Source organism: Coregonus clupeaformis, chromosome 16 (genome assembly GCF_020615455.1).
Source record: "Coregonus clupeaformis isolate EN_2021a chromosome 16, ASM2061545v1, whole genome shotgun sequence".
NCBI lineage: Eukaryota > Metazoa > Chordata > Actinopteri > Salmoniformes > Salmonidae > Coregonus > Coregonus clupeaformis.
In genome coordinates this window covers 41923097-41984044 of record NC_059207.1, presented here as the reverse complement: position 1 = coordinate 41984044, position 60948 = coordinate 41923097, and the positions used below count along the sequence as shown (strand labels likewise).

The window sequence follows — 60948 nt, the reverse complement described above, 5'->3', positions numbered from 1 at the left end:
TGGGTTACCAACCGGTCCTGGCACCGTGGCACTGGAGCCAGACTGAGGCTCCTGCGGTGGATGGCTGGTTTTGGCGCGCAGAGGAGACTTGGGACGCTTCCCACGTTGACCGCCACTGCAGGGAGTCTGAGGTGCGAGAGGTTCCTCCAACTCCTCTGGACATCGAGGGGGCCCCGGCGTACTCGGTCCGTTCCATACTGGATTTGAGGCGTCGGGTGGGGGGCCTTCAGTATCTCGTGGAGTGGGAGGGGTACGGTCCGGAGGAACGGTGCTGGGTCCCAAGGAGGGACATCCTCGATCCCTCCCTGTTGAGGGATTTCCACCGTCGCCATCCGACTCGCCCTGCTCCGCGTCCTCCTGGCTGTCCCCGAGGCCGGGGTCGGCGCACTGCTGGAGCCGCGCGTCAAGGGGGGGTTACTGTCACGACTTCCGCCGAGGCTGCCTCCCCTCCTTGTTCGGGCAGGTTTCGGCGTTCGTCGTCTCCGGCTTACTAGCTACTGCCGACCCCATTCTCATCACTCCACTTGTCATGTCTTGTCTTGTCAATCACACACACCTGGTGCTCATTCCCCTAATTAGTATGTGTATAAGTGTTCCCTCTGTTCCCCTTGTCTTTGTGAGTGATTGTTTCTTTGTGAGAGCGAGTAGCTCGGTCCATTTGTTATTGCCAAGGTGGTAATTCCAGGTTGTAAGGCAACAAAATAGGAAAAATGCCAAGGGGGGTGAATACTTTCGCAAGCCACTGTATAAGAAAATAAAAGTATGTATTCTTTAAATGTATGTAGTTCTTTAGCTGTCTTTTAATGCTATGTATTATGTCATTTTATGTAGCTCTGTGCTTCAGCTGTAATTGTCTATTAATGTTCTGTATTATGTCATGTTTTGTGTTTTGTGTGGACCCCAGGAAGAGTAACTGCAGCTTTGGCTGTAGCTAATGGGGATCCTAATAAAATATAAAAAATAATAAACGTGCCTTTACTGAGAGAATCCTTAGGCACTATGTCTTTCTCACTGGGTTTTACAGGTAAAGTATGTTACTGAAAAAGACACGTTGTTGTGGGTTGTCCCTAAGCATGTGCGTCCAAGCGTATGTTTTGTTTGTAGTTTTTTACGTGTTGCGTCATGAGGTGTAGTGTCTGGGTTTAATGCATGGAGAAACACTAGTATCATAATACTGAACTTTGATTTGTTAGGTCTTTGCTCAATGAATGATTAACCTGTGTTGTTACAGGTGTGCATGATTTGAAATGCTCAACAGATGATGAAAGCTCAACTGTAGGGAAAAGATGTCCAAAATATACTTTGACCTGTTGGCTTGCTTCTACAATGCTATGCGAACATTCCTATCACACACATAATATTAAGTTACCTAACATACAGTCAGAGATGTCGTGGCTCTCCTACTGTGAACATTATGAATGTCATCTTCATCTTACAGCTCTCCACACCTGGTACATGTCAGAAAGAGAATAAGCATCAATGGACAGCCAATCAGCAAAGAGCTCTTCACCAAATACTTCTGGGAGGTGTACGCCCAGTTAGATGCTACAAAGTTATAGTACGTCTTCATAGAGAGTTGAAGAATGAACACTGACATAGCCCATCACTCTCAAAGGAACTCTCTGACCCTTCCTTGTTATGACGGTGTCACTGCACTGATCCTCAGGACTCCCATGGAGGTAGTATGCCGGCTTATTTCGGCTTCCTCACCATCCTGGTGTTCCATGTCTTCCTATAGGAGAGGGTAACATTCACATACCCTGTCACATGTACAGTTTGTTCACAAATGTACTAATGACCAAATCAATTGATAACAGTTGTAAACCATTCTGAGCAGGATCTCTCTATATAAAATATGGATTTATCTGTAGTTGAGGTTGTGATTGGAGGGGCCTATGACTGTACAAACATCATCAGGTAATTTTGCTGCATATCATAAAGGCTGTATTATCAAAGTCAAACATAAGATTGAGTAGTTACAGAATCTATATACACTTACTTTTCTTCCTGACATTTGGTGAACAGGAAGCTGTGGGTTTGTGGGATCACACAAGTATACTAGGAGACACCATAGAGGAGATGGCCTGGCAGAAAGCAGGCATATCTAAGGTGAGAGTAATGCATGTTGTATTGTGTGAGGTCAACCTATGCACTGTGTACCTGTGGCATTATTCGTCCTATCTATAGCCTGTCTGCATGGGTTAATGTAGTTGAATGAAGTCCTATCTCTCCGCAGCCAGGGGTGCCAGCATTCACTGTGAGGCAGCCAGCTAGGCCCATGACTGTTCTACAGGACAGAGCCAAAGAGATAGGGGTGAGTCACTGGGGCTTTTTCTCCTGGCTTTGGCATAACACAAGTAGATTTGCATTGATTTTGCTATGCGTTTGTTTGAGTGCGTCCATATTTTACATGCTGAGTTGACCCCCCTCTCCCCTGTCTTGTGTAGTGGGTGTGTCCAGATCTGGAGCAGTATGAAGTTGGGGCTGGCCCTCTGTTTCTGGGCCTGGCTGGACAACAGCAGAGCTACACCGCTACACCGCTACCGACAGTCTGGTGTGTGTGTGTGGATGTGTGTGCGTGTGTGTTAGATTATAACTCGCAAAGTATGACAATGTTATTCTAGCTAGTGTGGGAACGTATTTCTCAAAATAACAGTACACATTCCAATTCTGATGAGGTTCAGTGACTGTGGGCCTCTGCTTCCTTGCAGATGACCATCTCGCTACACCAGTAGTGGAGAACAGGCTGGTCTCCCAGGCAGCAGCCTTTCAGCCCAGCACCATCATGGTCAAAGGTCAATAGCATATTGTCACCCATGAAACATCCAGATAGTCCCTGCCTAACCTAATGTAGTAGACATAAAATAAAAGCCTGAGTCGGGTCACCAGATCCGGTTTTCAGGGGAAAAGGAAGATAGGAAGATGGAAAGAGACTATCCCTGAAAACTGGAGATTTACGGTTACTACCGACCCGCTGTGGGTGGTCCCTGCCTGGCCTCTAGGGGGCCCTCAGGCTTTTCTACAGTAGCGTTTATTGGTCAAACGATTGTGTAACTGTAGGAAATAGTCACATTGCACCAAACATCTGAGATTTGACGCTCACATTGATCTGATACAAAATTGTGTGAAAATTATCATCCATACATTTTACGGTAAGATTTGAGTGTGTAGTTCTTTGATAGACAGCATCTCTGAGTCGGCCTATTCACTGTGTGCCTGTGGTCAGAATACTGCTGTTCAATGCCACAGGGGAGAGGGACTCTACTGCCATGCTAAAACTCCTAGTGGTGAGTACTACAGGTCTGGGATCAGATACACAGATACTGCTGTGTGCTGCTCCACTCTGCAGCTCTGGCCAGGATCTGACTCTTGTACAGAACCCAAAGAAGCACAACACAGATCAAACACTGAAATAGACTAAATATCTCAAATCCCTTTGTTGTCCTTTGATTTGACTATGTTTGTCCCAACATCACTGAAACTATTACAGAAAACAATGCAGGTGAGTTATCTTCTCTGTCAGGGCTTCTCTGTCTGGGGTTTTAAGACAGGTTGGTGCAAAGAAATTAAAATGTACTGGAGTATAACTGCCACAACAAATATATGATTACACAAGTTGGAATATTTGTTTTCTTGGCTGTGTAGAAAAATATGCTACCACATTCATTGTCCAGCTGTGAGAAATGTCTTAGATGTGTGGGTGTGCAGTCCTTTACTCTCTTTGTGTGCTCTGCTCTTTTACAGATCAGCAGAATTTCAATATGTTGGTGGAGAACATGCTTACCCGTTGCCTGGACAACGAGAGCAGCTAGCAGAGCTTGAGTGGGACAGAGAAGCAGCAGGGATCTGAGTCAGAGCTGCTGATACAGGACAGGTTCCCCCTGCTGGCCAAGACCAGGGCACACACCCTGGTCTACCCCTGCATCTTCAGCGCCCTCCAGTGGATCAGTCAGGGAAGGGACGCTGAGCCACAGATAGAACATCTTTGGCTGTGCTGGCTACTGCAGGCAGCCACTCTCCCAGTACAGCCCAATGTCATGGCTAAAGCAGCACCACTATGAGAGGCAGCCCACGTCTCTGGCCTGGTAGTCTACACCTGGTGGGAGGGGCTCTGAAACACCTGGCCCCCTCGCTAGCCTCCTAATGGACTATTGGCCCAGCAGTTTAGATTCTATTTGGATTACTGGTTAGTTTGGATCCGTCTGGCTGGTTTTTCTGTAGGACATTGAGATACACTCAATGTTTGACAGGTATAATATTTGAGGTGTTTACAGCTGAGGGTCTTCTTAAATAGATGTGTGCTCCTTGTCCAGTACAGCGCACTCAAAGGGAAAGGTAAAGGGGGATACCTAGGCAGCTGTACAACTCAATGCATTCAACTGAAATGTGTCTTCCGCATTTAACCCAACCCCTCTGAATCAGAGAGGTGCGGAGGGCTGCCTTAATCGACATCCACGTCTTCCGCGCCCGGGGAACAGTGGGTTAACTCAAGTTTCTCTGTCAGTGCAGAATGTTAAACTATGAAGTTATGATGTTGGCCTACTGTCAGCAAGTAATATTTCCTTCTGATAAAACTTGAAGTGTAATGATTTTCTCACAGTGATTAAATGATAATTGTGTTAGATTGTATTTTCTCCTTGAATTATTGTTTTGACTAATGTACATAATGAAAATGAATGTAAATTTTTTTTCTAAATAGTTTATTTACAAATGTTATTAATTGTGAATAAAGACATTTGTTTTCATGTTCATTTGTACCCTAGCCTAGCACTGACTGTTCATACATACAGACTGCCACATATTCCCTGACCTTTGCCAGAGTTGCCCTGAAACAGAACAACATGCCTGTCTGTCTCTGTCTGCATGCCCCCTCAGTGAATGAATTCCCTGTAATGTCTTAGGTAAGCTTACAGACAGACACAATCTTAAAAGCTAAATGGAATGCAATATTTTGCCATTAGCTTTACCTTCAAAATATTATGAGAGGAAGTTTGCTCCAATCCCCTTATCCTGTCTGAATCCTTTCATTACTTCTGCATCTGAGGGGGGTAGCGCTATGGCCAGGCCCGGGAAAGAAAGGGTTAAAGTGGGATGTTTGTGTGGGTTCAGTGCCCCGCTAGGGGACTAGTGTCTCTCTCTCACTTAGTAGCCTCTCATCAAGATAACCACAGACAGAAGGTCATAGGAAAGGAGCTCTACAGTCGTGGTCAAAAGTTTTGAGAATGACACAAATACTAATTTTCACAAAGTCTGCTGCCTCAGTTTTGATGATGGCAATTTGCATATACTCCAGAATGTCATGAAGAGTGATCAGATGAATTGCAATTAATTGCAAAGTCCCTCTTTGCCATGAAAATGAACTTAATCCCCAAAAAACATTTCCACTGCATTTCAGCCCTGCCACAAAAGGACCAGTTGCCATCATGTCAGTGATTCGCTCGTTAACACAGGTGAGAGTGTTGATGAGGACAAAGCTGGAGATCACTCTGTCATGCTGATTGAGTTAGAATAACAGACTGGAAGCTTTAAAAGGAGGGTGGTGCTTGAAATCATTGTTCTTCCTCTGTTAACCATGGTTACCTGCAAGGAAACACATGCCGTCATCATTGCTTTGCACAAAAAGGGCTTCACAGGCAAGGATATTGCTGCTAGTAAGATTGCACCTAAATCAACCATTTATCGGATCACCAAGAACTTCAAGGCAAGAGGTTCAATTGTTGTGAAGAAGGCGTCAGTGCGCCCAAGAAAGTCTAGCAAGCACCAGGACCGTCTCCTAAAGTTGATTCAGCTGCGGGATCGGGGCACCACCAGTGCAGAGCTTGCTCAGGAATGGCAGCAGGCCGGTGTGAGTGCATCTGCACGCACAGTGAGGTGAAGACTTTTGGAGGATGGCCTGGTGTCAAGAAGGGCAGCAAAGAAGCCACTTCTCTCCAGGAAAAACATCAGGGACAGACTGATATTCTGCAAAAGGTACAGGGATTGGACTGCTGAGGTCTGGGGTAAAGTCATTTTCTCTGATGAATCCCCTTTCCGATTGTTTGGGGCATCCGGAAAACACCTTGTCTGGAGAAGACAAGGTGAGTGCTACCATCAGTCCTGTGTCATCCCAACAGTAAAGCATCCTGAGACCATTCATGTGTGGGGTTGCTTCTCAGCCAAGGGAGTGGGCTCACTCACAATTTTGCCTAAGAAAAATTGCCATGAATAAAGAATGGTACCAACACATCCTCCGAGAGCAACTTCTCCCAACCATCCAAGAACAGTTTGGTGACGACCAATGCCTTTTCCAGCATGATGGAGCACCTTGCCATAAGGCAAAAGTGATAACTAAGTGGCTCGGGGAACAAAACATCAACATTTTGGGTCCATGGCCAGGAAACTCCCCAGACCTTAATCCCATTGAGAACTTGTGGTCGATCCTGAAGAGGCAGGTGGACAAACAAAAACCCACAAATTCTGACAAACTCCAAGCATTGACTATGCAAGAATGCGCTGCCATCAGTCAGGATGTGGCCCAGAAGTTAACTGACAGCATGCCAGGACCGATTGCAGAGGTCTTGAAAAGGAAGGGTCAACACTGCAAATATTGACTCTTTGCATAAACTTAATGTAATTGTCAATAAAAGCCTTTGACACTTATGGAATGCTTGTAATTATACTTCAGTATACCATAGTAACATCTGACAAAAATATCTCATAACACTGAAGCAGCGAACTTTGTGAAGACCAATACATGTGTCATTCTCAAAACTTTTGACCACGACTGTACACTCAGAAAAAAAGGTGCTATCTAGAACCTAAAAACCAATATGATTAGTGGGATTTAATGAAACTGTTCTATGAATCAGTAAACATTTTCATACTGAGCTCAGAGATGTAGCCATACATCCTCTCAGGATATATTGGATATTGCTGCTAGACTGCATGTTACAGTAGATTGAAAGCCTCCGTGACAACCACATCAACATCACAATAAAGAGCAGAATATACACCAAACACACAATTAAACTAAAAAGGCGATCCAATAGGATGTTACATTGAACATATAAATTACAATACATTTAGTCAATTGGATTTTAGAGGCAAGCGAGTAATTACAAAGGTTAGTTCTGATGAGGATAGTAGTGTAGCTGGTGCCTACTGCTTTTCCCCTTCAATGGGAAACTGCAGGGATTTGGTCATGTATCTGCAGCGCCTCTGTTCTCTAAGAAGATTGTACTATTTAGAATCCGATTACAGCAGGGACTCCCAATACAGGTCCCTGACTAAAGCCCTGGGAGTGGCGGGCGGTAAGTGAACTGCAACACTGCAGTTATACTGTATCAAAGTAGGGTGTCCAATCAAAAACATATTTTGACCAATGGGTAAAATAATATATTGTGTAGATAATCCTCTAAGAAAACCAATGGTCCAAACCTAATGTCGCTATCATAATCTGTTCAAAAGTTATTGGAGTGTTTACCCTTGTAGGATGGCCTGAATTAAGGTGACTTAATCAATGGAGGCCAGAGAAAAAAAGTGGTAAAAGAAAAACAGGAAAATTGCATTGGGTCAGCTAGGCTGCAAGAATGAAGGCTAGTGGCTACCTGATAGACTCACTTTCCCATTGAACTCGTCATCTTTGTCCTCAAATCCGCTGGACATTAAACAATATAGAGGTAAGATGGATATCGATTTTGAGTCATGACGTAGTATTTTTCATATTTTAGAATACGCTTTTCATATTAATTCAAAATTCCTGTTCTTTCTCGACAAACCATTTCTGTATGGACCTCTCTTTGTGCACGGGGGCATTGTCATGCTAAAACAGGAAAGGGCCTTCCCCAAACTGTTACCACATAGTTGGAAGCACAGAATCATCTAGAATGTCATTGTATGCTGTAGCATTAAGATTTCACTTCACTGGAACTAAGGGGCCTAGACGGAACCATGAAAAACAGCCCAATACCATTATTCCTCATCCACCAAACTTTACAGTTGGCACTATGTATTGGGGCAGGTAGTGTTCTCCTGGCATCTGCCAAACCCAGATTCATCCGTCGGACTTCCAGATGGTGAAGCGTCATTCATCACTCCAGAGAACACGTTTCCACTGCTCCAGAGTCCAATGGCGGCGAGCTTTACACCACTCCAGCCGACGCTTGGCATTGCGCATGTTGATCTTAGGCTTGTGTGCGGCTGCTCGGCCATGGAAACCCATTTCATGAAGCTCCCGCTTTGCGGCTGAGCCGTTGTTGCTCATAGACGTTTCCACTTCACAATAACAGCACTTACAGTTGCCCGGGGCAGCTCTAGCAGGGCAGAAATTTGATGACCTGACTTGTTGGAAAGGTGGCATCCTATGACGGTGCCATGTTGAGTTCTTCAGTAAGGCCATTCTACTGCCAATGTTTGTCTATGGAAATTGCATGGCTGTGTGCTCGATTTTATACACCTGTCAGCAACGGGTGTGGCTGAAATAGCCAAATCCACTAATTTGAAGGGGTGTCCACATACTTTTGTATATGTAGTGTAACTGCCATTGGTCAAGCTTTTTATTTTCAAAGCCTTTTACATTTAATTCAGCTCGTGTCATGCTAATTTAGCTTTTTGCAACCCGCGGAAACAACTTTGAAGATGACGACCCCAAAATGTAAAATCCTGAAACGTTGTTACGAGAAACCAGCACCGCTATGTCAACAGAGTTCTGTGCTTGTTATGTAGTAGGTTACGACATCCAACTTTTTGGATATAATGTTAATGATATGTTAGAAAAAGACCCCACTGAACGATTCAGAACATGAATAATCATATTTGTCTCTGTAAGTGAAATGTCATAATCTGGGCAGAGTGGGTGGACACCCTAATCAGAGGCTCATTACTCTGTGAGGTGGCACCACTGCAACTACTGATGTAACTTAGGAGATGAAAATAAGATTTGAATGTAGAGAAAACATTCTCCTTCTTCAAAGTGTAACTGCTGTGGATGTAATCAGATGAATGTGAGACAACAAAGGTAATGGTGGATTATCTGTCCAATGGGGTCTGAATGCCCTCCAGTCTTCTGCTGTTCCCGCATTCTTTGTTGTTAAAATGAAAAAGAGGAAACTATAAGCCAGTGGAGCTGGGGGTCACAAGGCATGCGGAACTCTTTGAGATGTCAAAATTGTTTAGGGTCAGGCTTGAATTTAAGTTCAGCAGCTTTTCTAAGGTTTTGCACAGAGGGTGTCTCCATGTGAATATGTGTGTGTGTGTGTGTGTGCGTGCGTACATGCACGTGTGTGCTTTAGGGAGGACAGTGCAGAGTGTGTGATGGAGCAGGCAGATAAAGCTCCAGTCTGGGCCTTTATAAGAAGTCTCATAAATCCTGGGGGTCCCCCATCTCTAAGAAAGGTGGACAGTGTCGGATGGCACTTGGTCTGTGAAAGCCCAGCCCCAGAGAGGCCATCACTCTTTCTCTCAGCCTCACTCATGCATGCTCTATTCCCTCTCAATGGCAGTAAAAGTGTAGTAAAAGTGTTAATAGATTCAGTGGCATGAGATCATAGCTGTGGGAAGTAGGAGTGCTGAAAAATCAGATAAAAAATAAATAATTAATAATGAATAACAAAATCCCACAAAAGTAGTGCACTGGGCCTTTAATAGTCCTGTATTAGTGTTATTAGCGGACCGATATAGCTGTCTGCAGCACGCTTTATTCCAGCACCCCCCTCCCCCCAAAACTGCTTCCCGTGGCTATGCATGAGATAGACTGCCATAAACCTCTATTATTGCTTAATGACAGCATTAGCATTAGTCGGTAATCACCGCCTCATTCTCATCCTTCCACCCCCTCTAAACGACTCACTGTTAATACCTGCTTGTTATAACAGCAAGCCAGCATTCAGTCACTGGTCTACCTGTAGATTCTCAATATTACGGTGCCAGTGCCACCCGTATCAAGGAACAGCACCTATAGACAGGAAGCCGTCATTGATTCACAACATTTCCATACAATGCTGCTGTAAAGTCAGAGGTGCTGTGGGCTTCCTGTCACAATGGTGATCTCAGAAGCACAGAGCAGAGGGGATGTCATGGTATGCCGTGTCACATGGCATGTGCGTGTTTTAATCATAGTCTAATGGTCATGTTTGTTTGCTCACAGACCACCTAGCTTAAAGGGGATTCCTCTCTAAAGCCTCTCCTCGATCACTGGACCAGCAGCCCTTTAGCCCGTATGGTATATGACTGGTAAGCTGGAAACTCCATAGTGGGCAGACAGATTTGTTGTGCTGCCAGCACTAATCTGGGTAGTATATTGTTTTATGGCGTAGGATAACTACCCTTATCATGGTTACCCCCATTCCTGGAGGGACTGGGATTTGCGCACATAGCTTTTCAGTAGTACATCACTTCTCTGCAGTAGATCTTGTTTCACTAGTTTATTTTTAGCAGGCTAAACACTGATAAGCTCCTGACTTATCATTCACATAATAAGCTGTTTATGTTAATCAATAAGAACAATTAGACCCTATGTAAGACCAATTGTCATAGACTTCAGATAATAACTTCATCGACTTTATATAATTATTATGAACATGTTTCCCGGATTTCAGCAGTTTTATAAAAATTCCTGTCTTTTTACTTAGACTAGTGAAGAAGATCACCTCATCAATCACGTCTGCCCACAGACCATTGACCACATATAACAAACATTGGTCTGGGGGTGTGTCTATGTCTGAGGAGGACCCACCCAGACACAGCTATAAATCTGATGATAAAGCATATGGCCAGGGTCCTACAATAACAAACATCCTCTTAGATAGATAAGGTATTTCATTGGAACCTGAAGATTAAACATAAGTAACACAAGTAATTTAAAATAAAGTATTCAAATGTTCGAATTACCATAACAACTATATAAATACAGATTGTTTCTCAAAGATCAAAAGGGATAAATAGTCTAGTGATCTTGTAATTGTTTATACTATAGAACATCCACTCTAACAGATCAAATTTATATTCAAATACTTAAATGATCTTCTCATGTTTTCTTCATCTGCCTGTGGTCTGTCACTCTCAGGCTCCCATACTGCAGGTTGGGTTTGCGTGTCGCTGGGATGAATGGAGCTAGACTTATCTCTGGCCTGCACTGGTGCCAAGTGTTTAATTAAACTCTGTGTCATTCCAATCCCAGCATGCTGTACTTAAGCCTGGCTTGGGCTCAGGACTCTGCTTTGGGGTGCGGAGGGGCTACCCAGCTGCCACGGGGGGCTCCGCTGTCCCGCTTTGTGTTAGAGTGCGACGGGATAAGCCCCCCACTCACAAAGGACCCGGCTAGCCATTGATGGACCCCTCATACACTCATTAAACCTGGACTGGACCTCTCTCCACTCCAGCAACTGTTGTAAGGCTAGTGCAGGAGGCTATAGTAACATTAAGACCTGGCTTAACACATTTATAAGAGATGCAGGGATACTTTTGAGAGAAAATATTTGTTAAAGTAAGTTCAGTATTATGGTCTACTTTGATCATATCAACAGGTGCATTTGTTGTTGGTACACACTGCCATAAAACTACACTGAACAAAAATATAAACACAACATGTAAAGTTTTGGTCCCATGTTTCATGAGCTGAAGTAAAAGATCCCAGAAATTTTCCATAAGCACAAAAAGCTTATTTCTCTTAGATTTTCTGCACAAATGTGTTTACATCCCTGTTTTGAGCATTTCTCATTTGCCAAGAAAATCCATACACCTGACAGGTGTGGCATATCAAGAATCTGATTAAACAGCATGATCATTACACAGGTGCACCTTGTGCTGGGGACAATAAAAGGCCACTCTAAAATATGCAGTTTTCTCATACAACACAATGCCACAGACGTCTCAAGTTTTGAGGGAGCATGCAATTGGCATGCTGACTGCAGGAATGTCCACCAGAGCTGTTGCCAGAGAATTTAAAGTTAATTTCTCTACCATAAGCCGCCTCCAACGTCATTTTAGCGAATGTGGCAGAATGTCCAACCAGCCTTCCAACCGCAGACCAGGTGTATGGCGTTGTGTGGGCGAGTAGTTTGCTGATGTCATTGTTGTGAACATGGTGGCGGTGGGGTAATGTTATGGGCAGGCATAAGCTACGGACAACGAACACAATTGCATTTTATTAATGGCAATTTGAATGCACAAAAATACCATGACGAGATCCTGAGGCCCACTGTGAAGCCCATTTTTTTTATGTATCTGTGACCAACAGATGCATATCTGTATTCCCAGTCATGTGAAATCTATAGATTAGGGCCTAATGAAATTATTTCAATTGACTGATTTCCTCATATGAACTGTAACTCAGTAAAATCAATGAAATTGTTGCATGTTGCGTTTATATTTTTGTGCAGTATATTTAGATATTGTTTCAGAAAGTGATATAAAGTGGGGAGAGAGGAATGAAGAGAGAGGAGGAAATAGACCTCAGTAAGTGAGAGGGAGAGGAAAAAGGGGTGTAGCAGAAAGAGAGCTCTAGAGAGAAAAACAGTCCATGTCAGTAAATCCAGGCCATGTTTTCTTTGGCCTCTCTCTGCAGGGGTGATTACTCTGCCTTACTCTAGCCAGCCAAGCTCTGTCCCCAGAGAGCTCACACACACACTCACAGTACTGACTACTGACCAAGCATGGAGAGCCTGCAGCACACTTCCAGCTAACTTCTATTGGAGCAGAGAGTTGATCGGCTGGACCAGTATGCTGGGCGGGGACCCTGTGGAGGAGTGACAGGCAGCAGTACTGAGGCTGGACGTTACGGGACCCAGTGGGTCCCATCACCGCCATGGAGTTTGGGAGGTTTCTTTTCAAGTACCAAAGAACTTTGCTGCTCACCATGATAATGTTCAAACTGGGTAGGACTTTTGATCAACTACTAGGTGTATGAATACTAGAATACTCTATGTGTTGTTTTGAGTGTGAATAATGAGAAGTGTGTGTGCACTTGTATGTGTGAGTATTAATGGGGAAAATAGTGATGTGAAAATGTGTGTGTGTGTGTGTATATGGGTGTGTGTGTGTGTGCGTGTGTGTGTGTGTCTGTTTGTGTGTGTGTGTGTGTGTGTGTGTGTGTGTGTGTGTAGGAGATAGGGACAGTGCTGTAATAGGGCATTAGCAAGGTGGGAGGATGTTACAGGAAGACAAGCGGTAGTAGCCAGCTGGCAGACAGGTTGTTGTAGTTGGTGTTAATCTGAGTGCAGTCTCCCTTCAATAAGTTATTTATTATTTAATTATACGGCTGGTCCCATTTAGACATCTCTTTAAGAGAACCAAGAGAGACTTGCCCGAAGAAGAGAGCTATCAAACATTTGTTACATATAATACATAAAACAAGAATTGTGGTAAAATTATGTCACTATAATTTATCAGCCATTACTATGTAAGACACTATAAGATATAATTGGCTTGAGCGCTTATCATTAATTTAATTCATAGTTCACAATGAACTAACATGGTGAGATAATTGGCTTTTGTTATTAATCCCTGATAACCCATGTCTTCTATGATAGGAGCATTAAGACTAGTAGAGAGATGAAGACAGGAGGGAGCGTGGGGTGGGATTGGGGTGCCGTTGGTTGGGGGATATTTTGAACCCCACCTAATGATGCGTTGACCCATTTTTCCTGTGGCCCTGTGGGAAGCGTCTGAACCTCGTTAATTTGGACAGACTGACAGGACGGGACGGCTAGAGCGGATTGCATGCAGGGGCCATTGTTACCCATCACCATGGTGACGGGCTAAGAGTCTGGCCGCACCACTTTTTGTCTAAACTATGAATGGAGAGAGAGGCAAGTGTTCGGAGAAGTGTGGAAAAACAAACAGTATATTTAGATTTTATGGCTGATGGAAAAATATCTACAATATTGAATCAACCATATAAAATACTATCTTGACAACAATATGGCTCCTTCAATGTTAAACCCACACGAAACACAAACGTTTAAATCTCTGACTAACATCACAGGATAACTGTGACTAAACATGTGAGAATTTGTGCTTTTTAAAGCAAAGTGAATCACCACAGTGAAGCCTTTTGAGTATGAATACAGTTTTGGACAAAGCACAACACTGGCATGGCTTGGCTGGCAGTCCCCTGTGGTGACCAAATAGAATTCCTCTAACTAGAACTTGTGTTAGAGCCAGGAGCGTCCTCTCACATTAGTCATGGCATCATTGGTCCACACCCCATAGTGTGGGTTTCAATTGACATTTGACTTGGAGTTTATGTAAAGGTTATGTTTGGGTAACTATTGTTGGTAATTGTTATCATGGGGCAGGGTAAAAAAGTGCTAAAGTATAATATCTAATAATCATCTCTTATCTTCCTGCTGCGTTCTCCCACACTGTTAGAGGGATGCTCTGACAGACTCACTCTAGAGTTGAGGCTGGGAAGTTAGGATGGTCCCATGACAAGTACCTGACTCTGCTCTGTGTTTATCTTGATTCCTGGGGGTCAAGTGCTTGGTGCAGTGCAGTGCCAGAGAACAGCGTCGTAATCTACCCATAACCATGATCTATGAACTGTTTGACTTGGGAGGCAGCAGTGACATCAGCACATTGGAATGTTTCAGGGATGACTGGTCTGGCTGCAGCAGGATAGACCAGTCAGAGACGCCGACTGTCTCAGCCAATCACCACCCCCCACACTACTACTAGTCTGATATGGGGTCCAGGTTGTACCAGCTACACTACACTACTTAATCATCTTTGGGTCTTATAAAAGCGCTATATACACTGAGTGTACAAAACATTAGGAACACCTTTCTAATATTGAGTTGCAACCCCTTTTGCCTTCAGAACAGCCTCAATTCGTTGGGGAATGGACTCTACAAGGTGTTGAAAGCATTCCACAGAGATGCTGGCCCATGTTGACTACAATGCGTTCCACGGTTGTGTCAAGTTGACTGGATCTCCTTTGGGTTGGTGGACCATTCTTGATCCACACAGGAAACTGTTGAGCATGAAAAACCCAGCAGTGTTGCAGTTCTTGACACACTCAAACTGGTGTGCTTGGCATACCCATACCATACCCTGTTCAAAGGCACTTACATATTTTGTCTTGCCCTCTGAATGGCACACATACACAATCCATGTCTCAACTGTCTCAAGGCTTAAAATCCTTCTTTAACCTGTCACCTCCCCTTCATCTACACTGGTTGAAGTGGATTTAACAAGTGACATCAATAAGGGATCATAGCTTTCACCTGGATTCACCTGGCCAGTCTATGTCATGGAAAGAGCAGGTGTTCTTAATGTTTTGTAAACTCAGTGTATATACGATTTTGGCTTACTGACACACTCCTCTTCCCCCAGGTCTCACTAACGGCACCTTTGAAAGCAATGCTCTGCAGTTCACTGCTAATGGCTCGCTAGTTGCCTCGGTGACCAGTGTCTGTTCCTAATGTTTTGTACACTCAGTGCAATCCTATGCATTATGATTATGTCTGGAGCATGTTTAACACACTAATATAAAGGGAACAGAAAACCAGATCCATTACACCATGAGTTAAGGGAAGCTTGTGAGTTGATGGGTTGAGAGTAGGAGGAACTGACGAAACTGGGGGTCGAAACAAACGTTCCAGTGTGTCTGGGGTATCAGGGCATTAGTGGAGAACAGGGAAGGTGTTTCGAATAGACAGATTACAGCAGGGGAAGCAGACTGACTGACAACAAGTAGACTGTGACACACTACCTTACAGTAGGACATTATCAGTGGTCAGTGGTCTCCAACCCTTGTCATGGAGAGCAACAAGTTGTGCTGGCTTTTGTCAATAATCATAAACCTGATCACACACAACTAATCTATGTGATGATCAGTTGATTTATTTAATCAGGTGCTGAACTGGATCAACATCCTGCCCACCCTGCAGCTCTTCAGCACTATGGGTGGTCACATTATAGTAACAGGTGTAGGTGTTAGGGTTAACATGAAGGTACCAGATAGGTGTTAGTGGTGACACAGGAGGGATATAGACGTGCTAAAGGGGTACAGTAGGTGTTACTGTGGATAGAGGGACAGGTGTTTTATAAGGAGGGGTGACTAACAACCCACTGGGCATACACTGGTTGAATCAATGTTGTTTCCACATCATTTCAACAAAATTACGTTGAGCCAATGTGGAATTGACGTTGAATTGACGTCTGTGCCCAGTGGGAAGGGACAGAGAAATATTCACAATGTGACCTGCCCTTTAAGATAAGCTGTGAGTGACTCTAGTACGGAAAGAACTCTCATGTAAACACATGTTAAAAATCCCTGCTAATGCACTTTGTTAAATACAGTATCAACAATACCAGTATATTGAATAACTCTGATAAGCCAGAAGCTATACATCTGTGTTCATTAGGTCGATACTTTAGTAATCTAATCAAATCAGGATTTAAGACAACATACACATTCCATAAATGTAATTATGTTTTCAATAGGAACACATTATGAGGACACACACAGCATTTACATTTGACATTTTAGTCATTTAGCAGACACTTTTATCCAGAGCAATTTACAGTTAGTGCATTCATCTTAAGATAGCTAGGCGAGACAAGCACATATCACTGCTAGTAGGGGGGTGGGATGCGAGGGGGAGTGGTGATGTAGGATTATTTAAGATACTCTTTGAAGAGGTAGGGTTTCAGATGTTTTCGGAAGATGGTCAGGGACTCTGCTGTCCTAGCTTCAGGGGGAAGCTGGTTCCACCATTGGGGTGCCAGGACAGAGAAGAGCTTTGACTGGGCTGAGCGGGAGCTGCCCTCCCGTAGGGGTAGGAGGGCCAAACGACCAGAGGAGTACTTGGGTTGAGGTGTAGGGTTTGATTATAGCCTGAAGGTAGGGAGGGGCAGTTCCACAGTTTTGTCCCCTTCATATTCAAATATTTTAGCACTGTAAGCTTATTATTTTCCATAAAGGAAATTCTGCAACAAAAGTGTTTGCTATGTCCTCAACAACTATAGCGGAAAATCGAACCAGGGTCAAACAGTCTGTGATTATTAAACTAGTGAATGACAACCTGATGCAGTGTGTATTACGATGGCCCATGCGGTCAGGCCCAAGTTAGAGTAGTAGTGGTCAGAGTGAAGGGAACTTTCATTGATGAAGTCTCAGGTAACAGCTGCTCACACAGTGATTGTCTAATAAGTTTACTCCTAACACCATCTGCTGTGTTCACTCTAGAAAGTGGGGCTTTTTACTCTTCATTAAGAGAGTGCTCTGTAAGCGCCTCAAAAGCTGAGACAAAGGGAGAGGTCAAAGGTACTGTAGCTCATTAGTCTACTAATGAGCTCGTAGGATGTCACGCCTGTAAAAACTCTCATTGCTAATACTTGGTCATCTCGTTGGCAATGTTCCCTCAACATTTTTTTGGCACTGAGCAAATTTCTGGTCTGCTGAGCGCAAACTTGAACGTTGTGAAAATTCTGTGCAACTTCTGGCGCGTGTTTATTGTGAACACTGAGGCTGTACACACTTTAAGGTACAGTTATAACAGTGGCCAAGGAGGCTGCTGTGGCTATTTGATCATAATGTAGGCCTATCAGAGTGGTCTACCATCAAAAACAATGGAGAAAAAGCATCCCATAACATTTTAACATGGAAATACTGCAGCTGTTCTATCATTCAGCCTACAGTAGCAGCCAATGAGTGGTGTTCAATCTAGACGTGAGACATTTGGAAAAAATATACAGGGCTTGACATTAACCTGTTTATCCACTTGTCCTTCAGACAAGGAGGTGACTGAAAATATGCTGTTTGATGCAAGAAACCACTTTACAAAATAAAGTTAATTATTATTCCCATACCAATATTACAGAGAATCAGACACATTATGCTACTCTCTGCCTATTGGCTACTTAGCTTTTGCAAGCCTGTCTCAAAATACAACACTTCCCCTTTAACACAGATACAATGCTCTTTACCTGACTCACTTTTCAAAGATGGCTAGAAATGCACACGTTTTGTGCTATTGTAGGAAGCAACCACTCCCCCATTTCTGACTAGAAACAAGCTATAACTGGGCTAATAACTCACTAACTAGCAAAGCATATGAACAAATGTGCACACGTGGCTACATGCAGCTCTTGCTTTGATCTCAAAACAAGTGCATCTACTCGGGACCACTCATGCTGTGAACACAGTCCAGTTCAAAGTGAATGGCACAGATCCATATATGGCAGGGGAAAACTAGAAAGTTGAGTGAAGTTCAATCTTGTGCTTCTCTGCTGGGGCTGATATTTCTTCTGCACTGCAGTCCCAGGGGAGCTGCGCGCCCGCAAGTGCGCAGCTTAGAGGGAACATTGCTCACTGGTAATTCTTTACCAGTGTAATAGACTGGTCTTAATACTTTACCAGACTTTACCAGTGATTATCTCACAGCAGTTTCATCAAGTCCAACTTTGGAGCTTGATAAGGCCTACTCATTCATGTTAAATACGGATGTTTTTATTCTTCCTGCCTACAGGTATACTGTGCACAGCAGCAGACCAGTGTCTGTTATCCCCGTGTCAGAATGGAGGTACATGTGTGGACTATATGGGCAACTACACGTGTCTCTGCCCCAGATGGCCAGTCCGCTACACGGGCAAGGAATGTAGGGAGCTGTACGACCCCTGTGTCTACGATGCCCCTTGCGCCAACTGTACCAGCACACTGGGCACAGGGGTCTACACCTGCCACTGCACTGACGGCTTTGCAGGGACCAACTGCACACTCAACATCAACAGGTGTTTGAGCAACCCATGTAAAGGGGGTGTCAGGTCCCACTGTGTGGACAGGGTGGACGGCTACACCTGCCACTGTCCCCCTGGCTATGGAGGAGAACAGTGCCAGGAAAGGATCAGGGACTGCACTGAGGAGCCGTGCCACAACGATGCCACCTGTGTTGGCACACCAGATGGGTATGAGTGCCAGTGCGGCCCGGGTTTCCAGGGGAGGGACTGTGAGGAGAACATAGATGACTGTAAGTCCCTCCCTTGTCAGAACGGAGCCATCTGTAAAGACGGCGTCAACGGATACCAGTGCTTCTGTGTGCCTGGTTTCCAAGGCTACCACTGCGACCTGGACATTAACGAGTGTGCGTCGCGGCCGTGTGAGAACAACGGGACCTGTGTCAATGAGGTGGACCACTATGAGTGCAACTGTCTGTTAGGATTCAAAGGTGAGACAGTCTCTGTTTAGGTCAGTGCAATGTATCCTGCTGTCTTTAGAGTGTGAGGGAACTACCCTTTCTCCATAATTCAGCGCCTTTAGTTAAGAGTTCACTACTAAACCAACCTCATATAGAAACTACAAACGTTTAATACACCATATTCATTGTTGCTTCCTTAGACCTCAGAGCTCAGTTGTTTTCCTCATGGTGAAACCCATCATATGGAGCTGTGTCTGTGTTGTGTGTGGCAGGGGTGAACTGTGAAGTGGAGATAGATGACTGTGAGGAGCAGCCCTGCCAGAATGGAGCCACCTGCCACGACCATGTGGGCCTGTACACCTGTGAGTGTGTGTCCGGGTACGAGGGCCATGAATGTGAGCTGGACATTGATGAGTGTGCCAGCGGACCCTGTCTCAACGAGGGCAACTGTACAGACCTGGTGAACAGGTAAGGCGGCTCCTACTCTCTCTCCTCTTATAGGCTGAATCAGCTGCTTAACCCCAATGTGTCGGTGAGCAGTATGTCAGTCGAGGGATTCCTTCCAGAGAGTAAAGTTTAACAGGGCAAGGATAAGGATTAATCTGCTTATTCGGATGGTAATTAATCATGAGGTTGGGAAGTTAGGAAAACCTGACAGAGCTTCATCAGACCTGGGTTGTTAACCTTGATAATACAGAGATACATTAGATTGAACCAATTAGATTTGTTAATCAATAAATGCCATATAGGTGGTCTAAAGAGGTCTAGTGGTCTAAGCTGTTTCGAATCTGGCCCACTGCTATTTCAGCATAATCTGGAGTGGGATTTCCCTACCAAAAAAACTTAAGGAGGGTGGAATTCCACTCTCTTAAAAAAGAGCCTGTAGATCAGAAATCATATACTAGATTAGAAACTTCACAGCTAAGGCTGTTTACCATATCTACTGGCTGTGCTGAGATCCCACAGTGTTTTCATACATCAAAGCTGTCCCAGTTTCACTGAAATAAGATGGATCAAAGTTGCCTCTGTAACTCTCCTCCTCAGCTATGAGTGTGACTGCATTGGGACAGGCTTCACAGGAGAGCAATGTGAAGTGGACATCCCAGAGTGTGCTTCTGACCCCTGCCAGAACGGAGCTACCTGCCTAGAGGGAATCAACCAATATAGCTGTGCCTGCTGGCCAGGTACACACACCAAATATTCCGGCAGTGTACCCACTTCTCACCAAATGAGGGAGTAGTAACAATCAGCTGTCTGTCATGTCTGCCAAGCTTTCGCTTCGCTACACTACAGGAAGTATTACACACGCAGGGATTATTGGACAAGGCTATTTGATCTGCTATCTGACACTAAAACAGAGAGTGAGTGGGAACATCCTAAGTGTCAGGAGTGTGTTGAAATGAAAAGCTCCAGGCGCCTCCAGGCAGCCTTTTACAGACATTTCAAACCCTCTTCTTGGTAAGATTGGGTTCTTGGAGTTTCCCAGATGTAAATCAAAGAGATAAAGGGTAAAAGGTATGTAGTTTAGAGGACAAGAAGGGGGAGTGGTATGAGACATAGCGAAATACCTATAATAGTCTATAATAGTGTAGTACTAACTGTGGTGTCAATCCTCAATGCCATCTAGTGCAGAACTGGTGCAACTGCAGGGCCATGAGCAATAGGAAAACAAAGATGATCCTCAATAATAAATCATAATATGGGAGAACACATTATATTGTTGTATTTTGATGCATAAAGACATGATGATAGGTACTGTATGTGTGTATTGAACAAGGTGGTACTGTGTGGTCCAGTTTTAATAATGGCTGTGTGCGTTGCAGGTTATGAAGGGAAGAACTGCCAGGTGGATATAGATGAGTGTGAGCTGGAGCCCTGTGAGAATGGAGGAGAGTGTTTCCAGCGCTCAGAGCTGCTGCACTACGGGGTGCTGTCTGGACTGCAGGACAGGGAGTTCAACTATGAGGATGCAGCTGGGTTCCTCTGCCACTGTCAACCTGGGTTTGCTGGTAAGGCAAAACACTCATTTTCATACTTGGTGACCTCATGATCATTGAATCCTTTAATAATAAGATCTGATTGAATAGGAATCCATTGATATTGTAATCAATGTTAATTTGAGTTGAGGGTAAGTTAATGAGTACGTAAGTAATGTGTCCTGTCTCTTGCAGGAGAGAGCTGTGAGCTGAATGTGAACGAGTGTGAGTCTGCCCCGTGTCAGAACGGAGGGAGCTGTGAGGACCTGGTTAACTCATATTGGTGTGTCTGTCTACCTGGATTTACAGGTAAGACTGGCACTCTTTTTCACTATGTAATAATACAGCTCTTTATGTGCAAAGAATCCCTGAGCTTCTCTTAATATCTATCAGTTTATAGAGAAAATAAATCTCCAGGGCTGGCTCTAGCCTTTGGGGGCCCTAGGTGCACATTTTGTAATGACTTATGCCATGTTAATATGATGTCTGTGTGAGAATGACAAACAAAATCAATGGGGGCCCCCTGGAGATCAGGGCCCCTGGGCATGTGCCCTGAGTGCCCGTTCGGTATTTGGCCATGATTACTACAAGTTTAAATAGCTAGCTAGACTAACTACCAATCTATTGCACAACCAAAATTCGAAATGAAACCGGGTGTATTCTACTATTCTTACTCTCAATAGTAAGTTGAGACCCCGACTGAGTTCTTTTTTGGGTCGGGGACCCCCTAACGGCCAGGGGCCCTAAGCGACCGCTTATTGCGCTTATGCCTGGAACTGGCCCTGGAAATCCCATAGTGATAGCTCTTTGGATTCACTTGCTGAGCAGTGAGCAAAACAATAATTGGTTAATCCTGCCCCTGCTGACCATTCCTGCTGGAACTGGTCTGCTTGGGTATTAGATAGCTTTAATACCACCATCAGTCAAAACAGAGATAAAACCACGCTGAAAGTTTGACCTTGAGTTTAGTACAAGTAAAGGTGGGCAGGAAAACCACCCATGAATAACTCTGAATAACAGAGTTATTAACTATGAATAACAACTGAATATGAAACAAAGTCTATCTCCAGTTTCTTAGGTGACCTGCCGTGTACAGGGGCTTTGACAGGGCGGGTATTTGTTTATTTGTTTATTTGGATCCCCATTAGCTTTTGCAGAAGCATCAGCTACTCTTCCTGGGGTCCACCCAAAACGTAACAAAACAAAACACTGATAGACAAGGATAGTCACAAATTGAAAATACAACGATACACAAACAATACAACAAAAAAACTATATAAACAATACAACTAAAAAATGATGTGAGTGTTAGAGTTTGTCTGTGTGTGCCCCCTCACTGTCCCCGCCATTCCATGAGATGTTGTTTAATCCGTTTTTGAAAGGTAATTTTGCTGTTTGCTTGAGTAATTGGAGATGGAAGGGAGTTCCATGCGATCATGGCTCTGAATAATACTGTGCGTTGCCGTGAATTCATTTTGGACTTGGGGACTGTGACGAGGGGAATCCAAATGGAGGGGCATGGCAGTAGAAGAACAACAAAGCCCATAAAACCTGCTGCCATATGTCAGTTGCACTGCCTGGGCATTAAACATAGGTCTTTAATCAAGTATACCAGGGGGAAGAGAGATTAGCACAAAGCTGCTTAAGCCTTATCAACTGCTAATGAATAAAAGCAGGCATGAAAGACCCTCTCATCCCAAAAACAAAACCTGTTACCAATTAGTACAGAATGCATTGTGATACTCCTAGCCCTAGGCTATTTGCACTGTAAGCATACTTCCATATATTGTAACCAGGCATCAGCAAAATAGAGGGGACATAACACACACGCGCACAACAAGATAATATGACTGCATATTCTCTGTGATTCCATGAGTTTCCATTGCACGTGCAGATATAGTACTCAGAAACCATCTCCTGTGATTAGAATGCCGTCTGCCACTAGCGGGCATCCATAACATAGACCAGGAGGGACTGCAGCCCAACATTCCTGTTGTCAGCACGGACAGAAGCCAGCTGGGTGGGAGGCTTAGGGGAGGCTGCATGCAGGCATGAGGGAGGGAGAGAAGGAGGGTGGGCTAGGCTGGTGTAATCACTTCTGCCTGCCTGGTACAGAGGGGAGTGTATGGACTGTGTGTATGTGTGTGTGTGTGTGTGTGTGTGTGTGTGTGTGTGTGTGTGTGTGTGTGTGTGTGTGTGTGTGTGTGTGTGTGTGTGTGTGTGTGTGTGTGTGTGTGTGTGTGTGTGTGTGTGTGTGTGAGTGAGACAGAGAGGGAGAGAAGGGGCACGAGTTGGATCTCTTCTGTGGGATCTGTTTAGCTATATGTGTGTGTTTACTGCTCTGGGAGAATGAGGGGGCTACTGCTACTACTGCTGCTGGCTGTGTGGTGTGGGCCATGGGGACAGACAGGTAAACACCTCAGACTTACAGTAGAGGAAGGGCTGCTAGGACAGGCTGTGTGTTTATGTGGGGGAGGTAGAGGGCTGGAGGGGGGCGCATGGAGCGATGTTATTGTTTTTACTTGTGCGGTGAGGAGTTTTAGTGGGTTTTGCTGATGTGTAAACTTTCTGGGCTCATTTCTTACTAAGTGTATTATAGTCCCATTGATTTACTATATATACTGTAAATAATTTAGCAATATTCTTGACAGCATTTGTTTTTTAAATGTGATTTTAATGTAACTGGGCTCACATCCGTACCAATATTTCAACTGTCAGATCAATTCAATTAACGTCACAGTGATTACTTTAATTGTGTAAGGCTACCTGCATCAGTAATTTCATCATTAGTAAACTGTCATAGTCTAATCAAGTGCTTCCTGGAGAGTCTCATGCGTGCCAGTGTACTTAGTTCCATATCTGATTAACTCATTTGGTTTGATTAGGGAGACTCTGATTAACTTATTGGTTTGGTTCAGGAGACCCTTATGCTGAATCTCTCTGTGTGGCTGAGGGACAGCGCTGTCTGGCAGAGACCGACATGACCAAAACCTTAAGCCAGATACATGTCAAACATGAAGAACTAACGGTGTGTTATGTTTTCGTTCCAGGTGTGCACTGCGAGGTAGACATTGACGAGTGTGAGAGCGAGCCCTGTCAGAACGGAGGGTCCTGCCAGGACGGCGCCAACGCCTACACCTGCCACTGTGTGGAGGCAGAGCTAGGGGAGGAGCCATGGGGCAGCCGTAACTGTGACGTCCGTCTGATTGGCTGCAGGGAACACCTGTGTGAGAACGGAGCCACCTGTGTGCCTATCCTAAGCCAAGAAGAGGATGGTGATGAGGACGGGGTTGAACAAGAGCATGGCCACACCTGCCTTTGTCCCCCGGGCTTCACTGGGAAGCACTGCAGCATCCCCACCACCTTCTCCTTCAACACAGAGGGCTATGTCCTCATTCAGCTCCCTCCTATAGCTAACAGGAGCAGGAGAGAGATAGACCCCCACCACCAGGACCACCATGGGCTCCACGTCCAGCTGCGCTTCAAGACAACTCTGCCTGACATGCTGCTGTTCTACATAGGGGCTGAGCACTACTTTGTGTCCCTGGAGATCGTGGGGAGCCTCCTCAAGGCTAGAGCTAGATCAGGGAAGGAGCTACAGGCCACCTACCATCTCCCAGTCAACGACGGAGACTGGCATGAGGCCAAAGTGACCATGGATGAGAAGCTGGTGCTGATGGTCAAAGGACCAGGCTGTGACAATGACGAGGGATGCACTGTGGAGGACGAAGGACACAACCAACTGGTCTTCTTCCAACCTGGATCCTTCCCAAAGGTCTATGTGGGGGGGGCCCCCCAGAAGTATCTGGACAACACAGACAGCAGGAAGGGTTTCATTGGCTGCATGGAGGATCTACATGTTGACCACCAGCGTGTTCTGCCCCAGGATATCTCTCCAGAGCACGTCCAAGACATGGAGCTGGGCTGCAACAAGACTGACTGGTGTCATCCTGACCCCTGCCATCATCGTGGGCAGTGTATTGACCTGTGGACTAGCTTCAGCTGTGAGTGTGATCGACCCTATCATGGCTCCCTGTGTGAAGAACGTAAGAACTGTTATATCTTTAAAAAATTACTACATTTTAGTTTTCAAATATTGTTTTTATAATTATGTAAAAACTATACAATAAACTGTAAACACCAGGTGCTGACAATATACAATCATTTAAAGGGGCTTACTCAACTTACAACCAGTTTCCTTCAACTACACTGGTTTGTACAGGTTTTGTCATTCCCACTGAAAGCGTTGCTTTTTGTTGCTTCCCTCAGAATACCCCTCATGGACATTCAGTAATGAAGAAACAGTGAGCTATGCTGCCTTCAACATCAACAAAACTGATGCTGAGAACTTCAACATCTCCTTCTTCCTGCGCTCTCTGAAGCCCAGCGGCCTGCTCTTCCAGCTGAGGAGAGGGAGGAGGGCCTACCTCACCCTGTACCTGCGGGAGGGAACCCTGGTCTTCAACAGCCCCCCCACCACTCTGTTCTCTAACGGTACCTACATCACCAGCGGACAGAGGGAGCTGGTCGCTGTGGTGGTACGCCAGGGTCAGGTAGGGTTCAGGCAGGCTGGTACACAGCTCTCCCTGGGGAGGGTGAGGATGGAACGGGGGGATGTGGTGTACATCGGGGGTCTGCCTCCGGGGGAGTCCACTGCCCCCTGGGGAGGTCACTTCAAAGGCTGCCTGCAGGACATCACTCTGGACCGCATGCAGCTGTATCCCAACCACACAAAGGAGGAGTGCCACACCCACGAAACGTACCAGTGCTACTTCCCAAACAAAGCTGAGAACGTGTTGGATGGCTGTGTCAGTGATGAGGCATGCAAGGTACAGTAACGTCAATGGCAACTTTAATCTTTAGAGATGTATTACTGTAACTGCAGGAAGTGGGTGTAACTGTTCAAGGAAACTTGGTACAAGAGCTGGCTAGATTTGTAAGGTTAGGGTCCTGACTACGACTTTTCAGTTCAGTCTTTGTAACAGACTAATTTCTATGTTCTCCTCAGACTGGTCCCTGTCAGAATGGAGGAATGTGCATGGTCACCTGGAATGACTTTGAGTGCACCTGTCCCATGAACTTCTCTGGCAGGAGATGTGATACACGCGTGTGGTGTGTCAGCGACCCCTGTGTCATGGGCAGCCAGTGTGTGGATCTAGTTGACGGTTACGAGTGTAAGTGGACTTTTTTGATTGTATACATTATCTCTCTCCCTTTCTCTTTACTACAGTCTCACTCTCTTACTGTCTTTCAGCCATAAACATGCAAACAAAATAACAAACACCATGTAATATTGAAAGGTATGACTGTACACTGAGTGTACAAAACATTAAGAACACCTTCCTAATATGGAGTTGCACCCCCTTTTGCCCTCAGAACAGCTTCAATTCGTCAGGGCATGGACTCTACAATGTGTCGAAAGCGTTCCACAGGGATGCTGACACCAATGCTTCACACAGTTGTGTCAAGTTGGCTGGATGTCCTTTGGGTGGTGGACCATTCTTGATACACATGGGAAACTGTTGAGCGTGAAAAACCCAGCAGCGTTGCAGTTCTTGACACAAACCGGTGTGCCTGGCACCTACTACCATCCCCATTCAAAGGCAGTTAAATCTTTTGTCTTTCCCATTCACCCTCTGAATGGCACACATACACAATCCATGTCTCAATTGTCTCAAGGCTTAAAATCCTTCTTTAACCTGTCTCCTCCCCTTTGTCTACGCTGATTGAAGTGGATTTAACAAGTGACATCAATAAGGGATCATAGCTTTCAACTGGATTCACCTGGTCAGTCTATGTCATGGAAAGAGCAGGTGTTCTTAATGTTTTGTATACTCAGTTTATATACGATATATATATATTTTTTTTAAATCTTTTTTTTATATTTTTTTTCGGGGGGAATGGATCAGCTTAATATTGCAGATAGATTGTATCTTCTATCAATGTAATTGTCTGCATCACTTCCAATGCATCACTTCAGTTTATATACGATATTGCCTTACTGACACACTCCTCTTCCCCCAGGTCTCACTAACGCCACCTTTGAGAGCAATGCTCTGCAGTTCACTGCTAACGGCTCGCTAGTCGCCTCGGTGACCAGTGTCTCCCTGGACATACGTACGCGGAAGGAGAACGGCGTGCTGCTGCGGGCCACTAACGGAGCAGAGGTCTTCTGTCTGGGTCTGCTCAACTCCTCCCTGCTAGTCAAACTACTGAGCGGCAACAGCCTGGAGTTGCAGGCATTCACCAGTGACCTGCCCATCTCAGACGGGACCTGGCACCATCTCCACCTGGCCATGGCCGAACCCCTGCAACCTATGTCCCGCTGGCGCCTCACTGTGGACGGGCGCAGGGTGGGCAGCACCATGGGCACAGCCGGGAATCTCAACTTCCTCAACGACACCACTGTGTGGCTGGCAGAGAACTACACGGGCTGTCTGGGGGAGGTGAGGGTGGGAGGAGTCTACCTACCCCTGGTGGACAACCAGGATGCCCCCCAGGCAGCCCAGTTTATCAGGCAGGTGGGGCAGGAGCCCAAGATTGGATGTATTGGTGCCGATTTGTGCCAGTCCCAGCCCTGCCTCAACCAGGGCTCCTGCCAGGACCTCTGGAACCTGTTAAACTGCAGCTGTGCCCCAGGCTGGGAGGGACAGTTCTGCCAGAGGGACACAGATGAGTGTGCCACAGGCCCCTGTGCCCATGGCACCTGCACAGACCTGCTGGCAGACTACCAGTGTGTGTGTCAAAAAGGCTGGGGAGGCAGAGACTGTGATGAGGAGGTGGATGACTGCCTGGAGAACAGCTGTTTGAATGGGGGCTCCTGTCTGGACGGGATGGGCACCTACCACTGCGTCTGCCTCCCTGGATACAGCGGCCGCCGCTGTCAGTGAGTACCACAAACTAGTGCATGCTCCTGACTGGAAAAATCACAACACTGTGTGCGTGTGTTTAGTATGTGTAGAAGTTATTATGTGTGTGTTCTATAGGTGGAGATTCCCTCCACAGCAATGTGATGAGGACACGCAGTGTGACAACGGTGGAGTCTGCATGGATGAGATCTGGGGTGCCAACTGCACCTGCAAGCCTGGATACACTGGGGACTGGTGAGATCACCAACCTATTTCAATTTTTCCATAGACACTAATATTTTTGAGGACTAAAAACGACTAAAAAGCATGCTCAATGGACTAGGCTTAAAGGTAAACTGCCTCTTAGAACCAACTTTTCTGGTTTTAAACAGCCTATGTGGCATCGATATGAGTCAGAATCATTAATTCTAGTGTCAAAATTGACTACAAAGTGTACATTTTTGTCATAAAGTCAGTCTCGTCCAAATCTGAGTTTTGTAAGCGAGTTCGTCACAACTTACTGAAGGTTTGAGTATGGATAATGATCATGCCCACTTGCCCAGTGCCCACTAACACGAGAGAAGCAGCTGTGCTGATTGCGCTCTAGCAGCTGCGTTAGCTCTATCCAATCATAGCAGCCAGAACTTCCAGACAGAGAAACAAGCTTTTTGTTTGCAAGGCATGGTGATTGAAGATGGCTGCCGGTGCGGCCATGAGGTGGTGGTAAGATGGCGGACAGGAAAAAAATAAGAAAAGTGGAACATATTATAAGTAAATATGGAATGGGGGAATGCACAAGCCTTCTGGAAGATCTGATGAAGGAGAAGATGGTGGACAGGAAAAACATAAAAAGGAGAAAGGTGGAACATGTTTTGAGTGACTATGGAATGGTGGATCACACAGAACTTTTGGAAGAGCTACAGAAGGAAATTGAACATCAAAAGAGTCAGGATTAATTAACTGCGGTGGCAGGTGCGGTGAAGACCGCTGAGTTTGAGCCTCGTCCTGATGATGACAAAGATGATTCTGGCCCTGTGGGAGTGAGATTCTTTGGAGAGAATGGATTCTTGCCTTCTGGCAGATCCATATGTGGTGTCAGGTTGGGTGGAGAAGAGGTTAGGGACTGTTGAATTGGTGAAAGTAACTTGAAGTGGACTCGTGATTCTTTTTTGCGTTTCTTCTGTCCAGAAGGAGTAGGCGCTCCGGACCACGCGACTAGAGACAAGAGCTGTGACTTGCTTTGCTCTCCGGAGCAGGGCACCATTGAAGGGAGTGATAACAGGGGTGGTGTTAAGTGTGGAAGAGGATAAACTGAAATGGAAGATTCCCGGTGTCTGTGACGCCTGCCATTTGGTGTGACGCAGTGCCGGTGAAGAGTGTGGTGAAACGGAGAGGACACTGTATTTCCTGCTGAGTTTTGATGCAGAGTCTTTGCCCGACAAGGTCAAGTAAGGATGTGTAATTTATCCCATGAGAGAGTTTGTCCCGAACCCATTACGGTGTTTTAGGTGCCAATCTTATGGTCATGTTGCAGCAGTGTGTAGGAGGGAGATTCCTAGATGTGAGAAGTGTGCAGGTGGCCATGAGACAAAGGAATGTGTAGTATAGTTGGAAAGAGTTGTGTGTGTTAGCTGTGGGGGTGCCCATGGTGCTGGAGATCGGAGGTGTCCGGTGAGAGAAAGGCAGGTTGAGGTTGCCAGGATCAGAGTAGTACAGAAGGTGTTGTATGCTGAGGCAGTGAAGAGAGTAGTAGAGGAAGATGGGTACAGGGCGAGGGATCCTGAGAGTATTCCTGTGAGTAGGCAAAGGCCAATGGAGAGTGATAGGAATAATATGTGCTTCAGTAAGGTAGGTTTCTTAGCATTCATAGCCATGGTTGTGGTGGCAGCTGCAGAGAAGTACTTGGGATTGCGAGATTTTACTGCAGAAGAGTTTTACTGTGAGAATGCTGTTCATTGACTACAGCTCAGTGTTCAACACCATAGTGCCCATAAAGCTCATCACTAAGCTAAGGACCCTGGGACTAAACACCTCCCTCTGCAACTGGATCCTGGACTTCCTGACGGGCCGCCCCCAGGTGATAAGGGTAGGCAACAACACATCTGCTACGCTGATCCTCAACAAGGGGGCTCCTCAGGGGTGCTTGCTTAGTCCCCTCCTGTACTCCCTGTTTACCCATGACTGCGTGGCCAAGCACGACTCCAACACCATCATTAAGTTTGCTGACGACACAATGGTGGTTGGCCTGATCACCGACAATGATGAGACAGCCTATAGGGAGGAGGTCAGAGACCTGGCAGTGTGGTGCCAGGACAACAACCTCTCCCTCAACGTGAGCAAGACAAAGGAGATGATCGTGGATTACAGGAAAAGGAGGGCCGAACATGCCCCCATTCACATCGACGGGGCTGTAGTGGAGCGTGTCGAGAGTTTCAAGTTCCTTGATATCCACATCACCAACAAACTATCATGGTCCAAACACACCAAGAAAGTAATGAAGAGGGAACGACAACGCCTTTTCCCCCTCAGGAGACTGAAAAGATTTGGCATGGGTCCCCAGATCCTCAAAAAGTTATACAGCTGCACCATCGAGAGTATCCTGACCGGTTGCATCACCGCCTGGTATGGCAACTGCTCGGCATCTGACCGTAAGGTGCTACAGAGGGTAATGCGTACAGCCCAGTACATCACTGGGGCCAAGCTTCCGGCCATCCAGGACCTATATACTAGGCGGTGTCAGAGGAAGGCCCAAAACATTGTCAAAGACTCCAGTCACCCAAGTCATAGAATGTTCTCTCTGCTACCGCACGGCAAGCAGTACCGGAGCGCCAAGTCTCGGTCCAAAAGGCTCCTTAACAGCTTCTACCCCCAAGTCATAAGACTGCTGAACAATTAATCAAATGGCCACCCGGACTATTTTCTTAACTCAATTTTCTTAAAACTGCATTGTTGGTTAAGGGCTTGTTGTATTTGACGCATGTGACAAATAAAAATGGATTTGAATTGATTTCATACTATTTAGCACTTACCGTTTAGCAGAAAGTATGCAGTATGCCATGGCTGCAACGCAGTAGCGCCTCCTGACTGGCTGAGGTGGGCGGGGCTGAGTCCGGGTAGATTTTTTCAAATTCAACATACATGCATCGCATTAACCAGCCTGATAATAGCTCATTTCCAAGTAAATTAATTTCTCTAAACTCTGAATAAAATAGGATTGGAGTTATAGGCCTACTCAGGCTGGTTATAGGCAGCCTATCACGTTCAACCTATACCGTAGCCCATCTATCCTATTAAAAAGGACTAAAGACAGAAACAGATAATTTGGTTCCATTTCAACATATTTATTAGTGAAACCAAAGTGCTGTAACATACAATATATAAATGAAATCAAATAGCCTAGTACACACACCAAAACCTTTAGAATATTCAAATCAAAAGGCTATTGCACAGAAAAACGTGGACAGTCGTGTGCATCGCAAAGTCAGAACCGCTGGACAGCAACATCATAAACTAAAGCACTGATCATTGGGAACGAGATCAGAATGACTGCTTAGGCTTGATCCAAAAAAATAGGTAGCCTACAAAACTAAAACAATCCATATGTTCAAATCAAAAGGCCTAAATAACATGACATCAATAAAGCAGCCACATCCTGAGTCCCCGGTGCCGACACATTCAGAAATTAAAAGATGTTTGAGTATTTAGTTTAAAAGCTCTGACGAAGGCCAAGAGAACGAGAAACACTTTTCAATGAGAAAACAGAAATCCACTTTGGGTAAAAGTCAAGATCATTTTAAGGAGAACAAAACTACTTAGCCTACATTTGAACAGCACTGCAGAAGCTTCACTATTCTGCATCTTCCCAATTAAGTAGCCTAGTTTTGTAGTTTGGCTACTTGAAGAGAACTAGGGCCTATCACTCGCAGCCCATCTCTTCCAATGCATTGTGGAAAAGTGTGCATCGAATTCTACTAGATGAAGAGACTAAATTAGTATAACCTCCTGGCATTTAAAGCATACTCGATTTTCGAAAATTCACACACTATAAAACATTATATTTTCGCATACTGAGATTGCATTGTTTCCCACTATTTGTTGATTTCGGTAGCGCATCCCCATATCTAACTGATCAGCTGTTGTCAAAGCCAAAATGAGTATGACATCCGGGCTTTTAAAATATACTAAAAAAATTTAATGTGGCATATTATTAAACAAAAAAAATTCGCATATTCAAACGGCCTACTATTTAGGACCCAAGTGTGAGTATTTGGACAGAGTTGGAACTTAGCTAGCTAGCAAGTGATTTTGGGCACTGACAAACAACGTAAAATTGTGTGACTAAGACCTCCTCCCACATCAAACCACACCCCCAAGACAACTCTCGTTTGGCTTCAGTCATGGCCGCTAGCATTTCTTAATGAGCAATCTTCAAAACAAGGCCAAAATAGGATGTGCAGTCACCCTTTAACCTGTGTCCGGTAAACAAGCCCTATATGTCTACAGTTAAAATGCTGTCTATGTCAGTGGGTGGACAGTGTAAGGTTCCTATTGTAAGTACAGAGAGCTGTGGTCCTGCTGGTGTGTCAGTGTTGTGTTGAACCCCTGATGTTCTCTCCCAGGTGTGAGGCAGAGATAGATGAGTGTGAGTCCAGACCCTGTCTCAACGGTGCTACCTGCCTGGACCGACTCAACAGCTTCCAGTGTGTGTGTGTGCCGGGCTTCAGTGGCACACAGTGTGAAAGTAATGTAGGTGACCACATACTGTATCTCCCCATATCACACTCAGTAACTAACAGTCTGCATGTAACCAGTACATAGTGTAGGTGTATATATTACAGTAGTCTAGTATGCAATGCTAATGTATGTTGAGTATCAAAAACTTATACACAGACCAGATTGGATCAAAAGAGCTGATGTATTTAAACTATTTAAACTGTAGATCCTTTAATCTCAGTTTGAGTGAGAAGTAAGTTAGGCCTGTTGTCCTGCTCTGTCCCCTCTGTAGAGACAGGAGCAGAGGGAACGCGTGCCCTGGCTAGTGGTGGCCATCCCTCTGGCCAGCCTGTGTGTGCTGCTGGCCGTGGTGGCCCTGGTCTTCATGGTGCTGACCACCCGCAAAAAGCGCCAGTCAGAGGGCACCTACAGTCCCAGTGCCCAGGAGGTGGCAGGGGCACGGCTGGAGATGGGCAGCGTGCTCAAAGTGCCCCCTGAGGAGAGGCTCATATGAGCCATACACACAACAGAAACACACACTTCCTTCGCTTGACTGCATACACCTACACTCCCTGGCTCAGACACACAAACAGACAGGCGAGGACTGGTCAGACTCATTAAGAGGTGTCCAAGGGGCAAAAGGCCACCAGTGGTGTGGATATATGCCCTCACAGTGGTGCCCCCACTGCTGCTGCTGGATCATGGTGGTGGGGGTGGTTAAACCCAGAGCTCATCCCTCTATGGAAAGAAGTGACGTGGTCTGTCAGAGCCTCAGAAACAGGCAGGATAGAGGCTGAAAGAGCCGGTCTTCTTCCCAAGACTCGAGCACTGCTGTCGGGTTGAGTGTCATCAGCTAATCCCCTCTCTGGAGTGATGAACCATACTGGATTCCAGTGTCTTTCTATACAATACCTACAGTACCTGTGAACATTCTGTACCCCACATTGATTATGCGTGAGTTCACACTAATGACGACATTGTATTTTTTCTCGGGATGTGCGCTATATAAGTTAACAGGCTATACCAACTATGTTCTTTCTGACTGTGTAAATAATGATCTTATTTCTACATCTTTTATGTGTTTTTGTTCATGTCACTGTCTTATGCAAATGTATGAGGTGCTCCTAAAACTCCTAGAAAGTGGATTGAGACCATGTTAATGTTATCAGCTATCTTAAACTCTGATGCCACAGTCTTCAGACAGGTTACATTTACCCAAACCTACACTCCTGTCTCTTACTCTATGCTCACCAGTGCCACTAACTTAACCAGCCAAGTGATCAATGGACGTTTTCGCTGTCCACCAAAGGTGCTGAAGCTAGATATTGTGCTGTAGTTATTTTCTGTAACTATGGATGTTGTACCACATTTATACTGTAACTGAGCTAATTTCTATCAAATTAGCTTGATATTAAGTTTATGCAAGACCCTACTAAACGCAAATCATTGAAAGATAACTATTTGTTATGAATTGACTTCCAAATTACTTTATGAATTAGTTGTTTGTATGTGCCTTCCTAACAGAATGAATGGAATGCTGACAAACCCAACATTTTACTCCTGTATATTGTATCTATATGTTGGATGGAGCCATGTATTGTCTCAAAGGGAAACGCACTGTGATGATTGTATTGATATGACAGACAGATAGACAGAGCATGCTGCCTGTTTCAGCTCTGTTGGGCCTCCTCCTCTTATTCCTGCTGGGCTGGATGATATTATACTGGGAGACATGGTACTGTGTATACACTGACGTCAGCTCTGCTCCAGCGCTGGATTTCACAGAATACATTCCAGTGTTGGGTTCAATTCAGTTTTCAATAAAGTCAATTCAGGAAGTGAACATAGCCCATTGCTTTCTATGGGGAATTGTCAATTGAAAACTGATTTGACCCCAATCCTGGTACACCCTGGATTAATCTACAACAGGGGATAGAGTGGACTGATCTGTATTTCAGCACTGAACAGTATGGTAGGAGCTTACACTGGACGCATCTCTACTCAAGCAGTACCATGTACAGTGTACTCAACAGTATGGGATGCTGGGTAGGCTACACTGGTATGTACAAGGAGTATTCTGTGATTCTGTAAAATGTGATTGGATAGCAACACTGTAACATTATGTAATTGTATATAATGTGATTTATTCAAAACTCAAAAGTTTCTACTGGATTTCAACAGTTAAACTGCTGCAAAAGAGCTCATATAAAATAAGGATAATTAAAAAACAAGTAATGGATCTACTGTGTACATTTCTGTTTGTAACTATCCTATAAGTCAACGGTTATCCTATAAGGCACAACTTATTCCACAGAGGGCCAGATGTCTGCGGGTTTTCGCTCCACCCTTGTACTTGATTGATGAATTACGGTTACTAATTAGTAAGGAACTCCCCTCATATGGTTGTCTAGGTCTTAATTGAAAGGAAAAATCAAAAACCTGCAGACACTCGGCCCTCTATGGAATGAGTTTGACGTCCCTGCTATAAGGGTTTGGCTATCTATTTGTTAAATAGAATTTGCAATTCAATGCCTATTGTTTGTGTCCTTTAAATGAATGCAATGCTCCTGAATGGATCCCCTCCCTCAGTAGGAAGAGAAGGGAAGCAGCGAGGGAGTAGAGCGACACAGGGCATGTTTGCAATGCCTACATTTAATAGAAAAATACACTGAATAGAGATGCGGTATCTCACAAGCAGAGGGCTGTTTCTTCTCATAACGTAACACATCTATGAGCTGGAAGAGAGGACCCTTCAGACATGACAGAGAAATCTTCTCTCTCTCATCCCAAATGAAACGAAGAGTATGATTCCAGTTTTAGAATTAGCTCACTGATCCAAGAGAATGGGAACTGGCCTATGCTGTTGAAACGGAGGGACCCAAGATAAAAATTCTAAATGAAATCTTATCTGCTGACATAATATGAGAACAACTGAGGGAACTACAATGATTTCACTCATCCTTCTGGAGTAGAAAAAGCCACGGCACTTACTGTCCCTCCCCAGGAGTGGGGCTGGCACAGAGGGACACAGCCAGGATAAGGGCCAGAGACAGAGATGTGAAGCCTGATCCACACAAGCAAGAAAACCCACAGGAGGGAGTGCTGAGCATAGAAGAGACATTTGGGAAGGACTATTGTTACCGTTTACAGTATTGCTGACAAAGGTGCTTACATTTATGTGAAAAGGTTGGAATAATGATGGTGGCTGAATATCCTGAGGGATCATTCCATTTATAGATAATCCTTTAACATCACACTCTCCATCTTATCTCCTTCTCTTTCTCTCTCTTTCTCTCTCTTTCTCTATCTTTCTCTCTCTCTCTCTCTCTCTCTCTCTCTCTCTCTCTCTCTCTCTCTCTCTCTCTCTCTCTCTCTCTCTCTCTCTCTCTTCCGCTCTCTTTCTCTCACTCTGCACATCCCTCCTTCCTCACTCTCTAGCCTCTTTGAAGAGCTAATGGTGAATTCCTTTGTGTCTTTGTCAGAACTCCACCCTCAGAGCAGTGCAGTGGTGGTCAGTGCTTCTCTCCCTTCCTAATGAACAGAACTGTAGAGGAAAGGAACGCTGGCTGGCTTCTTCCCTGATCCACAGTGTGGGGGCGGAGGAGGCAGGAATGCTGGGCTGGAATCTACCCACGCACGCACACACACACTGGGCAGCTCTAATTCCGATACCCCTCCCAGCCATAAAGGAGGGTAGACAATATTCCTTACCTAGATATGATGTAATCTACTGTACAATGTAGAACATACTTACTTTTATATTACTTACTATCTTAACACAACCTTCCAGGTATCTGACACCTTACAGTAGATATGCCATAAAAGCTTTCACAGACTCCAACACAATTTCTACACAATGTTCTCAGCTTAGGGAAGCCTGATGAAGACAATTTGCTGTTGTGAATGCTACACTATTTTTGTGAAAATAGATGATTGATCTCATCTAAAAACATAAATTTCCCTCGATCTGGGTACTCAGACTACAGTAAGTAGTCTAAATAAAGATAGATAGATAGATAGATAAAGAGGGAGGAAAGGAGAGAAATAAAGATAGAAACTTGGACAAAGACAATCCAGCACCCAGATGAGCCTTGCACTGTTCTCCAGCACCCCTCCTCCTGAGCCCTGAGAGATGGGTGCCTGGTGTGCAGCGCTGGTGTGTGACAGCCCTGACAGACGAGGACTGTTCCTGGGTAAGTATCATGTCAGGAGGAGGCGGCGCGCGGCGGTATCAGCCATCATGGTGCCAGCTCTCGCTCTAATGAGGGAGACGGCCGTCTCCTGCTCTCTCCCACGTGTCAGGAATCGCCGACAAATCAGAAGAGCGTCACGCAGGCCACAAATGATACGTTGACAAATGCAGATATTTCACTTTTAATTGACACTAAGAGATGGAGATGATCCCGCTGCCAGGGCTTCTGAGGAGACAATGACATGGAGAGAGAGGGAGGAAGAGAGATAGAGTGAAAATAGAGAAAAGCAGAGATGTAAAGAGCTATAGATAACGAAAGATGTAGGAATACGCTGGAAGGATGTTTAATATTTGTACAGGATGTCATTCTCCCTGTATTCTCCACACGTAGTTGAGGAGGAGAATAAAAGCAGGCTAAGATTAGAAGTGTGTTTCTGAGGCTTGTCAGCCCGTCGTGATAGCCTTGCGTGGGGAAAGTCTGCTCTGCATTGATACAGCAGCATTGAGGCTTACAGCTGATTGACTGTACTGTAACTGTACCAAACCCTGCCAATCATTAACCACTCATTTAGCCAGGTGTGCCTTCAGTACACAAATGTTTGTCACTGCTCTGGCAGACACAGGGTGAATTATGGATTCACTTGATATGGTAAGAACTGCCTGTGTTTATGCTCATAATAGACCCAACAAATATTTGGCTCTTCAGCCGGTAATAACAGGTGTACAGTACTATGTGGTATAGAAATCATGCATTTGATTTCCAGACTTATTGCCTGAGAAGTCTTTAATTGAGCAGTATAGCTGTAAATTCAGATCACTGTGCACAATTACTCAATGAAATACCATTTGGTCTAATTGTTTTCAAAAGACAGATTTCTCAAGTCATATCTTTGGCGCTGACCTGCTGGGACCGTTTATTCATGAGCTGCAATTCCCTTTTCTCACCACTAGAGAGCAAGAGTGAGCTGCAGTACTGAGAAGGAGGGGGACAGAAGGAGAGGAGAATGCAGTAAGAATGAATGTGTTTATTCCACATTTTGGGGTTTGCTCATCAGATCAGTTTAAATGGAGAAACCTCACATCCTCCCCAGTTCTCCTGGATAAAGCTGTGGCCCAGAGTGTAGCTCACCCTGTCTCTGGCACCATGCAGACTGCCAGCATCTCTGAAGCTCCACACACACGCACGCACGCACACGCACACGCACACGCAGACACACACACACACACAATTAGATATCTAGCTGTCATGCAGACTCTTGGATGTTAAATTGGACTAATGGGTGTGAACTATACAGCCGAATAATGACTCAATTGCATACTGTCTGATCTGTGAAAAACCCTGTCCCTGCTCACCTTAAAGTGTCTACTAGAATTGAAAGCAACCAATACCTCCGGATTCCTTCGAGTTTAGCCTGAATTGTTTGACTTGAGGGTATTTTTCTCACGGAAGCATGAGTTTAAGAGGACAAAGTTTCATGCGGAGGCTTGGGTGTATATTTACTCTGCTGATGAGTATGTCTTAATTGTTAGCATTGATGTAGCACTATGTGAATGGAATGCTAATATGTACCCTAGGGTAGGGCTGATAGAGAGGGAGACATAGCTCATTACTGTAATTAGACCTTCAGGAGAGGAGAGGAGAGCATCCCCTGAACAGCCCAGGAACAGCTCCAGCAACATTCTCTCTCTCTCTAAATCATCATACACCTTATGCATTGCCCTAACCACCCGTAAAACATTGCATCCCAATCGTCCTAAAGTCCCTGAACGGTACAGATCACTCACGCTACATCGTCCAAAATGCCCTTTTCTTACGACTTCATCCACATCACTCTGAGGTTCACAGCTCAAAGGCAGAGATGAGTGTGCCAGCCAGAGTGCCTGGTGGTGACGGGGTGAAGCTGTAGCACCAGACCAGACCCAGAGTGGTAGACAGACCAGAGTTCAGGGGTCACAGCCTCTACACAGAGGTCAACACCAGGGGTCACATCTGGGCCATGCTGGGCCCTAGACCTGTGGCTGGAGGGGTGGGGAGATGGGGGGAGTGGGATAAAAGCCTGGTGCTGATATCTGAACTTGAAACAGGGGGATCTTGGGAGGAGGAGTACAACACAGCTAATTAGGAGAAAGGAGAGGAGAGGAGCTGACAGAGCCCAGCCAAATGGCTCGGTGCCAGCAAACAAAGGCAGCGGCGTGGCGTGGCTTGGAATGGCATGGCGTGGTATGGGCGCGATGGATGGGGGAGAGCGCTTCATTAAATTCCTACAGGAGCTCAGGAAGGGAGGAAGAGAAGGAGGGCGGGAGGGAGAGAGAGTGTAAGGGAAGTAGGAAGGAGGAAGTTAGCGATGGAAAGTGGAAGGAAGGAGAGAAGGAGACAGAGCGAGTGGGAGGGAGGGAGACAGGCATAGAGGGAGGGAGGGAGGGAGGGAGAGTGGGAGGGAGGGAGGGAGGGAGGGAGGGTGGGTGTGGGTAGTGTAGTAGTAAGCTGAGGCTGGAAGGCCAGTTGAACAAGTCTGTCAGTGTGCTGTGAATACTTCTCTGGTGTGACTGTAAAAAAAAAAAAATCCACCAGCCCAGTCCCATCTGAACGGACCACTGTGTGTGTGTGTGTCTTACATGCATGTGTTATGACTGTAATCAGTTTGGTATTTACGAGGCTAACAGTACATATCTCATATGCAGAAAACTGTTAAATTAGTGACCACATGGATCAGAGCATTGTATCTGATGGCACCTTCATAATTTAAGATTACCCTCCTCCTCAGTCTTTGGTGACATTTTTGTAGTGCAAAAACAATGTGCTGTGCAAAAGTTACTGTAAACTTCATTATAATCTGGCAGCGTGACAGACAGCATTCTGCTGGATGGCCTACAGGTTAAGTCATAATGAGGTTTACGGTAACTTTTGCACTACGAAAATGTTGCCCTCCAGCAGAACACACACTCTCTCTCTCTCTCTCTCTCTCTCTCTCTCTCTCTCTCTCTCTCTCTCTCTCTCTCTCTCTCCCCTCCCTCCCTCCCTCCCTCCCTCCCTCCCTTTTACTCTGTAAAGGTCCCTTCCTTCCTCCTCTCCTCTCACCTGCTGAGGCAGACAAAGAGCCAGAGCTCTGAACATGAAAGGGTTCATACATATTGAAACCACAGCAGGTCTGTTCCCGCCCTCATTTATAATCCATATTCCCCAAGAGCTCCTAGAACAAAATGCGTATTAGACTTTTGCCTTTTATATTAATTACAATGCATTTTCTGCCGAGCCAGGTCCATACAACTTACCGGAATAAAGCAGTGACTACTGCCACCCACTATGGGAATAATCAAATGAGCTTCTATAAATTGGAGGTAATGCATCTATTCTCCAGGGAAGCTTTGGGTCAGTGAATCACTCTCCACCATGCAGACAAAGGAGAGGGACTTCAATGTGAATAGCAAGGTGTGATCCAACACAACTGTTTTATTCATATCCTTCTTATGCAATCAGCCTTAGCAATCAGCCTTTCCCATAACGATTTCAAATAAAATAAAAATATCCAATAAAATGTTATTTGTCACATGCTTCGTAAACAACAGGTGTAGACTAACAGTGAAATGCTTTTCCAACAATGCACAGATAAATATAAAAATATATAAATAGTGAATAAATACACAGTGAATAATGAATAACAATAACGAGTAAAAATAACATGGCTATATACAGGGAGCAGTGGAGGTTGCTGAGGGGAGGACAGCTCATAATAATGTCTGGAACGGAGTGAATTGAATGGCATCAAACACATGGAACCCATGTTTGATGTATTTGATACCATTCCACTTATTCCACTCCAGCCATTACCACAAGCCTGTCCTCCCCAATTAAGGTGCCATCAACCTCCTGTGACAGGGAGTAGCAGTGCAGGGGTACGAGGTAATTAAGGTAGCTATGTACAGATACAGTGCTTCCACATGTTGTTGTGTTACAGCCTGAATTTAAAATGGATTAAATTGAGATTTTTTTGGTCACGGCCTACACACAATACCGCATAATGTCAAATTTGAATTTTGTTTTTCAAAATGGGGCCGAGCTCCCACACCTCCTGGATGGCTGGGAGCTCGGCCCAAGTGATGCACTGGGTCGTACCCACCACCCTTTGTAGAGCCTTGCGGTCGGGTGCCTTGCAGTTGCCGTACCAGGCGGTGACGCAGCCAGTCAGGATGCTCTCCATGGTGCAGCTGTAGAACTTTATGAGGATCCGAGGGCCCATGCCCTGTCTTGCCATTTTCACAACTGTGTGGGTGTGGACCATGTCAATTCTTTAGTGATGTGGACACCGAGGAACTTGAAGCTCTCGACCCGCTCCTCTACAGCCAAATCGATGTGGATGGGGGAGTGCTCGCCCCTCGTTTCCTGTAGTCCACGATCAGCTCCTTTGTCTTGCTGATGTTGAGGGAGAGGTTGTTGTCCTGGCACCGCACTGCCAGGTCTCTGTCCTCCTCCCTATAGGCTGCTGATCAATCCTACCACTGTCGTGTCATCAGCAAACTTGATGATGGTGTTAGAGTTGTGTGCGGCCACACAGTCATGGGTGAACAGGGAGTACAGGAGAGGATTAAGCACACACCCCTGTGGGGCCCCGTGTTGATGGTCAACGTGGCGGATGTGTTGTTGCCTACCCTCATCGCCTGGGGTTGGCCCGTCAGGAAGTCCAGTTGCAGAGGGAGGTGTTCAATCACAGGGTCCTGAGCTTGGTGATTATGATGAATGCTGAGCTGTAGTCAATGAACAGCATTCTCACATAGGTCTTGATCATAGTTACTATGAATATTGGTCATTGAAACAGAGGCGCAAGGCTTTGATACTATCTTTTCATACAATTTCGTCTTATTTTCCAATAGAAAATAAGTCTAACATGCTGACCACACAGCACGCATCACGTGCGCGAGCGTTGCAAAACAAATGTACACATACATGTTATTCAATCATTGCACCCACACTGCTCACGAGTGTTTGCGTGGCCAGGCGCTAAAACAGAACTTGGTTCTATTTGTGACGCTCAACGCGCTGCAAGTCCCACCTCTACCCACGTGGGTGATTGGAAGATTAACTAAGGTCTACGCTCCAGTCCAGTTGGTTGTGGTAATGCACCATAAAGTTGGTTGCCAACCGCCATATAAAGTCCAAAGAAGAAGAAGAAGCCTGAAGGAGGAGAGATTACTAGAAAACAAACTTTTCCGTTTTATCTGTGGATTAATTGTGGGAGTAGAGGACCTTGTGCATTTCAGGTAAAATAACAACCCAATGTTTATATCCCAGGACAAATTAGCTAGCAACAGCAAGCTAGCTAGCTAAATTGCCATAAATGTTTAATGCTTTTCGACCTGTCCCGAAATTAATATAATTGGTTCAGTTTGTTTTGATATTTCAACCTGCGTGTCCTGATTGCTTCTGGTGTGGGGGGACAAAATCAACTCGCACGCGGACGCACACGCGCGGTCTGGGTAGCATGTAAGAAGTTGAATGATTGAACAATGCCATAGACTGATGGCATCTACAGGAGAATTACAGTATAAGCTTCGAACTTCTGTAAGAGACATAAAGTCACACGCAAACAGAGAGGAGAAAAGGAGAAGGAGGGAGGAAAACAGAGGAGGGAGGAAAAAGGAGCTCACAGAAGAGAATAAGGGATTGGAGAAAGGATTAAAGAGACAGGCCCGAGGCATCACCCCCTCCTCCCCTATCTCTCCCCCTCTCGCTCCCCCGCTCTCTCTCTCTACCCCCCTCCCCCTCTCTCTCTCTCTCTCTCTCTCTCTCTCTCTCTCTCTCTCTCTACCCTTTTCTCTCTACCACTCTCTCTCTCCCCCTCTCCACCAACTACTCGCTATGTAGAATGTTTCAGGTTTGGGAGAGGAGATGTCTCAGGACAGCTGTGTGTGTGTGTGATGGGGAGCTGATTAACAGAGCGCAGAGCAGCGCGGTGAGGAGAGGAGCGCAGAACGAGATGCATGCAGCCCAAACAGAAACACACTCCATGCAAATGTGCTTGTCACTCTGACAGTATGTCTCAATTAAGGCCCAGAGCCGAGCTGAGCAAGTCCCTCCTCACCAAGGCTTCTGTCTGCGAGCTGCCTGCTTCACTGACCCCCCCTACTCACACTCACTTCCTTTAAGGGTGCAAACAAATGAAAGGAACAAAGAAGAAAGGGAAGAACTGAAAGAAAGGAGAAGAAAATCCTTCAGCCGCCTGACAGCAGGAGGAATTTTTGAGAAACGCTAGAAAATTAGACAACTCCTGTAACACTGTGAGGTAAGACAGTAATGATAAGAGTGGTCAGAGCAATGCGGCGATGCTAGCTTTAGCTATAATGACAACAATGATGGCAAAACAATCAAACTAAATCCCAGATAAACCCCCACTGTCATCACCCACTCTGGAGGCTGCTGCTGCTGCTGGGTTTGACGTCTGCAGTGGCAGATCTCTCTACCGGAGCGGGATTTACCCAGGAGGGGACACATACACACCACACACACTCACACCACACACACACGCACACAAGCACACACACACACACAAGCACACACACACCCCATCTTAGCAGGGCTGGAGGTAGATTTGGGCAGGGCTGATTGGTGATGTGGCAGTGCTGCCTGGGTACAGGTGTTTAATTAATCTCCAGACACGTCAGAGGGAGAGGGGACAGCTGAGCTGAGTGGGATCCCCACGGCAGGCAGATAGGCAGAGAGAGGGAGAGGAGAGGGAGAGGGACAGAGATGCTATCGCCGCCTGCAGGGGTGTCTGTGTAGCACCCAGAGGACAGATATGACACCTCATGTGATCTCCACACATGTAGGACTCTGTAAGCCTGTTACACGCCTATCAGACAGGCCCTATAGGGTGAGCACAGTGAAGACTCCCATGTTCTCATAGGGTATGTGTTGTGTTGTATATGTGGGAGGCGGGGTGGGGGGTGAGAATGGGTTTTTAGGAGCTGGAGGTGTATGGGGAGGAGGGGTGGTTGAGTTTGCCATCTACTCTCTGTGTGGGTGGTTTCACCATGTTGCTCAGAGCTCAGGTGGGTAGTCCTGTCAGAGCAGAGTGGGAGCTGGAACAGAGACCTCACCTGCTGTCTCACCTGCTGCCAAAACCTCTGCGCCAAAGCCTCCCTGTCTCCACCTCCCTGTCTCCACTTTCCTGTCTCCACCTCCCTCTCTCCACTTTCCTGTCTCCACCTCCCTTTCCCCACCTCCCTGTCTCCACCTTCCTGTCTTCACCTTCCTGTCTCCACCTCCCTGTCTCCACATTCCTGTCTCCACCTTCCTGTCTCTACCTTCCTGTCTACACCTTCCTATCTCCACCTCCGTCTACACCTCCCTGTCTCCACCTTCCTGTCTCCACCTCCCTGTCTCCGCCTTCCTGTCTCCACCTCCCTGTCTCCGCCTTCCTGTCTCCACCTCCCTGTCTCCACCTTCCTGTCTCCACCTCCCTGTCTCCACCTTCCTGTCTCCACCACTTACCTGTCTCCATCTTCCTGTCTCCACCACCTTCCTGTCTACACCTTCCGGTGTCCATCCTCCTATCTCCACCTCCCTGTCTCCACCTACCTGTCTCCACTTCCCTGTCTCCACCACCCTGTCTCCACCATCTTCCTGTGTCCACCTCCCTGTCTGCACCTCCCTGTCTGCACCTCCCTCTATGGGGGGATTCTATAACTTAGACCTCACACACACTACACAAAGGCACAGAACGGATGTATTGCAGACTAAAATACAAATGGAAGCCACAGCTTTGACCAAAGACAGAGATAGAAAAGCCTTTACCTGTATGATCCCCAGACACACACACATATCAGCTAACCTGTTAAGGGCAATAGATCGTAACAAGGTTCAAGATTCAAGGCCTGGTTATTTCTGCATGTTCATGAATGCTGCATTTTACCACAGGTGGCTGTTGGTACCTTAATTGGGGAGGACAGGCTCATTGTAATGGCTGGAATGGAATGAATGGAATATTATTGACACATCGAACACTTGGTTTTCTTGAGTTTGATACCATTCCATTCACCCCATTCCAACCATTATTATGAGCTGTCCTCCCCTCACCATCCTCCTGTGCATTTGACCTAATGAAACCCATAGCGGGTGGTAACTGTAACAAAAGGCCTACAAATGTAAGAGATGACATGTTACCCAAGGAAACCCATTGCGGTTGATAACTGTAAAAAGTCTATACTTTACCCCAGGATACCCATTACGGGCGGTAACTATAGAAACAAGGTAGCTTTATTCACGTCAGGCGAATTTAGCGAAACAAGGTTGCTATAGTCACGTCAAGGGAATTTTGCTGAAAGTGTCAGCCTATTTGCAACACACCTCTTTGTTATTGCGTTTCCATTTTCGTTTTTCATGTTTTGCTCTTGCATTCAGTAGCATCTATGAATCACATGATTATGAAGGTAGAAATGTATGAAAGCGTGTATTCTTATTTTAAATGTATGTAGTTCTGTCCTTGCGATGTATTTGTCTATTAATGTTATGTATTATGTCATGTTTTATGTTTTGTGTGGACCTCAGGAAGAGCTCTGCTGCTTCAGCAGTAGCTAATAAAATACAAAAAATACTAATACTCTACCCACCCACACCTTTGACAATGTGTGTACATTTGTGGCTTTGTGTGTATGCCTTTGTGTGTGTGTGTCACACCCTGATCTGTTTCACCTGTCTTTGTGCTTGTCTCCACCCCCCTTCAGGTGTCGCCCATCTTCCCCATGATCCCCAGTGCATTTATACCTGTGTTCTCTATTTGTCTGTTGCCAGTTCGTCTTGTCTCGGCAAGCCTACCAGCGTGTTTTTTGTACCCCTGTTTTCTTGAGCCCTGTTTTCCCTGTTTTGATCTTTCTGCTTGCCCTGACCCGGATTACTGACCTCTGCCTGCCCTGACCCTGAGCCTGCCTGCCGCTCTGTACCTTACGGACTCTGCCCTGGACTACCGACCTCTGCCTGCCCTTGACCTGTCCTTTGCAAACGTCCATTATTCGAATTGTCTGCATCTGGGTCTTTTCCTGAGCCGTGATAGTGTGACTCCAATTCACTGTTTTGTGTATTTGTGAGTGTGTATGTGCCTGTATGAATTGAACTGTGTTTATCTGTGTGTGTGCAATATATGCCTGCACTTGTGTGAACCTGTGCCTACCTGTATGGTGTATTTATACCTTGGATCCCCTGGCGCAGGCGGCAGGCCCTCTCAGAGGACAAAGCTCAGTAATGGTGCAAAGGTGGTTGAAACTGGCATCAGGTGCAGCTGATCTGGGTTCCTGATTAAGCACTGCAACCTCCAGCACAGAACAGAACAACAGCTGACCAGCTCCTTGAGTGTGTGTGGACACAAACACACACACTCCCCCTCGTTGCACACCTGAGCTGGTGGCCATGTAACCTGGGAAATTGTCCTTCACATATACATAGATATATATGTACAGTTGAAGTCGGAAGTTTACATACACTTAGGTTGGAGTCATTAAAACTTGTTTTTCAACCACTTTTCAACCAATTTCTTGTTAACAAACTATTGTTTGGCAAGTCGCTTAGGACATCTACTTTGTGCCTGATACAAGTAATTTTTCCAACAATTGTTTACAGGCAGATTATTTCACTTATAATTCACTGTATCACAATTCCAGTGGGTCAGAAGTTTACATACACTAATTTGACTGTGCCTTTAAATAGCTTGGAAAATTCCAAAAAATGACGTCATGGCTTTAGAAGCTTCTGATAGGCTAAATTGAATTAATTTGAGTCAATTGGAGGTGTACCTGTGGATGTATTTCAAGGCCTACCTTCAAACTCAGTGCCTCTTTGCTTGACATCATGGGAAAATCAAAAGAAATCAGCCAAAACCTCAGAAAAGAAACTGTAGACCTCCTCAAGTCTGGTTCATCCTTGGGAGCAATTTCCAAACGCCTGAAGGTACCACGTTCATCAGTACAAACAATAGTATGCAAGTATAAACACCATGGGACCACGCAGCCGTCATACCGCTCAGGAAGGAGACGCGTTCTGTCTCCTAGAGATGAATGTACTTTGGTGCGAAAAGTGCAAATCAATCCCAGAACAACAGCAAAGGACCTTGTGAAGATGCTGGAGGAAACAGGTACAAAAGTATCTATATCCACAGTAAAGCGAGTCCTATATCGACATAACCTGAAAGGCCGCTCAGCAAGGAAGAAGCCACTGCTCCAAAACCGTCATAAAAAAGCCAAACTACGGTTTGCAACTGCACATGGGGACAAAGATCATACTTTTTGGAGTAATGTCTTCTGGTCTGATTAAACAAAAATAGAACTGTTTGGCCATAATGACCATCGTTATCTTTGGAGGAAAAAGGTGGTAGCTTGCAAACCGAAGAAGACCATCCCAACCGTGAAGCACGGGGGTGGCAGCATCATGCTGTGGGGGTGCTTTGCGGATGGAGGGACTGGTGCACTTCACAAAATAGATTGCATCATGAGGAAGAAAAATTATGTGGATATATTGAAGCAACATCTCAAGACATCAGTCAGGAAGTTACAGCTTGGTCACAAATGGGTCTTCCAAATGGACAATGACCCCAAGCATACTTCCAAAGTTGTGGCAAAATGGCTTAAGGACAACAAAGTCAAGGTATTAGAGTGGCCATCACAAAGCCCTGACCTCAATCCTATAGAACATTTGTGGGCAGAACTGAAAAAGTGTGTGCGAGCAAGGAGGCCAACAAACCTGACTCAGTTACACCAGCTCTGTCAGGAGGAATGGGCCAAAATTCACCCAACTTATTGTGGGAAGCTTGTGGAAGGCTACTCGAAATGTTTGACCTAAGTTAAACAATTTAAAGGCAATGCTACCAAATACTAATTGAGTGTATGTAAACTTCTGATCCGCTGGGAATGTGATGAAAGAAATAAAAGCTGAATAGATCATTCTCTCTACTATTATTCTGACATTTCACATTCTTAAAATAAAGTGGTGATCCTAACGAATTTTTACTAGGATTAAATGTCAGGAATTGTGAAAAACAGAGTTTAAATGTATTTGGCTAAGGTGTATGTAAACTTCCGACTTCAACTGTATGTACAGTATATATAATCTTTATTATTGATTATTAGTATACAAAACATGCCCATGGCACTGGTCTCTCCCTCCTCAGAGTACAGGGTGAGCCATAGAGATCCAGCCGACACAAATAAACCCAGTGATGGTGTCTTCTGCCATTAGATATTCGCACACACGTTCACACACTTCTCCAGTAATCTGCTTCCCCCAACAGTGTGTTGTGGGAGCCAGGCAGCTGCGCCAGTCGATTGATTGACTGAAGAGGTGGAGGAGGAGGAGCCGCAGGCCATGCACAGCTGAGGAGGAGACCTATCGGAAATCACTGGATTCTGAGCAGGGCTGTCCCAGCTGGGCACACACGTGCCCAGGCACCCGCTATTCTCAGCCAGATACAAACAGTTAGCCAGAAACAGCCAGCCCACTTCCACACTGAGGCTGGGCAGTACACTATGCAGTACACTCCAAGGTAGCAGAATGAGTGTATAGCACTATCTGTCCACACAGATATTCTTAACAACATGTCAGCAGTACTGTGAATCCATAATATACAGCAGCTCATAATATACAGCAGAGTAGCATGATGTGTCAGTAGCATAGCAGCACTGGGACTGTATATGCTACAAAACAGCAGCACATCAATTCAATACAGCACTGACTTTATCCCTGCCTAGTGTTATTAATGTAGCCTTCAAACAAGCATGTCTGTGTACCTGCACAACATCACAATGAGGAGGAGGGTACTACAGAGAAAACAGTGTGAAAACACCTACAGTATAAATGTCAAACAACATTTTCAAAGCAATTAATTACAGACTGTTTATATAAAGACAGTACTCCGACATGATGATGTGGGTGCAGTACTGAATTTGGCCTCTAGGTGACAGTGTGGTGTCAGCAACATGAAGAGCTGAGAGAAGGCAGGGAGAAGAGAGGGAAAGGATGTAAAGAGTATGTCTGTGTGTATGTCTGTGTGTGTATGTCTATGTGTCTGTGTTTGTATGGCTGTGTGTCTGTGTGTGTATGTCTGTGTGTATGTCTCTGTGTCTGTGTGTGTATTTATGTGTGTCTGTATGTGTATGTCTGTGTGTCTGTGAGTGTATGTCTGTGTGTCTCTGTGTGTATGTCTGTGTGTCTGTGTGTGTAGGACTTTGTGTATGTATGTGTATAGCTGTGTGTCTGTGTGTGTATGTCTCTGTGTCTGAGTGTGTATGTCTGTGTGTCTCTGTGTTTATATCTGTGTCTCTCTGTGTGTCTGTGTGTATGTCTGTGTGTCTATTTATGTGTGTCTGTGTGTGTATGTCTGTGTGTGTATGTCTTTGTGTCTGTGTGTATGTCTGTGTGTCTGTGTGTGTATGTCTGTGTGTGTATGTCTTTGTGTCTGTGTGTATGTCTGTGTGTCTGTGTGTATGTCTGTGTGTGTATGTCTATGTGTGTATGTCTGTGTGTATGTCTGTGTGTGTATGTCTGTTTGTATGTCTGTGTGTCTGTGTGTGTACGTCTTTGTGTCTGTATGTATGTGTGTGTATATGTGTGTGTCTGTGTTTGTATGTCTGTGTGTCTGTGTGTGTATGTCTGTGTGTATGTCTGTGTGTGTATGTCTATGTGTGTGTGTGTATGTCTTTGTGTGTATGTTTGTATGTCTGTGTTTCTGTGTTTGTATGTCTGTGTGTCTGTGTGTCTGTGTGTGTATGTCTATGTGTCTGTGTGTGTATGTCTTTGTGTTTGTGTGTGTATGTCTGTGTGTCTGTGTGTGTATGTCTGTGTGTCTGTGTGTGTATGTATTTGTGTATGTATGTGTATGGCTGTGTGTCTGTGTGTTTATATCTGTGTGTCTGTGTGTATATGTCTGTGTGTCTGTGTGTGTATGTCTGTGTGTCTGTGTGTGTATGTCTGTGTGTCTGTGTGTGTATGTCTGTGTGTCTTTGTGTATGTCTTTGTGTCTCTTTGTGTATGTCTTTGTGTCTGTGTTTGTATGTCTGTGTGTCTGTGTGTGTATGTCTGTGTGTGTATGTCTGTGTGCGTATGTCTGTGTGTCTGTGTCTGTCTGTCTGTGTGTCTGTGTTTGCATGTCTGTGTGTGTATGTCTGTGTGTGTATGTCTGTGAGTCTATGTTTGTATGTCTTTGTGTCTATGTTTGTATGTTTGTGTTTCTGTGTGTGTATGTCTGTGTGTGTGTGTATGTCTGTGTGTCTGTGTGTGTATGTCTACGTGTCTGTTTGCGTATGTCTGTGTGTCTGTGTTTGTCTGTCTGTGTGTCTGTGTGTGTATGTCTGTGTGTCTGTGTGTGTATGTCTGTTTGTCTGTGTGTGTATGTCTGTGTGTCTGTGTATATGTCTCTGTGTGTGTGTGTGTGTGTGTGTGTGTGTGTGTGTGTGTGTGTGTGTATGTCTGTTTGTCTGTGTGTGTATGTCTGTGTGTCTGTGTATATGTCTCTCTGTGTGTGTGTGTGTGTGTGTGTGTGTGTGTGTGTGTGTGTGTGTATGTCTGTGTGACTCTGTGTGTCTATTGGTATGAAGCTGTTGACTTGAATCTACCATTTATCAGTGTGAGGTGAGCTTGGTGATTCTGCTGTTGGTTTCCAGTCTGGCTAATTAACGTGTGATTCCACCAGGTGTGTTTGTGTGTGTGTGTGTGTGTGTGTGTGTGTGTGTGTGTGTGTGTGTGTGTGTGTGTGTGTGTGTGTGTGTTTGTACATGTATGTGTATGTGTGTATGTGTACACGCTCGTGCAAGTGTGTGTACTGTACATTAGTGTGAGAGACTGTTTGTGTACAAATGTGTGATTATCTGTGTGTGCCCCCACCCCCTTCCCCCCCCTGTGTGTATGTCTGTGTGTCTGTGTGTGCATGTCTTTGTGCCTATGTTTGTATGTCTGTGTTTCTATGTGTGTATGTCTATGTGTGTGTGTATGTGTGTGTGTCTGTGTGTGTATGTCTGTGTGTCTGTGTGTATGTCTGTGTGTCTGTGTGCGTATGTCTGTGTGTCTGTGTGTGTGTGTGTATGTCTTTGTGTCTGTATGTGTATGTCTTTGTGTCAGTGTGTGTATGTCTGTGTGTCTGTGTTTGTATGTCTGTGTGTATGTGTTTGTCTGTCTGTGTGTCTGTGTGTGTATATCTGTGTGTCTGTGTGTGTATGTCTGTGTGTGTGTGTGAGTGTGTGTCTGTGTGTCTGTGTGTGTATGTCTGTGTGTTTGTGTGTGTTTGTCTGTGTGTGTATGTCTATGTGTGTGTGTGTGTGTGTGTGTGTGTGTGTATGTCTTTGTGTGTATGTTTGTATGTCTATGTTTCTGTGTGTGTATATCTGTGTGTCTGTGTGTGTATGTCTGTGTGTCTGTGAGTGTATGTCTGTGTGTCTGTGTGTGTATGTCTGTGTATGTCTTTGTGTATGTATGTGTATGGCTGCGTGTCTGTGTGTTTATATCTGTGTGTCTGTGTGTATATGTCTGTGTGTCTGTGTGTGTATGTCTGTGTGTCTGTGTGTGTATGTCTGTGTGTCTTTGTGTATGTCTTTGTGTCTCTTTGTGTATGTCTTTGTGTCTGTGTTTGTATGTCTGTGTGTCTGTGTGTGTATGTCTGTGTGTGTATGTCTGTGTGTGTATGTCTGTGTTTCTGTGTACGTAAATCTGTGTGTCTGTGTCTGTCTGTCTGTGTGTCTGTGTTTGTATGTATGTCTGTGTGTGTATGTATGTCTGTGTGTGTGTGTGTATGTCTTTGTGTCTATGTTTGTATGTCTGTGTTTCCGTGTGTGTATGTCTTTGTGTCTGTGTGTGTATGTCTGTGTGTCTGTGTGTGTATGTCTATGTGTGTGTGTGTGTGTGTGTGTGTGTGTGTGTACGTGTATGTGTATATGTGTGTGTGTGCACGCTCGTGCAAGTGTGTGTCCTGTACATTAGTGTGAGAGACTGTTTGTGTACAAATGTGTGAGAATCTGTGTGTGCCCTCCCGTGTGTGTGTATGTCTGTGTGTCTGTGTGTGTATGTCTTTGTGTCTATGTTTGTATGTTAGTGTTTCTCTTTGTGTATGTGTGTGTGTGTATGTGTGTGTGTCTGTGTGTGCATGTCTGTGTGTCTGTGTTTGTATGTCTGTGTGTCTGTGTGCGTATGTCTGTGTGTCTGTGTGTGTATGTCTGTGTGTCAGTGTGTGTATGTCTGTGTGTCTGTGTTTGTATGTCTGTGTGTCTGTGTTTGTCTGTCTGTGTGTCTGTGTGTGTATGTCTGTGTATCTGTGTGTGTATGTCTGTGTGTGTGTGTGTATGTTTTGTGTCTGTGTGTGTATGTCTGTGTGTCTGTGTTTGTATGTTTGTGTGACTCTGTGTGTGTATGTCTGTTTGTCTGTATGTGTATGTCTGTGTATGTCTGTGTGTCTGTGTGTGTGTCTGTCTGTGTGTCTATGTGTGTATGTCTGTGTGTATGTGTGTGTATGTCTGTGTGTATGTGTGTGTATATCTGTGTGTATGTCTGTGTGTCTGTGTGTGTATGTCTGTGTGTATGTGTGTGTATGTATGTGTGTATGTCTGTGTGTCTTTGTGTGTACGTCTTTGTGTCTGTATGTATGTGTGTGTATATGTGTGTGTCTGTGTTTGAATGTCTGTGTGTCTGTGTGTGTATGTCTGTGTGTCTGTGTGTGTATGTCTGTGTGTCTGTGTTTGTCTGTCTGTGTGTCTGTGTGTGTATGTCTGTGTGTCTATGTGTCTGTGTGTGTATGTCTGTGTGACTCTGTGTGTGTATGTCTTTGTATCTGTTTGTGTATGTCTGTGTGTCTGTGTGTGTCTGTCTGTGTGTCTGTGTGTGTATGTCTGTGTGTCTGTGTATATGTCTGTGTGTCTATGTGTGTATGTCTGTGTGACTCTGTGTGTCTATTGGTATGAAACTGTTGACTCAAATCTACCATTCATCAGTTTGAGGTGAGCTTGGTGATTCTGCTGTTGGTTTCCAGTCTGGCTAATTAAGGTGTGATTCCACCAGGTGTGTGTGTGTGTGTGTGTGTGTGTGTGTGTGTGTGTGTGTGTGTGTGGGTGTGGGTGTGTGTGTGTGTGTGTGTGTGTGTGTACGTGAATGTGTATATGTGTGTGTGTGCACGCTCGTGCAAGTGTGTGTGCTGCACATTAGTGTGAGAGACTGTTTGTGTACAAATGTGTGAGAATCTGTGTGTGTGCCTCCCCCCGTGTGTGTATGCCTGTGTGTCTGTGTGTGTATGTCTTTGTGTCTATGTTTGCATGTCTGTGTTTCTGTGTGTATGTCTGTGTGTGTGTGTATGTGTGTGTCTGTTTGTGTATGTCTGTGTGTCTGTGTGTATATCTGTGTGTCTGTGTGCGTATGTCTGTGTGTCTGTGTTTGTCTGTCTGTGTGTCTGTGTGTGTATGTCTGTGTGTCTGTGTGTGTATGTCTGTGTGTGTGTGTGTGTGTGTGTGTGTATGTCTGTATGTCTGTGTGTGTATGACTGTGTGTCTGTGTGTGTATGTCTGTGTGTCTGTGTGTGTCTGTCTGTGTGTCTGAGTGTGTCTGTCTGTGTGTCTGTGTGTGTGTGTGTATGTCTGTGTGTCTGTGTGTGTATGTCTGTGTGTCTGTGTGTGTATGTCTGTGTGTATGTGTGTGTATGTCTGTGTGTCTGTGTGTGTACATCTTTGTGTCTGTGTGTGTATGTCTGTGTGTATGTGTGTGTATGTCTGTGTATGTCTCTGTGTCTGTGTGTGTATGTCTGTGTGTCTGTGTGTGTATGTATGTGTGTATATTGTGATGTCACGAGAGGCTGTGTCCTGGAGGGACGTTACATCCCCCTGAGATGGCTGCAAACCCAGACAGCTATGGCTCCATCTGCTGGTATGGTCGGGAACTCCAACCCTCTATGGCCAATCTTCCCACGCAGCTGAAACCAATCAGGAGCTGATGAGCTGAAGGTTTGGGAAGGGAAGAGACACACTGAGGGAGTGTGTGGGGGGTGAAGAGACACAGTCTCCAACCTGGGCTCTCTGGAGGACAAGAGTGCTGCACGTCCACTTCCATGAGGAATATAAGGATTTGGAGATACTTACCTTTGGGAAATACTCACCTTTGGATATATGCACCGTGGAAATACGTGTGGGACATTTGGAAGGACGTTTTGCTGGGTTGGCCACTAGCTGCAACGTGGAATACAGTAAGACTGGGGAAAAGTTATTTGAGCGAGGGAGAGTTATGATTTTGGATGTGGAAGAGACATCCCTGAACTGTTAACCCTTAAAGAGCCACCAGAGAACAGAATTGTGTTATACTTTCGTTAGTTTCCCAAGACCTTTAATAAAATCCTTGTTTTGGTTGAACCTGGTCTCCTTGCACTACTTGAGCAATCCCGCTGAAAGCTGTGTAGCCTCTCGTGACATCACAATATGTGTGTGTCTGTGTTTGTACTTAAATCCGTTCTACCTAATTTCTACCAGCATGTTAAATGTGCAACCCGAGGAAGAAAAACTCTAGACCACCTTTACTCCACACACAGAGACGCATACAAAGCTCTCTCTCGCCCTCCATTTGGCAAATCTGACCATAACTCTATCCTCCTGATTCCTGCTTATAAGCAAAAACTAAAGCAGGAAGCACCAGTGACTTGGTTAATAAAAAAGTGGTCAGATGACGCAGATGCTAAGCTACAGGACTGTTTTGCTAGCACAGACTGGAACATGTTCCGGGATTCTTCAGACAGCATTGAGGAGTACACCACATCAGTCACTGGCTTCATCAATAAGTGCATCGATGATGTCGTCCCCACAGTGACCGTCACGTACATACCCCCAACCAGAAGCCATGGATTACAGGAAACATCCGCACTGAGCTAAAGGGGTAGAGCTGCCGCTTTCAAGGAACGGGACTCTAACCCGGACGCTATAAGAAATCCCGCTATGACCTCCGGACAACCATCAAACAGGCAAAGAGTCAATACAGGACTAAGATTGAATCATACTACACTGGCTCTGACGCTCGTCGGATGTGGCAGGGCTTGAAAACTATTACAGACTACAAAGGGAAGCACAGCCGCGAGCTGCCCAGTGACACAAGCCTACCAGACGAGCTAAACCACTTCTATGCTCGCTCGAGGGCAAGCAACACTGAAGCATGCATGAGAGCACCAGCTGTTCCGGATGACTATGTGATCACGCTCTCCGTAGCCGATGTGAGGTAAGACTTTAAGCAGGTCAACATTCACAAGGCCGCAGGGCCAGACGGATTACCAGGGACGTGTACTCCGAGCATGTGCTGACCAACTGGCAAGTGTCTTCACTGACATTTTCAACATGTCCCTGACTGAGTCTGTAATACCAACATGTTTCAAGCAGACCACCATAGTCCACGTGCCCAAGGACTCTAAGATAACCTGCCTAAATGACTACCGACCCGTAGCACTGACGTCTGTAGCCATGAAGTGCTTTGAAAGGCTGATCATGGCTCACATCAACAGCATTATCCCAGAAACCCTAGACCCACTCCAATTTGCATACCGCCCCAACAGATCCACAGATGATGCAATCTCTATTGCACTCCACACTGCCCTTTCCCACCTGGACAAGAAGAACACCTACGTGAGAATGCTATTCATTGACTACAGCTCAGCATTCAACACCACAGTGCCCTCTAAGCTCATCACTAAGCTAAGGATCTTGGGACTAAACACCTCCCTCTGCAACTGGATCCTGGACTTCCTGACGGGCCACCCCCAGGTGGTAAGGGTAGGTAACAACACATCTGCCACACTGATTCTCAACACGGGGGCCCTCAGGGGGTGCGTGCTCAGTCCCCCTCCTGTACTCTCTGTTCACCCATGACTGCATGGCCAGGCACGACTCCAACACCATCATTAAGTTTGCCGACGACACAACAGTGGTAGGCCTGATCACCGACAACGATGAGACAGCCTATAGGGAGGAGGTCAGAGACCTGGCCATGTGGTGCCAGGGGAACAACCTCTACCTCAACGTGACCAAGACAAAGGAGATGATTGTGGACTACAGGAAAAAAAAGAGGACTGAGCACGCCCCCATTCTCATCGATGGGGCTGTAGTGGAACAGGTTGAGAGCTTCAAGTTCCTTGGTGTCCACATCACCAACGAACTATCATGGTCCAAACACACCAAGACAGTTGTGAAGAGGGCACGACAAAGCCTATTCCCCCTCAGGAGACTGAAAAGATTTGGCATGGGTCCTCAGATCCTCAAAAAATTCTACAGCTGCACCATCGAGAGCATCCTGACTGGTTGCATCACTGCCTGGTATGGCAACTGCTTGGCCTCCGACCGCAAGGCACTACAGAGGGTAGTGCGTACGGCCCAGTACATCACTGGGGCCAAGCTTCTGCCATCCAGGACCTCTATCCAGGCGGTGTCAGAGGAAGGCCCTCAAAACTGTCAAAGACTCCAGCCACCCTAGTCATAGACTGTTCTTTCTGCTACCCGCCACGGCCAAAGCGGTACCGGAGTGCTAAGTCTAGGTCCAAAAAGACTTCTCAACAGCTTCTACCCCAAGCCATAAGACTCCTGAACAGCTAATCATGGCTACCGGACTATTTGCACTGCCCCCCACCCCATCCTTTTACGCTGCTGCTACTCTGTTAATTATTTATGCATAGTCACTTTAACTCTACCCACATGTACATATTACCTCAACTACCTCAACTAGCGGTGCCCCGCACATTGACTCTGCTATGGTACCCCCTGTATATATAGCCTCCCTACTGTCACTTTATTTTACTTCTGCTCTTTTTTCTCTCAACAATTTTTTTGTTGTTGTTGTTTTATTTTTACTTTTTTTGTAAAAAATAAATGCACTGTTGGTTAAGGGCAGTAAGTAAGCATTTCACTGTAATGTCTGCACCTGTTGTATTCGGCGCATGTGACCAATACAATTTGATTTAATTTGATTTGATGTCTGTGTGTCTGTGTGTGTATGTCTGTGTGTATGTCTGTGTTTGTATGTCTGTGTGTGTGTGTGTATGTCTTTGTGTGTATGTTTGTATGTCTGTGTGTTTATGTCTTTGTGTTTGTGTGTGTATGTGTTTGTGTCTGTGTGTCTGTGTGTGTATGTCTGTGTGTGTATGTCTGTGTGTGTATGTCTGTGTGTGTATGTCTGTGTGTCTGTGTGTGTATATCTGCGTGTCTGTGTGTGTATGTCTGTGTGTCTGTGAGTGTATGTCTGTGTGTCTGTGTGTGTATGTCTGTGTGTCTGTGTGTGTATGTCTTTGTGTATGTATGTGTATGGCTGTGTGTATGTGTGTTTATATCTGTGTGTCCGTGTGTGTATGTCTGTGTGTCCGTGTGTGTATGTCTGTGTGTCTATGTGTGTATGTCTTTGTGTATGGCTTTGTGTCTCTTTGTGTATGTCTTTGTGTCTGTGTTTGTATGTCTGTGTGTGTATGTCTGTGTATGTCTGTGTGTGTATGTCTGTGTTTCTGTGTACGTATGTCTGTGTGTCTGTGTCTGTCTGTCTGTGTGTCTGTGTTTGTATGTCTCTGTGTGTGTATGTCTGTGTGTGTATGTCTGTGTGTGTGTGTATGTCTTTGTGTCTATGTTTGTATGTTTGTGTTTCTGTGTGTGTATGTCTGTGTGTCTGTGTGTGTATGTCTGTGTGTCTGTGTGTGTATGTCTTTGTGTCTGTGTGTATGTCTTTGTGTCTGTGCGTGTATGTCTGTGTGTGTTTGTCTGTATGTGTGTCTGTGTGTGTATGTCTGTGTGTCTGTGTGTGTGTGTTTGTGTGTGTATGTCTGTGTGACTGTGTGTGTCTGTCTGTGTGTCTATGTGTGTCTGTCTGTGTGTCTGTGTGTGTATGTCTGTGTGTCTGTGTTTGTATGTCTATGTGTCTGTGTGTGTATGTCTGTGTGTATGTGTGTGTATGTCTGTGTGTATGTCTGTGTGTCTGTGTGTGTACGTCTTTGTGTCTGTGTGTGTATGTCTGTGTGTATGTGTATGTCTGTGTGTATGTCTGTGTGTCTGTGTGTGTATGTCTGTGTGTCTGTGTGTGTATGTGTGTGTGTATATGTGTGTGTCTGTCTTTGTATGTCTGTGTGTCTGTGTGTGTATGTCTGTGTGTATGTCTGTGTTTGTATGTCTATGTGTGTGTGTTTATGTCTTTGTGTGTATGTTTGTATGTCTGTGTTTCTGTGTGTGTATGTCTGTGTGTCTGTGTGTCTGTGTGTTTATGTCTTTGTGTTTGTGTGTGTATGTGTTTGTGTCTTTCTGTCTGTGTGTGTATGTGTCTGTGTGTTGTGTGTGTCTGTCTTCGTTTGTGTGTGTCTGTGTGTCTGTGTGTGTATGTCTTTGTGTCTGTGAGTGTATGTCTGTGTGTCTGTGTGTGTATGTCTGTGTGTCTGTCTGTGTATGTCTTTGTGTATGTATGTGTATGGCTGTGTGTCTGTGTGTTTATGTCTGTGTGTCCGTGTGTGTATGTCTGTGTGTCTGTGTGTGTATGTCTGTGTGTCTGTGTGTCTGTGTGTTTATGTCTTTGTGTTTGTGTGTGTATGTGTTTGTGTCTTTCTGTCTGTGTGTGTATGTCTGTATGTGTATGTCTGTGTGTGTATGTCTGTGTGTCTGTGTGTGTATATCTGTGTGTCTGTGTGTGTATGTCTTTGTGTCTGTGAGTGTATGTCTGTGTGTCTGTGTGTGTATGTCTGTGTGTCTGTCTGTGTATGTCTTTGTGTATGTATGTGTATGGCTGTGTGTCTGTGTGTTTATGTCTGTGTGTCCGTGTGTGTATGTCTGTGTGTCTGTGTGTGTATGTCTTTGTGTATGGCTTTGTGTCTCTTTGTGTATGTCTTTGTGTCTGTGTTTGTATGTCTGTGTGTCTGTGTGTGTATGTCTGTGTGTATATGTCTGTGTGTGTATGTCTGTTTATGTCTGTGTGTGTATGTCTGTGTTTCTGTGTACGTATGTCTGTGTCTCTGTGTCTGTCTGTCTGTGTGTCTGTGTTTGTATGTCTGTGTGTGTGTATGTCTGTGTGTGTATGTCTTTGTGTGTGTGTATGTCTTTGTGTCTATGTTTGTATGTCTGTGTTTCTGTGTGTGTATGTCTGTGTGTCTGTGTGTGTATGTCTGTGTGTCTGTGTGTGTATGTCTTTTTGTCTCTGTGTGTATGTCTTTGTGTCTGTGTGTGTATGTCTGTGTGTCTGTGTGTGTATGTCTGTGTGACTCTGTGTGTGTATGTCTGTGTGTCTGTGTGTGTATGTCTGTGTGTCTGTGTGTGTCTGTCTGTGTGTCTATGTGTGTCTGTCTGTGTGTCTGTGTGTGTATGTCTGTGTGTCTGTGTTTGTATGTCTATGTGTCTGTTTGTGTATGTCTGTGTGTATGTGTGTTTATGTCTGTGTGTATGTCTGTGTGTCTGTGTGTGTATGTCTGTCTGTGTATGTCTGTGTGTGTATGTCTCTGTGTCTGTGTGTGTATATCTGTGTGTCTGTGTGTGTATGTCTGTGTGTGTGTGAGTGTATGTCTGTGTGTCTGTGTGTGTATGTCTGTGTGTCTGTCTGTGTATGTCTTTGTGTATGTATGTGTATGGCTGTGTGTCTGTGTGTTTATATCTGTGTGTCTGTGTGTATATGTCTGTGTGTCTGTGTGTGTATGTCTTTGTGTATGGCTTTGTGTCTCTTTGTGTATGTCTTTGTGTCTTTGTTTGTATGTCTGTGTGTCTGTGTGTGTATGTCTGTGTGTATATGTCTGTGTGTGTATGTCTGTGTGTGTATGTCTGTGTTTCTTTGTACCTATGTCTGTGTGTCTGTGTCTGTCTGTCTGTGTGTCTGTGTTTGTATGTCTGTGTGTGTGTATGTCTGTGTGTGTATGTTTGTGTGTGTGTGTGTCTTTGTGTCTATGTTTGTATGTCTGTGTTTCTGTGTGTGTATATCTGTGTGTCTGTGTGTGTATGTCTGTGTGTCTATGTGTGTCTGTCTGTGTGTCTGTGTGTGTATGTCTGTGTGTCTGTGTTTGTATGTCTATGTGTCTGTGTGTATGTCTGTGTGTCTGTGTGTGTACGTCTTTTGTGTCTGTGTGTGTATGTCTGTGTGTATGTGTGTCTGTGTGTATGTCTCTGTGTCTGTGTGTGTATGTCTGTGTGTCTGTGTGTGTGTGTGTGTATGTGTGTGTCTGTGTTTGTATGTCTGTGTGTCTGTGTGTGTATGTCTGTGTATGTCTGTGTTTGTGTGTCTGTGTGTGTGTATGTCTTTGTGTGTGTGTTTGTATGTCTGTGTTTCTGTGTGTGTATGTCTGTGTGTCTGTGTGTGTATGTCTTTGTGTCTGTGTGTGTGTGTCTGTGTGTCGTTTGTATGTCTGTGTGTGTCTGTGTGTGTCTGTGTGTATGGCTTTTGTGTCTTTGTGTGTGTCTTTGTGTCTGTGTGTGTATGTCTGTGAATGTCTGTGTGTGTATGTCTGTGTTTCTGTGTACATATGTCTGTGTGGCTGTGTCTGTCTGTCTGTGTGTCTGTGTTTGTATGTCTGTGTGTGTGTATGTCTTTGTGTCTATGTTTGTATGTCTGTGTTTCTGTGTGTGTATGTCTGTGTGTCTGTGTGTCTGTGTGTGTATGTCTTTGTGTCTGTGTGTGTATGTCTTTGTGTCTGTGTGTGTATGTCTTTGTGTCTGTGTGTATGTCTGTGTGTGTGTGTGTATGTCTTTGTGTGTATGTTTGTATGTCTGTGTGTTTATGTCTTTGTGTTTGTGTGTGTATGTGTTTGTGTCTGTGTGTCTGTGTGTGTATGTCTGTGTGTGTATGTCTGTGTGTGTATGTCTTTGTGTTTGTGTGTGTATGTGTTTGTGTCTGTGTGTCTGTGTGTGTATGTCTGTGTGTGTATGTCTGTGTGTGTATGTCTGTGTGTCTGTGTGTGTATATCTGCGTGTCTGTGTGTGTATGTCTGTGTGTCTGTGAGTGTATGTCTGTGTGTCTGTGTGTGTATGTCTGTGTGTCTGTGTGTGTATGTCTTTGTGTATGTATGTGTATGGCTGTGTGTCTGTGTGTTTATATCTGTGTGTCTGTGTGTATATGTCTGTGTGTCCGTGTGTGTATGTCTGTGTGTCTATGTGTGTATGTCTTTGTATATGGCTTTGTGTCT

The 60948-nt window shown here is 45.2% G+C and overlaps 1 protein-coding gene and 1 long non-coding RNA gene across 2 annotated transcripts; both read left to right on the top strand.

Annotated features, from left to right (window-relative positions):
* Positions 1 to 1086: 1086 nt before the first annotated feature.
* LOC121584124 lies at positions 1087 to 4412 on the top strand. The gene is made up of 5 exons (XR_006003659.2): positions 1087 to 2109; positions 2237 to 2314; positions 2448 to 2554; positions 2712 to 2795; positions 3745 to 4412. It is a non-coding gene; the product is annotated as an uncharacterized LOC121584124 (long non-coding RNA).
* An 8182-nt stretch (positions 4413 to 12594) lies between these two features.
* Positions 12595 to 34883, top strand: LOC121584702 (protein crumbs homolog 1-like). The gene is made up of 13 exons (XM_041900754.2): positions 12595 to 12851; positions 18450 to 19145; positions 19388 to 19583; positions 20160 to 20299; positions 20939 to 21124; positions 21287 to 21400; positions 24142 to 25137; positions 25361 to 25920; positions 26100 to 26265; positions 27116 to 27977; positions 28078 to 28194; positions 32559 to 32685; positions 32945 to 34883. The coding sequence occupies exons 1-13, from the start codon at positions 12782 to 12784 to the stop codon at positions 33164 to 33166; spliced, it is 4452 nt and encodes a 1483-aa protein (XP_041756688.1). The 5' UTR covers positions 12595 to 12781; the 3' UTR covers positions 33167 to 34883.
* Positions 34884 to 60948: the final 26065 nt, after the last annotated feature.

What these genes read in the sequence shown, in the direction of transcription:
- LOC121584702 (XM_041900754.2), top strand. Translation starts at nt 12,782, where the DNA reads ATGGAGTTTGGGAGGTTTCTTTTCAAGTACCAAAGAACTTTGCTGCTC. An exon ending in CATGATAATGTTCAAACTGG is followed by an intron (nt 12,852 to 18,449) that starts GTAGGACTTTTG and finishes TCCTGCCTACAG; the next exon opens with GTATACTGTGCACAGCAGCA. An exon ending in TCTAGTTGACGGTTACGAGT is followed by an intron (nt 26,266 to 27,115) that starts GTAAGTGGACTT and finishes CTCTTCCCCCAG; the next exon opens with GTCTCACTAACGCCACCTTT.